Source organism: Eucalyptus grandis, chromosome 9, assembly GCF_016545825.1.
Source record: "Eucalyptus grandis isolate ANBG69807.140 chromosome 9, ASM1654582v1, whole genome shotgun sequence".
NCBI lineage: Eukaryota > Viridiplantae > Streptophyta > Magnoliopsida > Myrtales > Myrtaceae > Eucalyptus > Eucalyptus grandis.
The window spans coordinates 3,044,782-3,116,870 of NC_052620.1; the positions used below are offsets into that span (position 1 = coordinate 3,044,782).

Sequence of the window (72,089 nt, forward strand, 5' to 3'; positions counted from 1 at the left end):
TGCCGCTCCTCATGAAGCCGTGAAATCTTGACACTTCATCAAGTTCTAAGGTATGCAACTTAGTCCAAGACTTAGGCACGCCATATTATTGTCATAACCCACATGTAACACATTTGGTAAAATGGACCTATCACGTCCCTAGATTAATTAGCAGCGCCAACGAGCTTTTAAATATTACAAGATAAGCACAACTATATGCAAGTCCAATGAAAGAGTTCTTTGGCAGCACCATTTTGTTGAAGAACTCACCCTCTACCCCAAATTTGATGATTGATCAATAGCACTAGCGACGAGACGATCTTCACCAGCACCCATTGATATCTAATGCGAGTTTCCATTTAAAGAAACCCTCAAGAGAAGTCGCTCCGCTCACACCTGACATTGAATTCACCACATATGTGCACAACATTCAAAAAGCCTCGTCCTTTTTCCGCATCATCTAAAATCTGCTAGAAGCGGCAATGCTGTAGCTGTAGATGCTGTCTTGAGTTGCATGCTTTGCCTAATCTTAGAAAACTGAATGCGATTGACTCCTTTCGTCAACAAAACATCTCCCTCCCCCCTCACTTGTATCTATCTGTTCAACTTTGCATCTGAAAATAAAGAGAACCGAGTACGTTGGTTTCGTGTTTTCCTTTTCCCTCGCTCTAAAGAGCACAGCGAGGTCAAGCACCGAATAATTCTCTCTAGACCCTGCAAAGCCCTATCTCTATGGCTTATGCATGCTTTGTCTGTCCATCTCCTCCTAGTCTCATCCTCCCTCTTATACCACATCACTCTGTGCTCATAGCCACGCTTACAGTCCACAGAAAAGAAGCATAAGAGACAAAACCCTGTTGATTTCTGATGGTAACTCTTCCCATCTCAATCTCTTTGCTCTCCATTACGTCTTAGGAAACGGAGAGCTCATGACTATGTATATGCCATTTGTGGGGGTCCCGGTGAAATCAGATTAGATTTCGCTGCTGGTTTTGATCAGGTTTGATGTGGGCAACAAAAATGCCAGTTTTTCCTGGTGCAAATTGCAAGGAGAACATGCTTTGCTCCATCTAAAGAAAAACTCAAGTGAAAATGCATATGCATTCTAAAAGTACAAAAGTAAATGGGCACCACCTCACTTTTACATGTCTATATCAACACTTTCACAAGCAGAATCAATCTGTAATACAGGTAAATGTAGTGGCATTGGACGAGGCTCTAGAGAAACAAGGCTCTCTACCACTGTGACCAAATTGGATCGCATCACTAGTGGAGGATATGTGAATTGTCTAGTGATTGGATTCCAAGAAACTCGTTCATGATCATCGATTACCATCAGAAGCTCACCATTCATCGTGAAGCCATCAAATCCTCTTACTTTTTCATCAACCAAAAAAGAATACAGCTTAGTCCAAGACTCAGGCATGCCGTACTCCTTCATAACCCAAATGGAACAAGCAGAACGCCGTCGAGGATACAGACCTACTGCTGAGCTTGTGCACACGGCCAGCAAGTCATTCAATAGTGACAACACCACTACTCTACTGACACAAACTTTGCGCAAAAGCTCTGCCGACAAAGCCATTTTGTTGAACACCTCACTGGTGACATCGAACAAGAGTATTGATCCGTATCCACGGTCCCTCCCCAGATATTTGAGCCGGGAAACAAACCGATCATTGTGATGGGAAACAAACCAGTGCAGATTCCCATTCAAGAAGACCGTGGCTCTGGAGCAACTTAAAGTAGGAACCTCACACTTCAAACTTCTCCAGGAATTTGTACTGAGGGAATAAATCTCGACTCGAGGCTTTGAGACTGGATGCTCTGCATATGGATACGAATCCCCAGCACCATAACGTGGATAAATCCTCACAATCTTATAGTCATTAGATCTAGCGTCGAAGCCAAACCCTACAGCACTGCCCACTCTTGATCGTGGAACAGCCTTGTGCTTTCTGGTGAACAGATTCCACAGATACGTCGACAGGTGATAGCGCAACCCAATTCTGGAAATTTTTGTGAGGCATATCAAACCATTACACGAACCAACGAAGCGGTAACGGCTGAAAGGAGCAGCAAACGGGACTTCGATTTGTGACATGGAAAGAGAGTCACCGGAGGACAGAGAGCACAGGCTTCGGGGCGAGGCCAGATGTAGAGGATTGCCTTGGGCCAGATGTAGATACGCGAGATATCGATTGGAGGGGTCGAGAGCGGAGTGGTTCAGGTGGAGGGCCACGAAAAGAGGGCCGTCGATGGTGGATCGCCATGACCGGCAGACGCACCTGAATCGTAGGAGACATCTCACCGGCAGTCGCTTCAGGATCTCCTCGATGACGTCCTCAGGGAGCTTCGGGAGGAGGTCGTCGGAGGAGGAGGAGGCGGAGGAACTCATGGTGACCAGGGGTTCAGGAGCAATGGAGAGAAGCTGGAATGAACTTCGCTGGAGTTTTCGCAAGACTCCCTTTTATCTCTCTCTATGTCACGTGACAGCGGTTTTGTCACGTGACTTGACACGGGGAGTTTTCTAATGTTACGATCTTCCGAAGCATTTGTAAAGCAAGGTGCGGGGTTTGGGCTAGTGCGTCGGGGATTTGAGCACGGGGGAGTGTCGAGATTGCCTATGGGAGGCGATTGGATGGTTGAAGAGTGAATGCAGGACGGCAATCTATAGCGACATTTTCTTGGGCAAATGTTACGCGAGGTATTCGACTAGTGAAGTGGGACATGTATATCCTCAAGCTCACGAGAGGGAGTCATTCTCTTAAAAAGATAAATTAACTCAATTTACCATATATGATACCGACTCTTTCCTAAAAGAGAAGATAAATCCATCGCAATTAAATCAGGTAATCAATTCTTGAATTGGGATTTTGGAATGATTTTCAAGTAAAAGCACCAATGAGGGATCAAAACATTTGACATCATTGTTGGGTTATTAGCTGGAGTGACTCTCCTCATCATTTCCGTTGCCTTCATCAGAATTTTTTTGAAGGAAATGATAAAATTTGAAATGCCCATCTTCTAAATCTTTTAAATTTTCTTCATCTTATTGATCATTATGTATCATATAATGACTTTCTTCTCATGTAAGTAACTTTGCATCTCCTGCATCTCATCTCCAATCACAATCCCCCCCAGGCAGGCTTCTTCTTTCCTTTTTTCTCCATCATGATGACTGCTTTTCCCCTGACATTGCTTTTTGAGTACCGGCTTTACATGTCTGAAGAGCTTCGTGAACTTGGGAAAGATGGGAAAGAATGATGAGTGTATCATGTCACTAAACATTTTAGTGGAAAACAATCCCCTCCCCCCCGGCGGCTTCTTTCTTTCCTTTTGCTTTTGAGTACTGGCTTTACATGTAAATTCTCCCAAAAAGCAAAAGATGCGGAAGCCTACGAAGGGCTTGATGACTTTGGAAAAAATGGGAAAGAATGATGATGTGTATTATGTCACTATACATTTTAGTGAAATGGGCGAGAAAAAGATGGTGGCTTCTCCACTTCACATAAAGTCGCAGTGTCGCATTTGGTAGGGGGGTGCTTTTGTGCATCGTATTCTGTTTACCTTTGAATTAGATCCATCCCTTATCAGCTGTTGCTCATTTGTTGTGCATATGAGGGGATAAATTTATGAGTTCTATTGTATGTGTAAGCAATGCAATTGATTTTTCTTTTCAGAGTTTTACTTTTCCATCACATGAATTGGGTTGAGGATTATTGATTGATGTATAAGTGCGACCTATGTACGCCAAAGTGGTCACAATCTTGACTACTCCTTGTGGGTTGGACCAAGTCGTTCTAAATTTGTAAGTTGAAGCCATACATTGGTTGGACACGTGAGATTGATTCTATCTAACCCAAGAGAGATGGAAATTATGCATTCAATTGTACTGGGTCCTCTGATATTTTGAAGTAGTTGAAAATTCATAAAAATCCGCCTTAGATAAACAAAAAATGCCAAACATTCAATATTACCATATTTGTTGAGCACGAGAAACCAGTTACTTCAATCACTGGAATAAATACGCTTGATTTAGTTGTCATCACTAGATCAAATTTTCCCCCACAAAGGGAAAAAAAGAACTACTTTAGACTTGCCCATACATGCAGCTAATGTGATTGATCTGTTATATTATATTGGCGCCTGTTGTGCATAGGCAGAATAACCTCCCATGATGAACTTAGGAAACATGGAGACCAACACAAAGAAACATGGAGACCAACTTTATGTGAAGTAGGGGTGTAAAGCGACTAATTTTAGGGTCAACCTAAGAACCATACGAGGTTATTATTATTATTTTTTTAGTTTTATTATATAATATGAAAAATCTTCATCGTGTGAAATATTAAACTATAATTTATTTATTTATTTATTTTTTTTTATGTCTGCTTCAAGATAATGCATCAAACATATTCGATTTCAACAATTTTTTTTGTTTCAAAACAGAACCTACCCCAAACAGTATTTGGAATCATGGAGGGAGGAGAGGGGGCTAAGGGTGAAAATACTGAATCACAAAATTCGAGACTAAACCGATGAAGATTATTTTATTGGTCATTTTACAAAACTACGATTGTCTAATCTGTTTATATCTTTATCCATTTATGTTATTCGCTAAAAGTCATTTGCATTTGAAGTAGAATCAATGCTTTAAATCAAAACACACATAGTTTCTTTGGATGAATTTCTAAAAGTTCCTTTTGATGAAAAGATTATAATGGCGAGCTAAACTTTATCATTTGTTTTATGATTCTATTGTTTGGGCATTATGTTAATTAGATAAAGCCGAAGCAAAATTAAAATGTTTGGCTCGAGTTGAAATGTAGTTCATGCTGAACCACAGGCACGCCTAACACAATTGAGCACGAGGGCAACCCTTTTAAATGAGACATCAGTTGAAGTAACCAAGATGAAGGAAGAATAGTGATAATAAAATTGTCAACCTAAATAAATAGGGGCTTTGATTTTTGTCTTGATTTGTTTTTATTGTCCCTGTCATTGAATCACTTATATAAAATATAAGCAAACCATAGTGTAAAGTCCAAATATCTAATTTTCAATGGATCATTATTCTATGTATGAGTTTGTCTTCTTTTTCTTTTTTTTTGTATTTGTAAGTAGGTAGGCATTTGTTTAGGTTTATTATAGTTTTCAACTCATCCGATAAGCTCTCCTTGCCCTATGTCCATCAATTAGCTTTCATTTCCACATCATCTAAAATCTGCTAGTACTGGCAGAGCTGAAGCTGTAGATGCAGTCTTCAGTAGCATACTTTCACTAGTCTAAAAGTAAAAAATGAAAATGAAAACGCATTCTAAAGCTTCGCAAGAAGTACCAAAAGTGAGAGGGCACCACCTCACTTCCTCTGCTCATCATTTTGCGGCCAGAGCGTATATCAGTAAAACCATATCTTCTCAATTTAGATGTCATAATATGGGTTTAAATGGAGCAAGTTTAGTTATTAGTAAAGCTGAAGTCAACGAGGGTACTACTATGAAAAAATTAAAACCTCGAGCTCGAAGGGCGGAGTTATACAATAAAAAGACCCACTTGTTATATAAGGATTGTATTGAAAGATAAATCTTTCTATGAAGACGAAGATTTATTTTGCTTAAAAAAATCCGAATGGAAAAAAAAAGTATACAGATATGACATATCATTATATGGATAAGGGTGGGGATGCCACTTTCAACTTTTATGCAATTGGAATCAACCTGTTGTACCGGTAAAGGTAACAGCAATTGAATCATATCTATAATGAAACGAGACTCTCTACAATGGTGACCAAATCACATGTCAATCACAATGGAAGATTTGCGAATTATCCCATGATTGGATTTCAAGAAACTCGTTCTTTGCAACTTATTTGAATAAGAAGCTCGCCATTCCACATGAAGCCATCAAATCCTGTTACCCTTCCACTAGCCTCAAAAGCATACAGCTTAGTCCAATACTCAGGTATGCCGTAGTCTCTCATAACCCAAACAGAACAAATGAAATTCTGTTCAGGACACCTAATTGACTCTTGACACCCAATTGACTCTGCACGACTAGTGAACACAGCCAGCAAGTCATTTAATATTGCTCCAGAGAATATTAAGCCGACTTGGTGATAATCTCTTCTGGCCAAGCCATTTCATCAAACACCTCACCTGTGACATCGAACAAGACTACCAATTCGTATTTACCCAGCAGCAAACCAGTTCAGATTCCCATTCAAGAAAATTGCGCGTCTGTAGCTGAGCAGCAACCTCACACCTCAGAATTCTCCAGAATCTGTACTGAGTGAATAAATTGGACTTAAGGCTCTGACCATCTGAAATATAGAGAATCCTCACGATCTTAAAGCAGTCTCCGTGGAAACAAATATACTCCTGGTGAATAAATTTGACAAATATATCGACCGGCCATAGCCATTTGTGGAAAGTTCCGTGATGCAAATCAAACCATCACACGAACCAACGATGTCGTAATAGTTGAGATGAGCAGCAGACGGGATTTCGATTTGGGACATGGAAGGCCAGGCGAGAGACTCACCGGAGAACAGAGAGCACAGCCTCCGTTCAGGATCATCGCGCCAATCTAGACACGCCAGATGCCAATTGGAGGCATGGAGAGCGGAGCAGTTCAGGTGGAGGGCCACAAAATGAGGGTCGTCGATGGTGGACCGCCCCGACCGGCAGATGGACCTGAACCGGAGGAGAGATCCCACCGGCAATCGCTTCAGGATCTCAACAACGGCGTCGTGAGGGAGCTTCGGGAGATGGTCGTCGGAGCCGGAGGAACTCATGATGGTCAGGCATAGAAGTCGAAGCCGGAAAGAATTCGCTCCACGTGATGACGTGACGTGGGCTTGTTGACTGATATTCAATTGGAGTTTGACATATGTGGACGTTAACTTGAAAAAAATATAATAACTTTATTTTTGGTCAACGACAGAATAAAATATAAAAATACGACTTTTTTTTTTTCTATTTTCCTCCTCCGTCCACGGTTGCCTCTTCGCCGGCCATCCATCGAGAATCTAGCTTTGGCCGTCTCCACCTCCCAAGGCCACCACTGCAGCCTCTGTCCTCGTGCCCATGGCCTGCCATGGTCGCCCCGCCTAGCTGTTAAGCTCGTTCTCAAGGTGGGCGTGGAGGTCGGCGAACATCTTGGAAGCACTAGATTTTGTCCTTATCTCACTCTTTTATATCCTCAATTAATGATAATTGATTTTAAGGTAGATCAATTTCCATATTCAAACCTAAAATCGGATCAACAAGGCTAATTTATGAAACCGGGAACCAACTCACCTGATTCTAGAATCGAGTGGAACAAGGTATTCTGAACAAGAGAGAATTTTATCATCTTTTGTTGAGGTATAAACCTAGTTTGATATGATTGAGAAATTTTATGTAACGTACACTCTCTTACTATATTTGTCTTACTCCATTCCCATGAATTTATTTCACAAATTAACATGGTTGCTAAGGATTTAGCTCCTGCAAACATACTAATATTTGTGCATGGCAAGAAAATCTATTAGTTTGATAGGAAAACATAGTTCAATTTCGCATGAAGTGATGAGACTTTTCTTAATCAAGTTCAACTCCAACCCTCAAAGTAATGAGTTGTGTCATTGCTTACGCAAATTGGCATCGAATCACTCAATCCAATGAACCCATCAAATTTTACCAAGATAAAATATGCAAAGTCAACTATGGGTTCTTCTACTCGAATGAGAAAACTTAGATGTCTTTCTATCTTTTATATAACAACACCAACGACCCTTAGAAGTAGCGTGACAAGAATATCAGAAGTTGTATAGACATGGCGGGTCTATTTGACAAGCAGGCAAAGATCTACCTACAAGCCAGACCAACTTATCCAAGTGAGTGGTACTCGATGCTCGCCACCTGCACCTCTCATCACTCTCTTGCTTGGCATGTTGGCACCAACAACGGTCAGACTGCTCTTTGCGTTAGTCTCTCTCCCTAAGCAATTTTTTTAACAAGAATATGTTGGATCAAATTATAATAGAGACATGATTCTCTAATAAGGAAATACGATCCTTTGCTCATCAATTAAAATCTTTCCTGCTTGACTTACAACAAATATGTCGATGGCATAGTTCTACCAGGTTGTAGAGCATTACAAGCGAAGTTATAGCGACCGACGTTAGCAAAGCTCAACTAAGTTTCGCAATGCCACATCCTCGAGTTTGCTACATGCACACTCCATAATCTATGTCAGAGGATGAAATGGTGGCCTTGATGGGGGCGAAAATCGTGTCGATCTGATCACTGTTGCCACTGTGCACTGGTTTGACCTTCCAAAGTTCTACAAGTTGGCCAAACGTCTTCTATGTGAGCCAGGAGGTATACTAGCTATTTAGGCTTATAACAACATGGTCGTCAATCCCAAATGCGACACTGTAAGTAAGCACCTTCTAGAAGCTTCTATGTAATTTTGTCACTCGGATCTTAAGTGCGTAATTGATGGGTATAAAAATCTTCCCTTTTCTTTCGAGGGTGTGGGCTTAGGCCATGAGGGAAAACCATTGCAACTCGAAATTCCAAAGGAGCTCCTGTTCGAAGGGTACTTGAAGTTTATAAAATCATCAGCACCAATTATCTTAGCCAAGGAACATGTGGTGGATTTGTTGTCTGAAGAAGCAATTAAAGAGCTTGAGGATTCTTGGGGAGGACCTAATCTAGTCAGAACTGTCACCTCCAAGTCTTTCATGCTCGCAGGACTCCATTGTCTATTTGGTTTGCCTTATTCAATTTCCTCCATAATCAGTTTGGTATTTCTCCACTATTGTATCCTAGTTTCTCTTCTCACACAACTTTTTTTTTTTTTTAAAGAAAATGAAGGGAGGAAAACTCTTCTCACATAACTTGATCCACTGGTATATGACAAATATCAAGGTTGGAACTGGGTCATCTAGTTATCTGCAAAATCATTGAACAGAGCATGAATTGTATCGATTGAGAAAAGTCACAATAAAATATTTCGAATGAACGGTTAGACTGCAAATTTTTGAAATATAAATGATTATTTTAAAAGCTGTGAAACTAAGGTGTATTTTCTGTGGCAGTTATGGAATTTTTAATTTTCATTTTCCACAATCAAAGTAGAGTTGTTCTAGCTCGAAGCAACAATTAATATACTGTACCAATATTGAAGGCTGAAGCTTCACAAACTACTCAAGATTAATTGTTCCTTGTGAGAAACTATCCAAAATGGCTAAGCAAGTGTCATAGCGGCTAGTTAACATATCAACACATATTGTTGATGGGTGAAAACAGGTTTCAGAGAAGCTACATGCCTTAAATAGGAATGGTCATATTTCTGAACATTTTCCTAATGAAATTTCCGCAATACCTAATTCATAAGGGAATATACAGGAATTTTATATGAAATCTCAAAATCTAGTAAAAAATGCATTATGCATATCGTTATCTTCTCTGATAAACTCTCATTGTCCTTTATCCATCAATTACGTTGATTTGCTTACAAATTAATCATAGAAATTACACTAAGCACGAGCCAACCAAGGGCACGATAAACGCGGCTAGTCCCTTTCAATTTGGTGTCGGCAATGTCCTGACAACATATCTAAATTCTTAATATATGTAAAATTAACTTTTTAATTTATTCAATATCTACTTTGAGACCCACATATCTAATTCATTGGGCAGAGAAGAACCACAATTCTTTTTTCAGATGAGTAAGTTTATACAATGCATCAACAAATTCATGAAACGATAGGGTCATTGGGTGGAATATTCCCACAAGCAGCCCACAGAATAGAGACAACAATTACAAGTTGGCTACACTCAAACAAGCATACCGACAAAAAAAAAAAAAAAACAAGCATGAACCACACAAATCAAAGGTTTTACGTCAAACAGATGCTAAACTGGACAGATTTTAAGTTTGATACATCTAAGAATATCCTCTCGAAACTAGACAGCCTTCAGATAGATGTCTAACTGAAAAATTGATCAATCTAACAACATCCTCCAAAGAAGGAGCAGCTTGCAACGAAGCAGATTATTTCTTGCTTTCCAGCTAAATATATACCGGCATTCCAAAGAAACTTCAACATTGCTTTCTGCTGTTATATGCCATTCCCCATTTTTGCAAGAGCTAGGAGAAGTCGGATGGCCAATCACCAGAATTCCTGTCGATGAAGCAGAGCTCTAGCAGCTTGCACCAGACTTTAGAGGAGAAGTGCAATTTAAAATCACTTTGCCAATGTCGTTTCAAGGAGGAAGTAGAGAAATTATCTCATCTATAGACCACATTCTCAGATGGTTGAACTAATTGTTGACGTGCTGAATCATCAGTGCATCATGAGATGGAATGGGATTTCCAACCCATGAATCCTTTGGGAAAAGGAGTGTGCCATGAGTGTCTTCCCCATGTTTCCTTAATGCATTATTGCAGCTGTACACATCGATCCATAAATGAGCCCATTACGTATGCTACCAAAATGTCTTGAGATAGGAAACAAAACAATAGTAGTCTAGAGTTGGCACTATTTGCAATGCCCGTAGAACGAGTTGTGTGATTCAAACTGTAAGAGTTTGGTCTTATAAAAGCTGAAAAATGCTTATGGTGGTGTCAATTCTAACACAAAATGCATAGCAATCAAAAGGTTCGTCCTTTTTTCTTCTTCTTTTTTTGGCATCATCTCATCAGCAATGCTGAAGTTGAAGATGCAGTCTTAAGATGCATACATTCACCAATCTAAAAGAAAAATTGAAGTGAAAATGAAAATACAATCTAAAGCTTGCAAGAAGTACCAAAAGTAAAAGGGCACCACCTCACTTCCTCTGGTCATTATTTTGTGGCCAAAGCATATACGAACAAAGCCATTCCTTCTAAATTCAGAGGTAACTTTCACTTTGTACAATCAATCTTTCATACCGGTAATGTATTAGCAACCGAATCATATCTAAAGCAAAATGAGGCTGTCTGAAACAGTGACCAAATCGCATCCGATCGATGATTGAAAATTTGTTTCATGTCCTGTGATCAAATTCCGAGAAACTTGTTTTCCAGCATATATCTCCATCAAAAGCTCACCATTCAAGGTGAAGCCATCAAATCTTTTCATATTTCCACTAACCTCGAAAGTATACAGATTAGTCCAAGACTCAGGCATCCCATAGTCTCTCATAACCCAAACAGAACAAACGGAATGATGCCCACCTGCCCCCAGACGGCTAATGAGCACAGCCAGCAAGTCATTCAACACGGCTAGAGACACTAAACCAACACTGAAAACACAACAAATCTCTTCTGGAAGAGTCATTTTATCAAACACCTCACCCGAAACATCAAAGGAGACTATCTGTTTGTATCCCTCAAATGACGGATAACCGAACTCCGAAGCAAACCAATGTAGATTCCCATTCAAAAAGACCGCGAGTCTGGAGCCTCTGATATGAGGAATCTCACACTCTAAACTTCTCCAGGAATCTGTACCGAGGGAATAAATCTCAACTCGAGGGTTTTTCCAACGTGGATAAATCCTCACAATCTTATAGTCACTAGACCTAGCGCCGAAGCCAAACCCTACAGCTATATGAGAAATATCTGCGATAGAAGTAAGAAATTTTCTCTCCTCACCAGATGGTGGAATCGCCTTGCGCTTTCTGGTGAATAAATTCCACAAGTACATTGACCAGTGATCGCAATATATGGAATCTTCTTTGAAGCAGATCAAACCATTACATGAACCAACAAAGGTGTAAGAGTTGGAAGGAGTAACGAACGGAATTTCGATTTGCCACTTAGGAGGCGGGTAAGAGACTCATTGGAAAACAGAGAGCACAGGCTCTGGCGAGGACCACACCGTTCTACACACACGAGATATCGATTGGAGGCGTCGAGAGCGAAGTGGTTCAGGTGGAGGGCCACAAAACGAGGGTCGTCAATGGTGGAACGCCATGACCGGCAGACGCCCCTGAATCGGAGGAGAGATCCCGCCGGCAATCGCTTCAAGATCTCGACGACAGCGTCGTGAGGGAGCTTCGGGTTGTCGTGGTCGTGGTCGGAGGAACTCATGATGGTCAGGCAGGGATTGAGAATGAAGGGGAAACCAAGTGGAAATGAATGGACCGATTTGCCATGGAAGTCGAAGCCGGAAAGAATTCGCTCCGCGTGATGACGTGACGTGGGCTTGTTTCCTGATATTCAATTAGAGTTTGATAGATAGACGTTAACTTGAAAATATAAAATAACTTTTTTTTGGTTAAGGAAAAATAAAATATAAAACTATGATCTTTCTCTATTTCCTCCTTCATTCACAATCGCCTCTTCGCCGGCCATCCATCGAGAATCTAGCTTGGCCGTCTCCACCTCCCAAGGCCGCCACCGCAACCTCTATCCTCATGCCCCTGGCCTGTCGTGGTTGCCACGCCTAGCTGCGAAGCCGTTGAGCTCGTCCTCGAGGTGGACGTTAAGGTCGGTGAACAACTTGGAGGCATTAGCTATTCTCCCTATCTCATTTATATATATTCATTAATTGTGTATATCCTCGATTAGGGATGATCGGTTTTAAGATAGGTTGGTTCCCACATTCAAACCTAGAATGGGATTAGTAGGGCTAGCTTATGGAACTGGGATCCAGCCCACCCAATCCTAGAATTAGTCTAGATGAGGCACTCCGAAGAAGAGAGAATTTTATCATCATTTGCTAAGGTATAAACTTAATTTAATATGAAAGAGAAATTTCGAGTAACGTATACTCTCCTATTGTATTCCTCTACTTCATCCCTATGAATTTATTTCACAAATAAACATGGTTGTTATGGATTTAATTCTTGCAGACATACTGGTATCTATGAATGGCAAGAAAATCTGCTAGTTTGACAAGCAAGCAGAGTTCAATTCCGCATGGAGTGACAAGACTTTTCTTAATCAAGTTCAACTTCAACACTCAAAGTAATGAGTTGCGTCATTGCTTACACAAATTGGCATTGGTTCACTCAATCCAATGAACCTGTTAGATTTTACCAGGAAAACAAAAAATGCAAAGTCAACTATGGGTTGTCTTTTGACAAAAAAAAAGTAGTATGTGCATTGAAAGTTTTAAAACTTATTACGAAAGTATAATTGAGTTCTAAAATTTATAAAAAGTGTAATCATGTCCTAAAACTTGATAAATTGATATAATTGGGTCATTCTATTAACTATGTCCATTTAGACTAAAAAAAATGCTAACATGACTGTTTTAACTTTTATGTGGCGATGACGTAATTCCAATTTATTTAACTAAAATATTAATTAAATATAATAAAAAGTATATCAAAAAACACAAAAAATGGAAAAAAGAATTAAGCTATAGGCAAGGGGGAAGGCCCTTGCCGCTAGCCACCTCATCGTCGGAAAGGGCCAATGGGGGCTAGGCGAGGGCTGACAAAGGTTGTTGGGGCCTTGGCCAGGGTCGGCGACCCTCGCCAGATTTGGGTTGGGCTAGGCAAGGGCCGGCGGTTGCTGAGATTTAGGTGGAGGGTCGCTGAGCCCCTGCCTGCGGTCGGGGATGGTCATTGACCCAAGTTGAGGCCCTAGTAGCCCTTTTTGGCTCTTTCTAGTGATGGGGTGGTCCGTGACAAGGGCCTCTGCCCTTGACTTTGCTATTTTTTGCACTTTTTTAATTTTTTAATTTTATTTATTAAGCTTATGGTTAAAAAAATAGAATTAAATCCAAAATGACATCATTTTAGCCTAGTGTTCCATGTTTTAGCGATATCATCGCCACGTAAGAATGAAAAAAAATTAAAAAGCCAAATCAGCATTTTGCGTGAGTCTAAATGGATGGAGTTAATAGAAATATTCAATGGTACAAATTTGACGAGTTTTAAAACTTGATTGCACTTTTTATAAGTTTTATGATTTGATTATATTTTTTATAAATTTTAAGACTCAATTACATTTTCGTGACAAGTTTTAAAATTTATAGTGAACATATCCCATAAAAAAAACTATGGGTTCTTCTACTAGCTTGAGAAAACACAGACGACTTTGTGTCTTTCATAAAACAACACCACCATATAGTAGTGTGACTAGATTTTAAGAAGTTGTATATACATGGCGGGTCTATTTGACAAGCAGGTAGAGACCCACCTACAAGCCAGGCTAGCTTATCCAAGTGAGTTGTATATACATGGCGTTACATCAAATAGATGCTGAACTGGACAGATTTCAAGTTTGATACATGTAAGGATGTCCTCTTGAAACTAGACAGCCTTCAAACAGATGTCTCACTAAAATATTGATCAATCAAAGAACATCCTCCACAGAAGCGGCAGCTTGCAATGAAGCACATTATTTCTTGCCTTCCAGATAAACTATATGCTGGTATTCCGAATAAACTTCAACATTACTTTCTGCTGGCAAGAGCTAGGTGAAGTTAGATTGCCAATCACCAGAATTCTTGTTAATGAAGCAAAGCTCAAGCAACTTGCCCCAGACTTTAGAGGAGAACTGCAATTTAAAATCACTTTCCCAGATGTCATTCCAAGGAAGGAGCAGAATATCTCATCTATAGATCACATTCTTAGACGGTTGAACTAATTGTTGATGTGCCAAATCATCAATGTATCATGAGATGAAATGAGACTTCCAACACATGAATCATTTGGGAAAAGGAGTGCGCCATGAGAGTATACTTCCCAATGTTACCTTAATGCATTAATGCAGCTCTCTGCATCAATCCATAAAGGAGCCTCTTAAGTATGCATTGCTAGTGCGACCAAAGAGTCTCGAGATAGGAAACAAAACAATAGTAGTCTAGATTTCCACTATTTGCAATGCCCATAGAACGAGTTGTGTGATTCAAACTGTGAATAGTTTGGTCTTATAAAAGCTGAAAAATGCTTATGGTGGTGTCAATGCTAAAACATAATGCATAGCATTCAAAAGCTTCATCCCTTCTTTTTTTCGGCATCATCTCATCAGCAATGCTGAAGTTGTAGATGTAGTCATAAGATGCGTACTTTCACCAGTCTAAAAGGAAAAAATAAAGTGAAAATGGAAATACATTCTAAAGCTTGCAAGAAGTGCCGAAAGTAAAAGGGCACCACCTCACTTCTGCTGCTCATTATTTTCTGGCCAAAGCATATACAAACAAAACCATTTCTTCAAAATTCAGAGGTAACTTTCGATTTGTACAATCAATCTTTCATACCAATAATGTAGCAGCAACCGAGACATATCTAAACTGAAACGAGGCTCTCTACGACAGTGACCAAATCGCATGCCATCGATGATTGAAGATTTGCTTCATGACCAGTGATCAAATTCCGACAAACTCGTTTTCCACCATGTATCTTCATCAGAAGCTCACCATTCAAGGTGAAGTCATCGAATCCTGTTACCAGTCCACTAGCCTCAAAAGTATACAACTTAGTCCAAGACTCAGGCATCTCGTAGTCTCTCATAACCCAAACAGAACAAACGGAATGCTGTTCAGGACACCCACTTCGCTCGGCACAACAACTAATGAGCACAGCCAGCAAGTCATTCAATACTGCCAGAGACACTAAATCAACACTGTCAACATGAGAAATCTCTTCCGGAAGAGCCATTTTATAAAACACCTCACCTGTGACATCGAAGGAGACTATCTGTTGGTATCCAACCTCATCCCACTGATAACGGGACTTGGAAGCAAACCAATGCAGATTCCCATTCAAGAAGACTGTGGGTCTAGAGCCACTTAAAGTAGGAATTTCACAATCCAAACTTCTCCAAGAATCTGTACTAAGGGAATAAATCTTGACTTGAGGCTTTGTCCCACGACGATAACATGGATAAATCCTCACAATCTTATAGTCATTAGACCTTGCGCCGAAGCCAAACCCTTCAGCTATACGAGGAATCTCCAAGATAAGAAATTTTTTCTCCACATTGGATCGTGGAACAGCCTTGTGCTTTCTGGTGAACATATTCCACAGAAACATCGACCGGTGATACCCATTTCTGGAACTTTCCGTGACGCAGATCAAACCATTACACGAACCAACGAAGCCGTAACAGTTGGGAGGAGCAGCAAACGGAATTTCGATATGCGACTTGGAAGCGGAGTAAGAGACACACCCGAGTACAGAGAGAACAGGCTCCGGAGAGGATCGCACCAATCTAGATACACGAGATACCGATTGGAGGTGTCAAGAGTGGAGTGGCTCGGGTGGAGGTCCACGAAACAAGGGCCGTCGATGGTGGATCGCCATGACTGGCAGACGCACCTGAATCGGAGGAGAGATCTCACCGGCAATCAGTTCAGGATCTGGTCAACGACGACGACCTCAGGGAGCTTAGGGAGGTGGTTGTCGTCGTCAGAGGCGGAGGAACTCATAGTGGCCAGGGGTTGAGAAAGAAGACCGGCCTGAAGTGGAAATGACTATGTTGGCCTCGATTCGGTGGTGCTGCTGACTTCACCGGTGGCGAGTGGGAGGAGATGCGAAAGTAGGGCTCAAAGGTGTTTGCAGACGAAAGAGGAGAAGGATAGAAAGGAAAGTGATTTGGGTATAGTGGACAAGTATCCGGAGTTGATGGCTTCACGAGGAATGGCGAGCTTCTGTTAACAGCAGTTCCTGAAATCCGATCACAGAACAATTCGCAATTCTTTCCCTGATCACAGAACAATTCGCAATTCTTTCCCTACCAAGGTGTCTCTATCAACTCTCCAACAGGCAGAATCAATTTATCATATGAGTAAATGTAGCAGCAACTAACTCATCTCTAAAGTGAAACAAGGCTCTCTACAACAGTGACCCAATCGCAACACCTTGGTAGGGAAAGAATTGCGAATTGTCCTGTGATCGGATTCCAGGAAACTTGTCCCTTATCAGCTGTTAACATCAGAAGCTCGCCATCCCTCGTGAAGCCATCAACTCCGGATACTCGTCCACTATACTCAAAAGAATACAGCTCAGTCCAAGACTCAGGCACGCCGTACTCCCTCATAACCCAAATGGAACAAACGGAAAGTGGTTTAGGATGCCCAACTGCCTCCCCACGGATAGTGCACACGGCCAGCAAGTCATTCAATACTGACAAAACCGCTTCTGAACTGACACTAAGGACATGCAAAAACTCTTCCGATGGAACCATTTCATCAAACACCTCACTGGCGACATTGAATAAGAGTACTGATCCGTAACCCTCAGTGTGCTTGGAAACAAACCAGTGCAGATTCCCATTCAAGAAGACCGCGGGTATGGGGTTGCATAAAGCAGGAACCTCACACTCCAAACTTCTCCAGGAATCTGTACTGAGTGTATAAATCTGGACTCGAGTCTCTAAGCCTTTACGATTATCATCTTGGAGAATCCTCACAATCTTGTAGGCATTAGACCTAGCGTCAAAGCCAAACCCTAGACCTTCCATAGTTTTCTCCATGGAAAGAAATTTTTCGCCGGACCGAATCGTGGAACCGCCTTGTGCTTTCTGGTGAATAAATTCCACACATATATCGACTCGTCAGGGTCATTTGCGGCAACTTCCATGATGCAGATCAAACCATTGCAAGAACCAGGAAAACGAAACAGTCGCGAGGACCAGCAAACGGGATTTCGATTTGGGACATGGAAGCCCGAGCAAGAGACTCACCGGAGAGCAGAGAGCACAGTCTGTGGTCAAGATCGTCCCAATCTAGATACGCGAGATGCCAATTACCGGCATGGAGAGCGGAGTGGTTCAGGTGGAGGGCCACGAAACGAGGGCCGTCGATGGTGGATCGCCACGACCGGCAAACACACCTGAATCGGAGGAGAGATCTCACCGGCAATCGCTTCAGAATATGGTCGACGACGACGTCGTCAGGGAGCTTCGGGAGATGGTCGGCGTCGGAGGCTGAGGAACTCATGGTGGCCAGGGGTTGAGAAAGAAGAGCGAACCCGAAGTGGAAATGACTTGGACCAACGCTCGCTATGTTGGCCTCGAGTCGGTGGCGCTGCCGACTTCGCCGGTGGCGATGCGAAAGTAGGGCTCAGAGGTGTCTGCAGAAGACAGAGGAGAAAGATAGAAAGGAAAGTGGTTTGGGAAGATTTTTGAATTTTTAATTTGATTCCACACACACACACACAGACACACACACACATATACGTGTGTGTATGTTTTTTTTGTCGATTTATAATTCTCTCATAATGGAAAAATGCACGCCACTTCAATACACCACATCAAACCATTAACTATTTCTGATGTTTATAATTTTACCACGTAACTCACATTTAACCATATTCTCCCTATCTCACTTGATTCTTCACATTGATTGTGTATATCCTCAATTAGGGTTGATTAGTTGTATGATGTCCATTCCATCTTGAAATCTAGAACGGAGTCGGCAAAGTTGGTTTGTGAAATCGGAACCACTTGATGCTGAATGGGATTGGACAATCCAGGTTAGCTCTAGGATTGGTCTTAAAACCGATGATTTCCTTTATTCTTTAATTTCTTTTATTCATTACAAGTCGAAATTTTCCGACATGAAAAGGAAACAAGAGCATGCAAAACCAAGCGTTAGGAGGTCCTTTTATTCTTGATAGAAATCTAGAAAACATCATCACCGCCAAAGAAAAGCCACCTCGTCATACCATACCCCCGCACTTCCAAGGCAAGCACAAAAACGAAGCTAAAAGCTCCAACCAGCCACCAAACCTTAAAAAAAAAAAAAATCCTCCAAGCAACACATGAGCAATGACTAGAGGCCCGAAAAAATACCAAAAAACTTATAAATCTATTGCATGGATATAAATTTAGTCTTAAATCTTTTAATTTGACCAATTTAGTCTTAAACATTTTCATATCAGTACCAATTTAGTCCATTCGGCAATTTAAGCCGAAAAATGATGAAGTGAATGCCAACGATCCTATGTGGCATCTCCAGCATTGATGTAGACATTTTAAAATAAATTTTTATTGATTTTTTTTTTTAATTTTTTCCTTTTTTTTCCTTTCTTTGGAATGTAGAAAATATATTAGCCATTGCTAGCAAATGGCCATAGGCAAGAGTCACCCTCACTAAGTTTGGCAAGGGCTCGACCCTCACCGGATCTAGTGAGGGTTGCCCTTACGACCTCTTGCAAGGGCTTGACCCTCATCACCCCCCCTCTCGAGTCTGGTGAGGGCCACGACGCCATCCCTAGCCCTCGCCTGTGGCTTGTCGCCGATCATGGCTGGTATCGACCATAATCCAAAGAAAGGAAATAAAAGAAAATAAAAAAGAGGAAAGAAAAAAATTAAAAAAAATTAGTAAAAAATTATTTAAAAATGTTCACGTCAACTTCAATGATGCCTTGTAGGATCGTCAACATTGCCATCATCTACATCATTAATTTCCAGCCTAAATTGGCCAGATGAATTGAATTGATATCAATGTGAAAATATTTAAGGGTCCATTTGTTTCGCGGAAAATGAGCTATTTCCAAAAAATATTTTCCTAGAAGTCATTTTCTAGGAAAATGACAATATTTTCTAGTGTTTGGCTAAAACCAAAATGTTTTGGAAAATATTTTCCAATGTTCGGTAAGGAAAATATTTTCTAAGACTTCACCACTTAGGCATACATCACTTACCAATCTATAAATCCATCAAATATGAACTTGCCTTTAAATTCGGACAAACTTGTTTCATATCTTTGTTTTCTCATTGTCACCAAATTCTCATATACTCAAAAAAATGTTTGTATGGATTTTAAAACGAAGCAAATGAGAAACGAAGTAAAATATGTACAGCCTTAATGAGGATCTTTTAGTTGAGTGGCATGTTCTCCCCCTCCGTCTTTTGTGTTCCAATAAACAAAAAGAAAAAAAGAAGCAAAATATATAGAGCCATTTGCTTGAGTAATGTACAACTGCAGGATAGAGTAAATAAAGAAAATAATAAGAGTGCAAAGCGCGAGTTTGAGATCAACAAGCTTGACGTTTGCCTAGCAACAGTCGACGACTAGCCAAGAAAGAAGAAGATAGGAAACAAAAATAATAATAATAAATAAATAAATAATAAAAAATAATTCTAATAAAAAACGAAAAGAAGAAGAAGAAATGGGAGAAGGAAGTGAGGATTTGTAGAGGTGTAAGATAAGAGAGATCAAGAGAAGAAAATGTTTTCCACTTTTCAAAAGTAGAAAACATTTTCTTCTAATTTAGAATACTTTTTTTCCTTTCATAGAAAGCATTTTTCCTAAGGAATTCATTTTCCGTGAAACGAATGCCAGAAAATCCGGAAAACATTTTCTCGGAAAATTATTTTCCGCGAAATGAACGAATCCTAAGATTAAATTGGTCTAATAAAAAAGTTTAAGACCGATAGTACCAATACAATATATTTATGACATTTTTCATACTTTTCCTCTAGAGGCCACTATTGAATGAAAAAGGTGGGCAGAAAATTGAAACCTACTTTACTAATTTAGGTGTTTTAGAATATAAAAAAATAAAGTAATCCAATCTGGTCCGATTCCTTTTGTGGAACCGAGACTGAGCTAATTATTCTTGTTTCCCAACTGGTTTTATCAAGAACCGTGTAAAATTGACCAGTTCAGTTTGACTCGGTCTAATTTTCAAGTTGGACCAAACCGATGCACAATCGTATCCTCAATTGATTATAATTGGTGATAATTAATATTGTAATAAATTGCTATATTCTCTCTTCTACAAATTCTTTCTTACTTTATAACAACCGTCATTGATGTCTTAAGTAGAAATATGTGAAACAACCAGACGCTCCTAACAAGGGAGAATTTTATCACCTTTTGCTAAATTATTAACGTAGTTTAATATGATAGAAAATTTGAGTAACATACACTCTCCTATTGTATTAGTGTAACTATACTCCATCTCTATGAATCTATTTCACAAATTAACATGGCCGCCATGGATTTTACTCCTACTACACACTAGTATTTGTGCAGGGCAAGAAATCTACTAGTCTGAGAAGAAAGCAGAGTTCAATTCCACAGGTAATGATGACACTTTTCCTAGTCAAGTTCAACTCCAACACTCAAAAAATGAGTTATGTCATTGCTTAGCCAAACTGGCATTGAATAAGTCAATCCAATGAACCTGTCAGATTCCACCAAGAAAACAACAAAAAATGCAAAGTCACCTTTGGGTTCCTTAACTAGCTTGGGAAAACACAGACGTCACTTTGCCTTACGGATAACACCAACACCAAAGACCCTTAGAAGCAGCATGACACGAATATCAGAAGTTGTACGGACATAGCGTATCTATTTGACGAGCAAGCAGAGACCTACCTACAAGCTACGAAAACTTATCCAAGTGAGTGGTTTTCGTTGGAGATATGTTGGAAGATTTTGATCTTGACAACGATTTTGATTGTGATTTGAACGATAGAGTCAATAATTAATTCGTTTTGTAAATAGGAAAATAGTGATTCATGTAAAATATTTTCTATTTATTCTTTCATTCCTTACACTATAAATTGACTAGTGTACTTGTATACAACATATAATACAAGAAAACATTTTTCCAATTTCCATCTCTCTTTTTGTTAGTACTCGATGCTCACCATCCACACCTCTGATCATTCTCTTGCTCGGGATGTTGGCATGGACAATAGTCAAGCTGCTCTTGGCGTTAGTCTCTCTCTCCCCATGCAATTTTTTTAACAAGAATATGTTGGATCAAATTATAATGGCAATGTAATTCTCTGAAGAGGAAATGCGATCCTTTGCTCATCAATTAAAATCTTTCCAACTTGACTAACCACAGATAAGTTGATGGCATAATTCTACCAAGTAGTAGGGCATTATGAGAGAGTGATAGCGATTGACGTTAGCGAAGCTCAACTAAGTTTCGTAATGCCACATCCTCGAGTTTGCTACGTGCACACTCCACAATCCATGCCAGAGGATGAAATGGACTTGATGGGGGTGAAAATAGTGTCGATTGGATCACTGTTCTTATTGCAGTGCACTGGTTTAAACATCCAAAGTATTACAAGCTGGCCAAACCCCTTTTGCGTAAGCCAAGAGTTATACTAGCCGTTTGAGCTTATGTCGTCAATCCTGAATTCAACACTGTAAGTAAGCGTATTTGGGAAGCTTCTACGCAGTTTTGGCACTCGGATGCTAAATACATAATTGATGGATATAGAAATCTTCCCTTTCCTTTTGAGAGTGTGGACTTAGGCCACGAGTGAAAACCATCGCAACTTGGAATCCCAAAGGAGCTTCTATTCGAAGGGTACTTGAAGTTTTTAGAATCATCATCACCAATTAATTTAGCCAAGGAACAAGGGGTCGATTTGTTGTCTAAAGAAATGATTAAAGAGCTTGAGAGTTCTTAGGGAGGGCCTAATCTGGTCAGAACCATCACCCATAATGCTTTCATGCTTGCAAGAACAGTCACGGAGTGAGTACTCCATTGTATATTTGGATTGCCTGTTTCAATTTCCTCCACAATCAATTTGACCTTTCTCCACCATCATTTCCCAGTTTCTCCTCACATAACTAGATCCACTAGTACATGACAAATATCAATTCCAGATCATCCAGTTATCTGCATAGCCGTTAAACAGAGCACCAATTGTGTTGACTTAGAAAAGTCTCAACAAAATGCATGATCCGACTGCAAATTTGAATTATAGATGATCGTTTTCAAATTTATGAAACTAAAGTGTATTTGCTACAGTAGTTATGGAATTTCTAAGTTTCATTTTCCACGATGAAACTAGAGTTGTTCTAGCTCGGAGCAACAACTAATATAGTGCCCCAATATTGAAGGCTGAAGCTTCACCAACTACTCAAGACTAATTGTTCCTCGTGAGAAACAACGTGAAAGGGCTAAGCAAGTATAATATCAGCTAGTTAACACATCAACACATACTGTTGATAGGTGAAAACAGGTTTCAGAAAAGTTACATGCCTCAAATAGGAATGTTCATATTTCCGAAGCACGAATAACATTTTCCTAATTACATTTTTTTTTTTTCAAAAGTGATGTTCCCTTATGTGAGCAAAAGAGCCAAACTCGACGTAAGGCTCCCAGTTGTATCTATTTCCTAGCAAACGATTGTTCTAAGCTGTCTCTTCTCATCGGGAAAAAACTGTTATTTTCTTTGGAACTTCTTTTTTCTCTTTTTCGTAAGGAGGTGACTACAAGCAAAGGAAAAACCGAGAAACAAGAAGCATTAGGTTGGCCTAACTCGTGGAAACACCGCTCTTAACATGTCTACTAAAAGCAAAGGACATACCCCTAGTGTTACAATTCAACGAACCAATATGTGATTAAAGCATTATTCCATGCTTGGATACCACTGAAATAGGTCAAGATCGAACGTTCCCAGCAGAAGCTCGTCATTCCTCAAGGAGCCATAAAACCTCAGTGGCACACAGCATAGTCCAAGACTGTCATTCCTAGTTGTATTTACTTCAAAAGAATATAACAAGCATTACAAGCAAAAGGGAATAGCCTAGACCACACCTCCAAGTCCTTACAATCCATTGAACGTGATTTCCATTTTTGTCAGTCAAAAATGATGTTTTTCTGCGGAGATTGTTTACACCCTCCGCCGGGAAAAATCAAAACATGAGGGAGGGAAAAGCACAAGAGATGCTGATCTTGGACTGAAATGATGAGTTAACATGAGCAAGAGCAGATGGAGCAAGCTTCTGCTCTCAGTTAAGCCTTTTAAGGACATTTCGTTTCATTATATTATGCAGAAAATATACAATGTGTCATGTATGAAATTGTAGCTTTTTTTTTTTTTTTTTTCTATTGCAGAATAATATGTCAAACATATTCAATTTCAACAAATATATTCTCTTTCAAATAATGAATTTACTCCAAACAATCCTTGAAATTGTGGAGAGAGAGAGGTTTCTCAATGACAAAACTCGAGACTAACCTATTACGATTTAAACAAGTTGTATGGGTCATCTTACAAAATTATGATTAACTAATCCGTTTACTTTTTATCTCCATAGATTATTCACTAAAAGTAATTTGCTTTAAACTAGAATCAATGTTTCAAATCAAATTGTATATGATTTCTCAGTATGAATTTCTAAAGGTTCCTTTTGTTGAAAGGATGACATTGGCAAGTTAAACTTTATCATTTAGTTTTGATTCCATTGTTTGGGCATTATGTTGATTAAATAAAGTCGAAACAAAATTAAAATGTTCAGTTTGAGTAGAAATGTAGTCCGTGTTGAACCACAAGGACGCCCAACATAATTGAGCAGAAGGATGACCCTTTTCAACAAAATGACAATCAAAATAGCTGAGATGAAGGAAGAACAGTGATAATAAAATTCATTTTAAATAGATTATCTATTCTATGTATTCATGTATGCATGCATTTCTCTTTTTTATAAGAATGTAGGCATTTGTTTAGGCTTATCACAATTGTCCACCGGGCATCAATGTATATTTCTGGTGGAATTTAGCAATAACTTTATTATTTTCAAGACTATTCCTACTAATATTGTTAATTCAATTAAAAATTTCTTAAAGCAAACAAGCTATAACCTAGATTTGCAGTCTCCAAATCATTAAACGGTCAAACAATTATGCACTCAGATAACGATGTGTCGCATTGGATGTGAAAATCTAACTAGTGAGGTGAAATAAAAGTTTCTGTAATACCTAACCTGAAACAGAAGATACAAGAATTTTAAATGAAATCTCATAGAATATAGTTAGTTATTATATAGTAAAACATACATCAAGCATATTGACATTTCATCCAATAAGTTCTCATTGCTTTCTTCCATCAAGTAGGTTGATTTGTTTGCATATTACTCAGAAAAGTACACCAAGCATGAGCTAGCCAAGGGTGCGATAACCCCAGCCAGCCCCTTTCAATCTGTCATTGGCAAAGTCACAGCACCATATCTAAATTCTTAAAATATTTAAAATTGACATAACAATTTATTTGATATGTACCTTGAGACCCACATATCTATTCATTAGGTAGAGGAGAACTGCAATTCCTTTTTCAGATAAGTAAGTTTATACATTGCATCATCAACTTCATAAAACAAGAGGCTCATTAGGTGGAATATTCCCACAAGCAGCTTCACAGGGCAAAGACAACAATTACAAGCTGCTCTCAAACAAGCATGAACTGGAGCAGACGGTAAACAGGACAGATTTCAAGTTTGATCCATCTAAGAATATATCCTACTGAAACTAGACACACTTCAAATCGATGCTTGAACATCCTCCAAAAGAAGCAGCAGCTTGACCACAAACCCTTCCAGATAAACTATATGCTGGCGTGCCGAAATAACTATAGAACATTACTTTCTGCCATTCTTTGCCTTCCCCATTTGCAGGAGCCAGGTGAATTCAGATTGCCAATCACCAGAATTCCTGTTAATAAAGTAGCACTCCAGCACCTTGCACCAGACTTGAGAGGAAAACTGCAATGCAAATTCACTTTCCCGGATGTCTTATCAAAGAGGAAGCAGAGAGATTATCTCATCTCCAGACCACATTCTCAGGGGGTGGAAACAATTGCTAACGTGCCAAATCATTAGTGCACCATAAGATGGAATGAGACTTCCAACCCACAACTCATTTAGGGGGAACAGCGTACCGTAATGATACACTTTCCAATGTTTCCTTAATGCATTAATGCAGCTGTCTGCATCGACCAATAAATGATCCTATTACATATGCATTGCCAGTGCTACCAAAAGGTGTTGAGATAGGAAACAAAACACTGTAGTCTGTAGTGGCACCGTTTGCAATGCACAGAAAGCAAGATGCTTAATTCAGACTCTGAATAGTTCGGTCTTATAGAAGCTAAAAAAGGCTTATGATGGCGTCAAATCAAACACATACATGTATAGCAATCAAAAGGCTTCTCTTTTTTCTTTCCGATTTTTTTCTGCATCATCTCAAATCTGCTAGTAGCTGCAACACTGAAGGTGTATGTGCAGTCTTGAGCCGCACACTTTCACTCATACACGAAATGCGCCTAGTCCAAAAAAAACTTAAAAGTGAAAATGAATATGCATTCTAAAGCTTGCAAGAAGTACCAAAAGTAAACGGACACCACCTCACTACTTCTCCTCGTCATTTTATGCCGGAGCACTTACGAATATAACCATATCTTCACAATTCAGATGTAACTTTCATTTTTTCAGCATGCAGAATCAATCTTGACCGATAAATGTAGCAGCAAATGAGTCCTATCTAAAGTGAAAAGAGGCTCTCTACAACAGGGACCAATTCGCAGCTCGTCGACAATGGAATGGGATTCCAAGAAACTCGTTCTTCGCAATTTATTTCAATAAGAAGCTCACCATTCCACGTGAAGCCATCAAATCCTGTTATTACTCCATGAGTCTCAAAAGTATACAGCTTAGTCCAAGACTCAGACATGCCGTAGTCTCTCATAACCCAAACAGAACATACGGTATTCAAATCAGAATGCCCAGCTCCCTGCCCACCACTAAAGAACACAGCCAGCAGGTCATTCAATACTGCCACAGACAATACTGAATGGAGACTGTCTGTGCTCTCGGTGTGAAACATCTCTCCCGGCAGAGCCATTTCATCAAACACCTCAGCTGAGACATCAAACGAGGCTATTGATCCGAATTCACCCCCTTTCGATCGAAAGCATACCAGTGCAGATTCACATTCAAGAAGACCGCTCTATTACTGTAGGAGAGAGCCGGGACCTCACATTCCACAGTTCTCCAGGAATCTGTACTGAGTGAGTAAATCTTGACTCGAGGCTTTCTGTCGCGACGCTTTCTGTTCCAGAAGCTCCAACGGCGAACACCTGGAAAATGGAGAATCCTCACAAGATGATAGTCACTGGCGTCAAAGTAAAACCCGAGAAGTACACGACCACGCGCCATAGAAAGGAATTGCTGCTCCTCCGGACCATATAGTCGACCCGCCTTGTGCTTCCTGGTGAATAAATTCCACAGATACACCGCCCGCTCGATGCCATCTCCGGAACTCTCTGCGACGCAGATCAAACCATTACACGAACCGACGAAGCCGTAACGGTCGCTGGGAGCAGCAAACGGGATTTCGATTCGCGCGGGGAAGGAGGCAGGGTGAGAGACTCGTTGAGAAACAGAGAGCACGGGCTCTGGACAGCATCGTCGCCAAGGTCTAGACACACGAGATACCGGCTGGAGGTGTCGAGAGCGGAGTGGCTCCAGTGGAGGGCCACGAAACGAGAGTCGTCGATGGTGGAACGCCATGACCGGCAGACACACCTGAACCGGAAGAGAGATCTCGCCGGCAACCGCTTCAGGATCTCAACGGCGACGTCGTTAGGGAGCTTCGGGCCGCCGTCGTCGTCGGAGCCGGAGGAACTCATGGCGGCTTCAGGGGTTGAGAAGAAGGGCGAAGTAGAATGCTAGGAAGAAACCCCGTTGACCTTGATGGCAAACCGACTAATCTCCGGGTCGATCTCAGAACTGGGAGGAGCTAATTATTATTATTATTTTTTGATCGCTTTCATTATATTACATGAAAAATCTGTATGAAATTATAGTTTTTTTTTTCTTTTTCTATCTCAGAATAATATGCTAAACACATGCCATTTCAACAAATATTTTCCGTTTCAAATAATGAACTTACTCCAGACAATCCTTGAAATCATGGAGGAAAGTGAGAGAGAGAGGCTCAATGACAAAACTTAAGACTAAATCGATGAAGAATAAATTATAATTTAAACAAGTTGTGTGGGTCATCTTACAAAACTACAAATATACATTTTTATCTGTATAGTTTATTCACTAAAAGTCGTTTATGCTTAAACTAGAATCAATGCTTCGAGTTAAATCACATATAATTTCTTAGTATGAATTTCTAAAGTTTTTTTTTTTTTGAAAATATGATATTGGTAAGTTAAACTTTATCATTTATTTATGATTCAATTGTTTGGGTATTATATTAAAGTCGAAACAAAATTAAAATGTCCAGTTCGGGTTGAAACTAGCCCTTGCTGAACCACACCTAACATAATTGAGCACGAGGGTGACTCTTTTCAACATGACGACAATGAAAATAGCTCAAATGAAGAAAGAATATTGATAATAAAATTGTCAACCTAAATAAATTGGGGTTTGGATTTTTGTGTTGACTTGTTTTTATTATCCCCATCATTGTACGTTTCAGATAAATATAAGCACACCATAGTGTACAATCCGATATCTCATTTTAAACAGATTATACGGTCGATGTACTCACGTATGTATGCATTTGTCTTTTTTTATAAGTATGTGGGAATTTGTTTACGTTTATTACCATTTTCAAATTCGTCCACCGAGTATCAATGTATATTTTAAGTGGAATTTAGCGATTACTTTATTAATTTCAGGACCATTGATACGAATATTGTTAATTCAATCAAAAAATTCTTAAAGCAAACAAGCTATAGCTTGAATTTGCAGTCTCCAAGTCACTAAATGATCAAACAAGCATGCACGTAGATAACAATGTGCCATGTTGGACGCAGAAATCCAACTCATTAAGTGAGATAAAAGTTTCTGCAACACCAAACATGAAACAGAACATATAGCAATTTTATATGAAATCTCATGGAATATAGTTAGTTAATATGTAGTAAAACATATATCAAGTATATCGATATTTCTTCCAATAAGCTCTCATTGCCCTCTATCCACCATCAGTTAGGTTGATTTGTTTACATATTACTCATAGAAAACACACCAAGCACAAGCCAGCCAAGGGCGCAATAACCCCACCAGCCCAGCCCCTTGCAATTCGTCATTGGCAATGTCAGAACAACATCTAAATTCTTAAAATACGTATAATTGACGTAACAATTTATTTGATATGTACTTTGAGACCCACAAATCTAATTCATTAGGTAAAGGACAACAGCAATTCTTTTTTCAGCTAAGTTAATACATTGCATCATCAACTTCATAAAACAAGAGGGTCATTAGGGGGAATATTCCCACAAGCAGCCGAACAAGACAGACAATAATTACAAGCTGTACTGAAACAAGCATGAACTACACATATCTAATGCGTTGCATCAAACAGACGGACAAATTTCAAATTTGATCCATCTAAGAATATCCTCTTGAAACTAGATAAACTTCAAATTGATGTTAAACTAAAACACTGATGAATCTAAGAACAATTTGATCCATCTAAGAATATCCTCTTGAAACTAGAGAAACTTCAAATTGATGTTAAACTAAAACACTGATGAATCTAAGAACATCCTCCATGAAAGCAGCAGCTTGACCATGAAGCTTTCCGGATAAACTATTTACTGGCATGCCGAAGAAACTAGCACATTACTTTCTGCTGTTCTTTGCCATTCCCCATTTGCAAGAGCCAGCTGAACTCAGATTGACAATCAGCAGAATTCCTATCAATAAAGGAGAGCTCCAGCATCTTGCACAACACTTGAGAAGAAAAACCGCAATTTGAATTCACTTTCCCAGATGTCTTATCAAGGAGGAAGCAGAGATTATCTCATCTACAGACCATATTCTCAGAGGACTGACGAAATAATTGTTAACGTGCCAAATCATCACTGTACTATAAGATGGAATGAGACTTCCAACCCACGACTCATTTGGCGGAAAGGAGTACCATGATAATATACTTTCCAATGTTTCCTTAATGCATTCATGCAACTGTCTACATTGATCAATAAACGAGCCTATTAGGTATGCATTGTCAGTGCTCCCAAAAAGTCTGGAGATAAGAAACAAAACACAGTAGTCTATAGTTGCGCTGTTTGCAATGCATGTAGAGAGAGATGTGGAAAAGCTGAAAAATGCTTATGGTGGCACCAAATCAAACACATATATCCATAGTAAGCAAAGGCTTCATCTGTCTCATTTTTTTTTCTTCACATCGTCTATAATCTGCTAGTAGCGGTAATGCTGAAGGTGTAGATGCAGTCTTCAGCTGCACACTTTCACTCATGCACAGAAGCACTTTGATTAGTCTAAATGAAAACTCGGTGAAAAAGCATATGCATTCTAAAGCTTGCAAGAAGTACCAATGGTAGATGGGCACCAGCTCACTTCTTTTGCTCATTATTTTGTAGCCAAAGCGGATATGACTATGACCATTTCTTTCAAATTCAGATATCTCTTTCAACTCTCAGACAGAATCATGTGAAATGACGCTCTTTATGACAGTGACCAAATCCCATTGTTCAATAGTGGAAGATTTGCGTAATTTCCCATAATTGGATTCCAAGAAACACATTTCCATCACAAGCTCACCATTCCTAGTGAAGCCATCAAATTTTGCTACTAGTCCACAAGTCTCAAAAGAATACAGCTTAGTCCAAGGATCAGGCAGGCTATACTCCCTCATAACCTAAACGGAACAAATGGAATGCGGTTCAGGATGCACTGCATGGATGACATTCATGAACACAGCTAGCAAGTCATATAATGCTTCTACAGTCGCTACTAAACCGCCATTGTTTTCATGAATAATCTCTTCCGGCAGAGTCATTTCATCAAACACCTCAACATCAAACAAGTTTATTGATGCATCTCCACTCACATGCCCCAGATCATCCAACTTGGCAGCAAACCTGTGCAGATCCCATTCAAGGAGAATGAAGGTATGTAGCCAAACAAAACAGGAACTTCACAATCCAAACTTCTCCAGAGAACTTGTACTGAGTGAATGAATCTCGACTCAAGGACTTATCTTGCCAAAGCATTGGAGACAATCATTTGGAAAATAGAGAATCCTCACAATCTTATTGTCATTAGACTAGCATCGAAGCTGAACCCTAGAGTTACATGAATCTTACGTGCTATTTCTTCTCAATTTAGATGCAGCTTTAAACTTCCTCCGCAAGCAGCATCACTCCTTCATACCACTACAAATAGCAGCAATCAAATCATATCTAAACTGAAACAAGGCTCTCTACGACGTTGACCAAAGCACATGGCCTTGATAGTGGAAGAAGAGAGATTCTTCCTGTGATCGGATTCTGAATAATTCATCCTCGATTGTCTATTTCCATAAGAAGCTTACCATTCCGCGTGAAGCCATCAAATCTTGTTACCAGTCCACTAGATAGCTTAGTCCAAGAATCAGGCGCTCCATAGTCTCTCATAACCCAAACAGAACAAATGGAATGCGATTCAGGATGCCCAACTGCCTCCCCACGACTAATGAACACAGCCAGCAAGTCACTCAATACTGCCACAGACCCTAGTAAACCACCGTTTTCTTGTTGAGAAATCTCTTCCGGCAGAGCCATTTCATCAAACACCTCACCTGCGACCTTGAACGAGACTATCAATCCTGATCCAACCTCCTCTTGATTGAAAGCAAGCAACAAGTGTTCTAAAGTGAAAAAAGAAGAAGAGAAAAGCACAAGAATAATATTTTACTAAATTAACAGAAGCAAGACATATATTTTTCATTGGATTGCGGAGCCTAAATTAACATATAGACCAAAGGAACACAATATGTTGAAGAATCATACATGATATTCTGATAGAATGAATATATTTAACTTTTTGTGTCTATAAATCGGCTTATCATGGATACCCCTTGGAAAACCACATAAGTGAAGCCTTTACATGTTATAAAAAGCATCAACATATCATACTCAGTGTTAGAAAAGAGCCAGTGCACACTGCAATAGAGTCCAACCCATCATTTTGGAGATGACAACACCCTACAAGCCTGGCAAAACAAGAGAACGAAGATTTCATAGAAAAAATTCCATGTTTTTTCATAGAAAATTCAATTTTTGGCCATTTTTTGGTTGAAAAACCCATACAGTAGGAAATCTGTTGGGAAACATGGCTTTCAAAAGCTTCAGTTCAGTCCGACCCATCATTTTGGACGACACATCACGCCAAAAAATGACCAGAAAATGAATTTTCTATGGAAAAACAGGAAATTTTCTCTATGGTATCTCCGTTCTCTTGTTTCGTCGGGCCTTTAGGGTGCTGTCATCTCCAAAATGATGGGTCAAACTGAACTAAAGATTTTGGAGACCATGTTTCCCAACAGATTTCCAACTGTCGGGGTTTTTCAGCCAAAAAATGGCCGGAAAAGGGAATAATCTATGGAAAAATAGGGAATTTTCTTTGTGGAATCTTCGTTCTCTTGTTTCCTCGAGCCTTCGGGGTGTTGTGTTGTCCAAAATGATGGGTCGGACTACACTAAAGCTTTTGGAAGCCATGTTTCCCAACAGATTTCCAACTATCGGGGTTTTTCGGCCAAAAAATGGCCGAAAATGAAATTTTCTATGAAAAACAGGGAATTTTCTTATTGGAATCTTCGTTCTCTTGTTTCACCAAGCCTTCAGGGTTCAACTTAAGGGTACTTCCATCATCTTTCCATAGGTTGTAATGTATCTAGAGGTTGCCATGAGATTTTGGGATGCCATAGCGGGGTTGAGCTTGACCTCTAGGGGCATAGAGGCCAAAAAATGGCCGAAAATGGAATTTTCTATGGAAAAACAGGAAATTTTCTCTATGGAATCTTTGTTCTGTTGTTTCCTTGAGCCTTTGGGGTGTTGTGCTATCCACCCCCAGTGAAATTAGTACTTTTAGAAATCTCTCCCCTTCCCTGCATATTCACAACTGCTTCTAAGACAAAAAGCAACCCCTTTTGCCTCAACCTTCAATCAAGATTCCACATTTATCTTCCACAAACACCAAAAAAAGCTATCTTCCCCGGATAATAACGATTTTTGGTTTCACGATGATTGAAGAAGATCACTGTGTATATGTCAAGTGGTCTGAAGATAAATTTGTGATTTTATATAAATTTGTGATTTTATATAAATTTGTGATTTTATATAAATTTGTGATTTTATATAAATTTGTGATTTTATCATTTTATGTGGACGATTCTCCAGCGATTTTTATATTTCCGTAGGGGACTGAGTATCGATTGCCACGATGATGAAGAGAACGGCAATGCTCGTGCTTATTTGTTCACTGTTAGTAACTAGCTACGTTGGAAGCATATGGAAGAAGACATGCGTTACAAGAACTAAAGCTTTTAAAAGCCATGTTTCCCAACAGATTTTCAACTGTCGGGGTTTTTCAGCCAAAAAATGGCCGGAAAGAAAATTTTCTATGGAAAAATAGGGAATTTTTCTGTGAAATCTTTGTTCTCTTGTTTCGCCGGGCTTTCACGGTGCTGCGATGTCTAAAGTGATGGGTCGGACTGAACTAAAGCTTTTGGAAGCCATGTTTCCTAACATATTTCCAACTGTCGGGGTTTTTCAGCCAAAAAATGGCCGGAAATGGTAGGGAGCTGTGATGTCCAAAATGATGGGTTAGATTGAACTAATGCTTTTGGAAGCCATGTTTCCCTACAGATTTCCAATTGTCATGGTTTTTCAGCCCAAAAATGGCCGGAAATGAAATTTTCTATGGAAAAACAGGGAATTTTCTTTGTGGAATCTTCGTTTTCTTGTTTCGTCGGGCTTTCAGGGTGCTATGATGTTCAAAATGATGGGTCGGACTGAACTAATGCCCGATTAAATAAACGGACTTCACCACGATCATCAGCATAATATTCCGGTCATCGGCCATCCTGATTGAATTTAATCCTATCTCAAATAAGAACTTAAAATACTCTCATTTTCTCAATTAAGGGCTTTAAGTCATGTTAATCTAAAAGAATGACCTAACCTCATAGGCCGATCAAGGGCATTCCCATCCTTTTGCTTTCTTTATTTTCTTTCTTTTTTCTACAAAATTGGTGATCTAATCAGTGTCGGCCACGCCACATCACTAACTTTTTTCTTTGTTGGTTTAAGTAGTCCCATAACGATTTTAAGGACACACTTTCCAGCATGTCAGTTTGGTTCATTTGCGTATTTGATTCTATACTATTTATGTATAAAACCCAAAGCCAAATCCGAGCCCCGGCTTGTCGAGCTAGAGCTCTGAAACATTAATTCGAACCCATCCACCATCGGTCCAATAAGTAAAATGCAAAACATGCAAAACATGCAAACTAAAAATAAATGCATCTAAATTTATATGCTATGCAATTAATATTTTTCGCAATTATGTAATTATCTTATCTAATAATGCATGCTTTTACGTGCCTATTTGAATTATCGGCATATTCCTAATTATGATTTATGGCCTAATCCACAACCACACATCAATTTTTATTTCAGCCAAAAAATGGTTGGAAAGGGAATTTTCTATGGAAAAACATGGAATTTTCTCTGTGGAATCTTTGTTCTCTTGTTTCGTCAAGCCTTCAGGGTGCTGTGATCTCCAAAATGATGGGTCGGACTCATTTGTGACTCATATTTAATTTTCTTTTTCTTTTTTCTTTTTCTCTTTGGCTTGGTCGCCAGTAATAGCAACGTCCGGCGAGCTCGCCAGAGCCTCACCGTGGCCGCGCGAGATCGCTGTTAGCCAAGCGAGCCTTGCTAGGCCATTGACGAGGCTGTCATCTCCAAAATGATGGGTCGGACTGAACTAAAGCCTTTGGAAGCCATGTTTCCCAACAGATTTCCAATAGTCGGGGTTTTTCAACCAAAAAATGGTCGAAAAGGGAATTTTCTATAGAAAAATAGGGAATTTTCAAAATGATGGGTCGGAATTAACTAAAGCTTTTGGAAGCCATGTTTCCCAACAGATTTCCAAGCTGTCGAGGTTTTTCAGCAAAAAAATGGAATTTTCTATGGAAAAACGAGGGAATTTTCTCTGTGGAATCTTCGTTCTCTTGTTTCCTCGAGGCTCGAGGAAACAAGAGAACGAAGATTCCACGAGAAAATTCCCTGTTTTTCCATAGAAAATTCCATTTATGGCCATTTTTTTGGCTGAAAAACCCCGACAGTGAAAATTTGTTGGGAAACATGGCTTCTAAAAGCTTTACTTCTGTCCGACCCACGATTTTGGGGCTTCCAAAAGCTTTAGTCTAGTCGACCCATCATTTTGGACATCACAGCACCCTGAAGTTCTGGCGAAACAAGAGAACGAAGATTCCACAGAGAAAATTCCTATTTTTCCAAAGAAAATTCCCTTTCCGGCTTTTTTTTTTTTTTTTTTTTTTTGCTGAAAAATCCCAACAGTTGGAGCCAAAACGATTTTAGACATTAATTCTCACTCAAGTTAAAATTAACAAACGTTCGAGAGAAAAAAAGTAATAAAAATCCCTATTAGTATTTTCCCCTAAAAAACCCCGACAGTTGGAAATATGCTTGGAAACATGGCTTCCAAAAGCCTTAGTTCCATACGACACTTCATTTTAGAGATCACAGCACTCTGAAGGCCGTTCAAAACGAGAGAACGAAGATCCAAAATGATGCGTCGGACTGAACTAAAGCTTTTGGAAGCCATGTTTCCCAACAATTTCCAACTGTCGGGGCTTTTCAGCCAAAAAATGGCCAGAAAAGGAATTTCTATGAAAAAACTACAAATAGTTAGATTTACTCGGTCGATGCATTGCAAAATTTGAGATCTCTAGTTACTTATTTTTTCTGAAACTTTCTCAGGCAAAATGGAAGGTGATACATTTATTGCTCTAACAAACGACCGTAGAAAGGTACGACTCTTGGAAAAGCAATTTCCCCATTCGGGGATCGTAGAAAGGTACGGGTCCTGAAAAATGGCCGGAAATGGAATTTTCACGGGCTCATAATAGCAAAATGCAGGAACCTCACACTCCAAACTTCTCCAGGAATCTTGAGTGAATAAATCTTGGCCGAACACTTAGTCCGGCCAAAGCGTCGACAGTTAGCTGGACAGAAGAGAATCCTCACAATTTTATAGTCATTAGACCCAGCATCAAAGCCAAACCCTAAACTTATACAAGCAGCGTACCCGCGAAGAATTGGATTCTCCGGAGCAGGTCGTGGAATGGCCTTGTGCTTTCTGGTGAATAAATTCCACAGATACATTGTCGGATCACTGCCAATTATGAAACTTCTGGTGACACAGATCAAACCATTACACGAACCGACAAAATCGTAACTGTGGAGAGGGCAGCAAAGAGCATTTCGATTTGAGACTTGGAAGGCAGAGTGAGGGACGCATTGGGTAACAGGGAGCACATGTCCTGGAGAGGATCGCACACCAGATGCCAATTGCAGGCGTCCAGAGCGGAGTGGATCAGGTGGAGGGCCACGAAACGTGGATCGTCGATGGTGGAACGCCATGACCGGCAGACGCACCTGAACCGGAGGAGCGATCTCACCGGCAACCGCTTCAGGATGTGGATGGCGACGTCGTGAGGGAGCTTCGGGTCATCGTCGGAGGAGGAACTCATGATGGGCAGGGGTTTGACAAGAAGACTCCTGCTGACAAAGCACAACAATTTTCTTTTGATATCACTCGCTCTCTCTTTCGAAAAGCACCAAATGTCTTCCCCACATAACATAACAGCTAGCGCGGGCATGAAAACTAATTAACATATATAAGATCAATGGAAAAAAAATGCTTGTATGATAGTATTTAATGTACTGTGAAAATAATTATAAAAAAATCAAACTCTAAATAATTATAAATTAATGTTGGACCCATTTTTTTAGTAATTTATATATTATAATAAACTGTTATTTTCACAATATCCTAAAAATTATTATGCTAACAAAACCTTAAGATTATTAATTATTATCATTTCTCAAAGCTTGAAATTTTCTTTTTTGCTTATACAATTTCATGGGAAACGCAATAAGTAAGAGCTAAAATCATATCAACAGACTCTAAAAAACTAATGAGAGACATTATCAATAAGGGTGCGACAACATACTTGAACCCAATTGACTCGAACTGAAAATTTTAGTGGGGGTCTCATTCCAGTGAGCGATAAGTTAAAAAAAAATGAATATCTTCATGATGCAGCTCAATTTGGGTCATGAAAAATAAATACTAAACACTAAGCAACTCCCCTTGGCACCTTTGGCACCACCATTCACCGGACCTCCATGTTCTGCGGCGCCTCCTCCAGATCAACATGAAGAGCTCACCATCAACACTATCAAAACCGTTGTTCATGGTCGTTCGGCTTTCTGTGGAAGTCCAAATCTCGACATCTACGGATGTCCGTATCTCCATAGCCGTGTCCATGCTCGTACACACTTGAGCTCTGTTCTTTTCCTTCTCATCTAGATCTCAATGAGGCTGGCGCATTGTCTTCCATATTGGGAGAAGACACTCTAGATTTTGACTCCGTTCATTTCATAGAAAATAACTTTTAAGAAAATATTTTCTAAATTTTCCGGCGTTCATTTCATGGAAAATGAATTGCTTGGGGAAAATTATTTTTCATGAAGGAAAAAAAGTCTTTTGAACTAAGGGAAAATATTTTTTACTTTTGAAAAATGGAAAATGTTTTCCTCACTTAGTCTATCTTATTTCACATTTCTATAAACCCTCCTCCCCCTTTTCTTCTTTCTTGGCAGGTCACCGGCCACGGTGACAGCTGGGAGGAAGCAAAGAAAATAAAAGTAAAAATAAAAAATCAATAATTGATTTTTTAAAAATAAAAATAATTAAAATCAATTTTAAAAAATAAAATAAATGAAAAAAAGAGTGTATGGAGGAATATATTTGTGACCCAGGGGAACCCCGCACAGCCAACAGCTGGGAGTAAACCCCTGGGGAGGCACGTAGGAAACCACCACCCACGCACCCCGGGTAAGTCGCCAAGTGTCTCCACCTGCCTCCCTGCAACGCAAGTTGCTGGGGCTTCAAACTCCGGCCTCCAGCGTGGAAGTCCTGGAGCCTACCAGCAGAGCCACCCTAGCGGGTGGTTGGAGGAAAATATTTTCCTTATTGAATAACGGAAAATATTTTCCACTTCATTTTCAGGTTTCACTCGAACACCGGAAAATAGTTACATTTTCCTAAAAAATGGTTTATTGAAAAAATATTTTCTAAAAACGTCACATTTTTTGCGAAATGAAGAGGGGCTAAAGTGCCTCATTGCCCATGAAGATGGTCTCAATGATGACGTCTCAGAACTCGTACTGCAATCTCAAGATCCGTCCATGGTGATGTGCTTGACTTATGGAGCACGTTGTATTGAGTTTATGACTCAAGCCGAATTGAACCATCATTTCGGCTCAGGTTCTATATGGGTCGGGTCTCAAGTTAGTCATATAAAAATAAATATCATCCATGTATGAGTCAGTTTGGGTATTGGTGAATGCCCTGCAACCTGAACAAAAACATAAGTCGATTCGTGCATTGCCGGGACGTTCATGTGCAAACCAGTGGTTATCGAAGGCGATTCAAATGCTTCTAGTGCCATGGATCAAACGGAACAGTTCTTCGGCAACCCCATTTCGTCAAAGATCTCATCCGCTACCAAAAAAAAGATTATCGACCATAACACTATCGACAATCTTCATCGACACCGATCAAGATCCATTACAAATTTCTATTGAAAAAGATCCTCGAGCTGTTCTTCAACTTGCACACCGAATTCAACTGTACGCCACATATTTGTACTAAGGCTATGAACTTAGACTTTAGTGACTAATGGTATCCTCCATATTTATTAGGAAAACAAGTAATCATTAATAAACTTATAGTTATTAATCCTGTGGCTGTATCCAAATCCTAGAACCATGCGAGCAGCATACACTTCAACAAATCAATGATCTGAAAGCAAGCTCAAAATCTCCTTATGCTTTCTAGTGTATAATTTCCATAGAAATATTGTTTGATTGTAAACTTTAGCATTAGCATCAGCATTAACAACACAGATCAATCCATTGCACGAACCAGGGCACCACAATTGCTCGGAGGGCTAATGAAAGGAACTTCCATTTTTTACTATGAAACGAGGGTAAAAACTTAACTGGATATAGAGAGTTCATTCAATTGCAAGAAAAGTATCAATCTGTGAGAGGACATAACAATTTGTGCCATTGAAAGCGCAACGCTTCAAGTGCATGGCTGCCAGAGTAGGAAATTTGATCATGCAACGCCACAATTTGGAGATGCATTTGAATCTCATGAGATATTTCACCAGCAATCTCTTGAAATTTTTCAGGACAATCTCATGAGGGAGATTCTTCTCTAGCCTCATCGTCAATGAAGCAAGCCGACTAGGCAAAAAGCTCTAAAACTCAGGTTGATTTTGATCAAAATATGAGTAATTTTGTGAGATAGTAAGAGGACAAAAGGTTGCTCATCATGCTTAGTCTCTTTGTTGTCTGTCGAGTACAATTTTGTTACCTTAGACTTCTCATATAGTGATCTTTAAAGGGAAAGAAATCTCAATATCATAAGATAATTTAGTGATGTTACTATTATAGCAAAAACGGATCAATTTATCCTTCTCTATGTCCCAGCCACCTGAGGCTAGCTCAAAGGCCACACAACGGCCTCCGATGGCCATTTCTGATTAATCACATGGTGATTAACATGGCCTAAAACCGTGAGGACCAGGGAAAGATCTAAATTGGCCCTGAGGCCCCTTGAAAGCCTATATCCTGCTAACCATTTTGCAATTTCATCTATATAAGTTATTCACTACAAATCATTTGCATTTAAACTAAAATCTATGTTTTGAATTGAACCACATGTAATTTTTACGCATGAATTTTTTGAGGTTTCTTTTCATAAAACTTGACATTCACATGGTAAACGTTATCATTTGTTTATAATTCCAATGTTCAAACGCTAATGTAACGAATTAGTCAAAACAAATTGAAAAGAAACTGACGTCTTTTTATCGAGACTCTTTTTATCAAAGAGACTAACGGTGGTTGATATAGGTAGTTTGCGGTTTGATTGATTTTTTTTTAAATCAAAATGTTTGGTTTGAGTTGACGTGCAATCCAAGCCGAACCACAAGCATGCCTAGTACAATTCAGAATGGGGGATATCATTTGATTTTATTGCCGCCATCAATAGATTATGTCGATAATTATTAGCACACCGCGTATCCCTTCAAACTAGATATCCTTCAAATCGATGTTTAAGTAAAAAATATGATCAATCTAAGAACGTGCTGCACAGAAGCAGCAACTTGACCATGAAACAGAATGTTTCTTGCCTTCCACATAAACTAGGTGTTGACATTCCGAAGAAACTTCAACGTTACTTTCTGCTGTTCTATGCCATTTCCCATTTTTGCAAGAGCCAGGTGAACTCAAATTGCCAATCACCACAAATCCTGTTAGTAAAGAAGAGCTCCAGCACCTTGCACCAGAATTTTGAAGAGAAATGCAATTTAAAATCACTTTCCTAGATGTCTTTCATAGGAGGAAGCAGAGAGATTATCTCATATACAGACCACACTCTCAGATGGCTTGACATACAAAATGATCAGTGTATCATTAGATGAAGTGAGACTTCCGACCCAAGAATCATTTGGGGAAATAAAAGAGCGTATCACGATGATATAAAGTCCAATGTTTCCTGTATCGATTAATGCAGCTGTCTGCATGGATCAATCAATGAGCTTACTAGGGATGCATTACCAGTGCTACCAAAAAATCTTGAGATAGGAAACAAAATATAGCAGTCTATAGTTTTACTAGTTGCAATGCCCAAAGATCGAGATGCGTGATTCCAGCCGTGAATAGTTAGATCTTATAGAAGCTGAAAAATACTTATGCTGGCATGTAATTTAACACATACATGCATAGCATTCAAAGAACTACGCCATTTTCTTCCGCATCATCTAAAATCTGCTAGTACCGGCAGCGCTTGAGTTGTAGATATAGTGTTGAGTTGCATACTTTCACTATACAAAGAATACACTTCACTAGTCTAAAGAAAAACTCATAGTGAAGATGAAAATGCTTTCTAAAGCTTGTAAGAAGTAGCAAAAGTAAATGGGAACTACCTCACTACTTTAGGTGGAATTTAGCAATTACTTTATTATTTTTCAAGACTATTCCTACTAATATTGTTAATTCAATTAAAAATTTCCTAAAGCAAACAAGCTATAACCAAATTTTGCAGTCTCCAAATCATTAAACGATCAAACATGTATGCATGCAGATAACAATGTGCCGCTTTGGATGTGAAAATCTAATTCGTGAGGTGAGATAAAGTTTCTGCAATACCTAACCTGAAACGGAAGATACAGGAATCTTACATGAAATCTCATAGAATATAGATAATTATATAGTAAAACATACATCAAGCATATTCATATTTTCTCCAGTAAGCTCTCATTGCTTTCTTCCGTCAATTAGGTTGATTTGTTTACCTACTACTCAAAAAATACACGAAGGATGTGCCAGCCAAGGGCACGATCACCCCAGCCAGCCCCTTTCAATCCGTCATTGGCAAAGTAACAGGACCATATCTAAATTCTTAAAATATGTAAAATTGACATAAGAATTTATTTGATATGTACTTTAAGACCCGCACATCTAATTCATTAGGCAGAGGTGAACCGCAATTCTTTTTTCATCATCAACTTCATAAAACAAGAGGGTCATTAGGTGGAATATTCCCACAAGCAGCTTAATGGGGCAGAGACGAATTACAAGCTGCACTCAAACAAGCATGAACTCCACAAATCTAGAGCGTTACATCAAACAGATGCTAAACTGGACAGATTTTAAGTTTGATCCCTCTAAGAACATATCCTACTGAAACTAGACAGACTTCAAATCAATGTTTGAACATCCTCCAAAAGAAGCAGCAGCTTGACCACAAACCCTTCCAGATAAAATATATGCTGGCATGCCAAAGAAACTAAGAACATTACTTTCTGCTGTTCTTTTCCTTCCCCATTTGCAGGAGACAGGTGAATTCAGATTGCTAACCACCAGAAATTCCTGTTAATAAAGTAGCGCTCCAGCACCTTGCACCAGACTTGAGAGGAAAACTGCACTTCGAATTCACTTTCCCAGATGTCTTATCAAGGAGGAAGCAGAGAGATTATCTCATCTACAGACCATGTTCTTAAAGGGCTGAACTAATAGCTAACATGCCAAATCATCAGTGTAATACAAGATGGAACGAGACTTCCAACCCACGAATAATTTGGGGGGAAAGTGTACTGTGATTATATACTTTCCAATGTTACCTTAATGCATTAATGCAGTTGTCTGCATTGATCAGTAAATGACCCTATTACATATGCATTACCAGTGCTACCAAAAGATCTTGATTTAGGAAACAAAACATAGTAGACTGTAGTGGCACTGTTTGCAACGCAAATCAAATCTGCTAGTAGCAGCAACACTGAAGGCGTATGTGCAGTCTTGAGTCACATACTTTCACTCATACACAGAACACGCCTAGTCTAAAGAAAAAGTGTAAATGCATATGCAATCTTGAGCTTGCAAGAAGTAACAAAAGTAACCACCTCACTTTTTCTGCTGGCCATTTTGTGGCCGGAGCAGATATGAATAAGACCACTTCTTAGATTCAGATGTCTATTTCAACTGTTCCACAAGCAGAATCAATCCGAATTGGCAGTAAATTTAACAGCAATTTAATCATCTCCAAAGCAAGCAAGGCTCTTTACAACAGCGACCAAATTGCACGATGTCGATATTGGAAGTCTTGTGTATTGTCCCTGATCGGATTCCAAGAAACTCAATCGGTACGATATATTTCCATCAGAGGCGAGCCATCAAATCTTGTTACCTCTCCACACGCCTCAAAAGCATGCAGCCGAGTCCAAGACTCAGGCACCCATACTTCTCCATAACCCAAACAGAACAAAAGAAGACCGCCAGAAATCCCGTGTCCATGAAGCTAATGAACACGGCCAGCGAGTTATCTAGTACTGCCATGTACATTTTTAAATTGACAGCATCTACCTGAGAAATCTCTACCGGCAGAGCCATTTCATTAACCACCTCATCTGCAACATCGAACGAGACTATCAATCTGTATCCACCCTCCCCCACAGATCACCCAACTTGCTAGCAAATCAGTGCAGATTCCCGTTGAAGAAGACCGCTGAACCTTGCTCACGTTGACGGTTGTTTTTTGGACTTTCATGATGATGGTTTGCCAGGGATTGAGAAGAAGGGCGAAGGCAGAAAGCCGGAAAGATTTTTGCTGCAGTCCCTCATTTGCCCCCTCTGTCTCTGTTCGTCACGTGACAACCACGTGACATTGCACGGTGTCGTGTCATTATATTTGGGATCGGAACCCTGTTGACCTGAGAACTAGACCAGGCTCTTTTCTTTTACGGTTTTCATTATATTACATGAAAAATCACCATTGTGTCATGTATGAAATTATAGTTTTCTTTTTCTTTTTCTATCCCAGGATAATATACTGAATATATTCAATTTCAATAAATATTTTCTATTTCAAATGATGAACTTACTCCAAACAATTCTTGAAACCGTGGAGGAAGATGAGAGAAAGATAGAGTGAGAGAAGGGGTTACAAGAGTGAAGCTATTCATTGACAACACTCAAGACTAAACCAATGACAAAAATTATGATTTAAATACATTGTATGAGTCATCTTACAAAACTACAATTATCTAATACTTTTACATTAATAAGTTATTCACTGAAAGTCGTTTGCACTTAAACTAGAATCAATGTTATACCGTAACTCGCGCGAGGAGTAATGAATGGAATTTCGATTTGTGACTTGGAAAGCATGGTAAGAGACTCATTGGGAAACGAAGAGCACATATACTGCACTGGACCATTGCCACAATCCATACACACGAGATAGCAATTGGAGGCACCGGAGCGGAATGGCTCAAGTGAAGGGCCACAAAAAGAGGGTCATCGATGGTGGAACACCATGAATCGGGGGAGAGATTCCACCAACGATGTCTTGAGGGGGCTTTGGATTGTCGTCGCTCATGATGGTCAAGGGTTGAGAAGAAAAGCGAGCATGAACTGGTCACAGAAAGCTTTCATTGTTATAATGTTCATCGCCCTAGGCATTCCATCTAGCCTCTAGTTTTAAGGAAAAGGACACAGATGTTGTCTCTGGAACTTTTAATTTATTTAATATGATTTTTGAACTTCGTTTTGTTGAAAAATGTCGTCCGTGATTTTTACTTTATTCAATGTGATTGTTGAATTTTGATCCAATAGTCAATATGATCCCTACATAAATTAACAATTTAAAGATAACATTCCACAATAAAGCAAAATTCATGGATCATTGTGATATCATTCCCTTCCTTTACTACATAACAAACTCTATGAAGTAATTAAGTAAATTAGTTGTTCAATTTGAGGAGGTTTTGTAATCATCAAAGTTCATTTTGGATCCACGGTAGTGATATGCTGCTTGTTAACGCTCCGACAAGATGAAATGGCACGTCAAACATCCATCTCCCCATTGCAAAAGACGTCGAGCCGGGAAGTCATGCTAATCGAACCCAATTTGCTTCTGCACGTACTGGGCTGTTGGGAGGATATGCTCCACCAAGCCTTTCTACCTGTGGCAATTACCACCGGAATCGTCCAAAACTAGTGTGAGAAAACAGAAGTTCCGCCCCCTCTCTCACAAAGCCCAGGATTGCACTCTCAAAGGATAACTTCTCTATCTTCAGGCCTGGGCTCGGGGACGAGAAGATGATGCTTCTCTACCTTGGGATTGGATGTGATGCTCTTTACGTTTACTCTATCTGCAGATAGCGTTGCTTTTCAATAGCTTTACTTGATACCGAGGGTGGAATTGTTTCTGTGAGCAACTAAATTCTTCTCCTTAGAGGCATCACCATGGAGCTTCACGGCCACCTCCTTGGTGCCCCCTCGCGTGCTGTGAGATCACGCACTTATTACTTCGAAAGCACCTCAAGAGTGTATCTAATTCTTAACAAACTGTATCAAATTCTTAAAAGGAGATGAGAGAAAGGAGCCATGACAGCAACCTCAAGAGTGCTAGCTATGCCTCTCGGCTTGCTGCATTGTTTTACGATGCCGTGTCTACCAAAATTTGGCGTCCTACTTAATTAACTCTTTCTATTGGTCTCTTTTTGTTTTACCAAATCTTATTGCATAATACATACAAAAAAGAGAACCTCTGCTCTTTCATACACACATGCACGCGCACACGCGCCACATTTTTTTTTTCACAAGCTTCAATGCATACCAACATATATAAAATAGAGATTGAGGGTTTACCAATCCCTTTGCTGTGGGGAGACGAGTTCCCTTGCGGCATGACAACGGTTGTGGCGGGCCACACGCTGTGTCTCTTGTCTCAAATATGTAGAATATAAATAACAATATTGAATATTTATGGACAAGAATGAGTTAGGCAAATTATCAAACACAGAATATAGAAATGCTAGGTTGAAAATAGTGGTTCGGCTCCAAATTAGTGCCTACTCCACTTTACGAGACCATTCTAAAATTATGCCCAATCCAATATCATATGAGGGTGGTTTATAATGGAGCTTACCAGGTATGAATTGCCAGTGCTACCAAAAAGTCTTGAGATAAAACAAAACATAGTAATGGTTGCACTAGTTGCAATGCCCAGAGATTGAAATGCAAGATTCAAACCGTGAATAGTTTGGTCTTATAGAAGCTGAAAAATGCTTATGTGCTTATGATGCGTCACATCAAACACATACATGCATTGCATTCAAAAAGCTTCGTCATTGCTGTGAGTTTTGGCAATGCTGAAGTTGTAGATGCAGTGTTGAGTTGTATACTTTCACTCATTCAGAGAACACACTTCACTGGTCTAAAGAAAAATTAAAGTCAAAATGAAAATGCATTCTAAAGCTTGCAAGAAGTACCCAAAGTAAATGGGCATCACCTCCCTACCTATGCTCATGCATTACCTCCCTAATACAATTCAGCGTGGGGGATTTCATTTGATTTTATCGTCCCCAGCATTAGATTATGTAGATAATTATTAGCACACCACGTATCCTTTTGAAACTAGATAGCCTTCAAATTGATGTTAAGTGAAAAATTGATCAATGTAAGAACGCGCTGCACAGAAGCAGCAACTTGACCATGAAGCACAATGTTTCTAGCCTTCCACATAAACTATGTATTGGCATTCTGAAGAAACTTCAACATTACTTTCTGCTGTTCTATGCCATTCCCCATTTTTGCAAGAGCCAGGTGAACCCAAACTGCCAATCACCACAAATTCAGTTAATAAAGAAGAGTTCCAGCACCTTGCACCAGACTTTAGAAGAGAACTGCAATTTAAAATCACTTTCTTCGATGTTTTTTTATAGGAGGAAGCTGAGAGATTGTCTCGTATACAGACCACATTCTCAGATGGCTAGACATACAAAATGATCAGTGTATCATTAGATGAAGTGAGACTTCCAACCCACGAATCATTTGGGGGAAAAACAGAGCGTATCGTGATTATACAATGTCCAATGTTTCTTTAGTCAATTAATGCAGCTGTCTGCATAGATCAATAAACGAGCTTACTAAGGATGCATTACCAGTGCTACAAAAAAATCTTGTGATAGGAAACAAAATATAGCAGTCTGTAGTTGCACTAGTTGCAATGCCCAGAGTTCGAGATGCATGATTCCAACTGTGAATAGTTTGGCCTTATGGAAGCTGAAAAATGCTTATGGTGGTGTCGAATTTAACACATACATGCATAGCATTCAAAGAACTTCACCATTTTCTTCTGCATCATCTAAAACCTGCTAGTACCGGCAACGCTGAAGTTGTATATACAGTGTTGAGTTGCATGCTTTCACTCTACAAAAACCAAACTTCACTAGTCTAAAGAAAAACTCTTCTAGAAGCAAAAGTAAATGGGAACCACCTCACTACTTATGCTCCTCATTTAGTAGCCGGAGCATATACGAATAAAACCATTTCTTCTCAATTGATATGTAAGTTTCAACTTTTCTGCAAGTAGAATCAATCTTTCATATTGACAAATGTAGCAACAATCAAGTCATTTCTAAGGTGAAACAAGGCTCTCTACAACAGTGACCAAATCACATTGCATCGATAGTGGAAGATATGTGAGTTGTTGTGTGACCGGATTCCAAGAAACTCGTTCTCCAACATTTATTTCCATCAGAAGCTCCCCATTCCTCGTTAAGCCATCAAATCCTGCTACTAGTCCATAAGCCTTAAAAGTATACAGCTTAGTCCAAGACTTAGGCACACCATACTCCCTCATAACCCAAACAGAACAAATGGAATGCCGTTCAGGAGCCACTGTGGAGACACTAGTGAGCACAGCCAGCAAGTCATTGAATACTGCCAGATACACTTCTGAACCTCTCTCCCACGAATCTCTTCCGGCAGAGCCATTTCATCAAATACCTCACCTGCCACATCGAACAAGACTATGCATCCATTTCTATCCTCATCAGACACATCACGGCGCTTGAAAGCAAACCAATGCAGATTCCCATTCAAAGAAGACCACAGAACTGTCTCTGCAGAAAGCAGGAACCTCACAATCCAAACTTCTCCAGGAATCTGTATTGAGTGAATAAATCTCGCCAAAGCGCGGATGATGACCATATGGATGATGGAGAATCCTCACAATCTTATAATCATTCGACCTTGCGTCGAAGCCAAACCCTAGAACTATATGGGTAGAGCTTTTGGAAAGAAATTCAGGCTCCAGACGGGATCGTCGAACCTCCCTGTGCTTTCTAGTGAATAAATTCCACAGATACATTGACCGGCCATAGCCATCTTCAGCAAATTGCGTGACGCAGATCAAACCATTACACGAACCAACGAAGCCGAAAAGGCTGGAGGAGGCAGCAAACGGAAATTCGATTTGTGACATGGAAAGAGACTCACCGGAGAGCAGAAAGCACAGGGGCTCACTTGGCGGGAGAGGATCGCACCATTCTACACACGCAAGATGCCAATTGGAGGCATCGCGAGCAACGTGCTTCTGGTATAGGTCCACGAAACTAGGGCCGTCGATGGTGGATCGCCATGACCGGCAAACGCACCTGAAGCGGAGGAGCGATCTCACCGGCAACCGCTTCAGGATCTGGACGACGGCGTCGTGAGGGAGCTTTGGGTAGTCGTCATCGGAGGCGGAGGAACTCATGGCGGTCAGGGGTTCAGAGGACGAAGAGGGAGCACTAACTGGAAAATGAACGGTTGATTATGGAAAGCTTTCTCTGTTAGACTCGCCATGGAAGTTAGAAGAAGGTCGAAAGGAGTTCGCTGCGTTACTCCTTTAATCTCTCTATTTGTCACGTGATAACCACGTGATAAATGAGGATTTTATCACGTGACTTGACACGGGGAGTTTTCCATTGTCACGCTCCCGGAGGTTTTTTTTTTTTTTTTTTTTTTTTTTTTTAAATAATAATTTTGATTTCATTATATTATATGAAAAATCTCCATTGTGTCAAATATAAAATTATAGTTTGGAGGAAGGAGAGAAAGAGGGGGGTGGGGGCGGGCAAAAGTGAAAATTCTCAATCACAAAACTTGAGACAAAAAAATTGAAAATTATTAGTTAAACAAATTGTAGGCCGTTTTACAAAACTACAATTGTCTAATCTGTTTATATTTTTTTCTATATAAATATGCGCTAAAAGCCATTTGCATTTGAAATAAGAATCAATACATCAGATCAAATCACGTGTAAGATCTTTGTATGAATTTTTAGAAGTTCCTTTTGATGAAAGGATGATATTGTTGAACTAAACTTCATTTTTTTTTATTTATTTATTTATGATTCTATTGCTTGGGCATTAAGTTAACTAAATAAAGTCGAAACAAAATTAAAATGTCCAATACGAGTTGAAATGTAGTCCATGTCGAGCCACAAGCACACCTAACACAATTGAGCACAAAGGTGACCCTTTTAAATGGGACGATAGTCATAATAATTGAGACGAAGGAAGAATAGTGATAATAAAATTATCAATCTAAATAAATAGGGATTTTGATTTTAATCTTGATTTTTTTTTATTATCCCCTTCACTATATCATTTAGATAAATATAAGCACACCAAGTGTACAGTCCAAATATTTCAATTTAAACATATTAATAATATATATATGGAAGTGCAATCTGCATTTGACATTTTAAATAATTTGCTTCATTGTAGATTCATTGCGTTATTGGCGCGCAAATACCTAGTAAATACATAATCGATGATTATAGGAGGAGCTCTGATTTGAAACACATCATCATCCGCGTTTGCATCAGCCAAAGAGTAAGGGGGTGGATTTGTTGTCTAAGGAAGTGATCAAAAAATTCAAAAAGAGTTGTTGACGATGGCCTATTACCGTCAGGACTATTACACACGAGACCTTCATGCTTGGAGGATCAAAATTAATGGTGTATATCTTCACTCAAATAATAAGAGTACAAGAATCAGTTTCTTTGGCAATTGGAACTCGGCTTCTATCTTTCTACATACAAGTCTAATTAGCATACGACAATTACCACGGTCAGAAATGGGTATCTGGTTGTCTAAATAGCAGCTGAAGGAAGTGAATCAAAGCAAAATGTGAGCTTCAAGTATTTACATTAACGTTCAAAGAAGATGCTAAAGTTGACAGTAATCTCAATGCACTTTATTCTACTTGTAGCTCAAACAGAGTATGGATGTGACCTGTGCAGCAGAAGAACACAAGTTGATTAGAGTACCTCGATTCTTATATTTCTTTAATAATTGGTATGAATTAGACTGAGACATCTCATCTTCTTGCCTATAATAGCAAAGAAACAACTAATTTCGTTATATAGGGAAACCAAACTTTCTTACCACAGCCGCTAAATCAAATCTCTCCAATTTCCTGAAAAATCGGATCAGTCCCATGCTTGGATCCCACAAAATCAGCTCTTGTTGACATGTCTCCATAAGAAGCTCGCCGCTCCTCCTAAAGCCGTGAAATCTTGACACTCCTTCATCGAGACCTAAGGTTTGCAACTTAGTCCAAGACTTAGCACACCATATTCTGTCATAACCCAGACGTGATACTTTTCGTAAGATCGACCTAGTAGATCCCCGTGATTAATCAACTACACCAGTGGGCTGTTTAATACTGTATGTAAGCACGGGCATATGTAAGTCCAACGAAATAGGTTTTTTGTAGCGCCATTTCATTTAAGACCTCATCCACTACCCCAAATGTGATGATCGATCCATAGCACCAGCAAAGGTCTTTGTTGACACCAATTGATATCCAATGCAAGTTTCCAGTGAAAGAGAACCTCAAGCTGTCGCTTAGCTTCACACCTGATATTGTATTTGACCATCCACCACAAATTTGTACTAACGCTATATGCATCCACTTCAAGATCTATTTTGCCCAAGTATCTTTCATATTTTTTTTAGGAAAATAAGAAATTCTAACAACCTTGTAGTCAATTTTAAAAAATTATATTATATGCATACAGCTCGAATATTTCATTTTAAACAGATTATTTATTTTATGTGTGCATGTATGTATGCATTTGTATTTTATTATAAGTACGTAGGCATTTATTTAGCTTTGTTACAGTTGACACGCTTTTGGGACAAGTACCAACGTTAACTTTAGGTGAAATACAGCAGTTACATTATTATTTTTTGGACTATTCAAAATATTGTTAATTCATTTGATACATTCTCAAAGCCAAGAAGCTATAACCTAAATTTGTGGTTCTCCAAATTATCAAACAATCAAATATGTACATATACAGACAACAATTTATAGTGGTGGACATAGAAATCTAAATAACGAGGCAAGATAAAAATTCCTACAATACCTAATTCATGGGTCACAAATGGGTCTTAGAAAGTAAACCAAGAAAAGAAATGGGTCTAAATGGGTTGTTAGGAGACCCACTTTGAATCCATGGCCTTCCTCCTTTGCCTCCTTAATTCTCTCTTCCTTCCATCAATAAGAAGAAAAAATAAAAATAAAAAATAATTATAATTTCGCAAATCTTTAGATGAGTAGAGCACCCCCTTTCCTTTCCTATCCCAACCGATTGCAGCCACCGCCTTTGGATGAGCAAAGCACCTCCTCTCCTTTTTATCCCAACCGATTGCAGCCACCGCCTACCTCGCCATCACGCCGCCATCTTCATCGTTGATCCTGAGCTTGTCAGCCTTAATGGAGCTCGGGCTCACCGCCTCAATGGAGCTGAGCTTGGCCATGGCCGGCAGCTTGTGGCTCGCCGGCCATGGCCAAGCTCGAGCTCACCTAGATCTAGTGAGCCGCTACCTCGCTGATTGCGATGAAGCTTGGGCTCACCTAGATCGTGAGCCGAGCCTTGACCTCACCAGCTGCAATGGAGCTTGTAGCTTGGGCTCGCTTGGATGGGCAGAGCCTTGATCTCGCCAAATTGCGGCTTGGCCGGTCACCATCTGCGGAGTAACAAAGGAGAAGGAGGAGGAGGAAAAAGAAAGAAAAGAGAAAAGAATAAAATAAAATAAATAATAATAATAATTTCAAAAAAATTAAAATAATAAAAAAATTGATTTTTTTTAGTGATATTTGGTAGATAGATATCCATACACATACGGAAGAAGTACTTTTAGAGGAAGCTCATGCTGTTTAAATTGATAAATAGAAATTCTAAACATCATAATATAATTTTTAACTTGGTGAGCTAAAATCAAGAAATCAACCAAAATAAAAAATTATAATTACAATTAAGAAGCTATGCATTCAACCAAAATAAAAGAATTATAATTAAGAAGCGCATTCAAGAAGATTTGTTATAAGCAAAATCAAGTATTATTTTCATGTCAATTATTAGCTCATCAAACTTTTTCTTACCAAGAGTTCTTCAAAAGTATTTCAATTTAAAGGTTTTTCACATTTTTTATTTTACTTACTTTTTAAATTTGGTGTGAAGTTTTTATTTAAGTAACTAAATTAAGTTAAATATAAATGTGTTTCGATAATATCGATCGGGTAGGGTCGGGTATGGGTCATCAAATTTATATTACATGAAAAATGGGTAAAAACGGGTTACATGAATTCACATGGGTTGGACCATTTTCGACCCGACCCACCCATTTGACGACTACAACTATAGAGCAAGTTGCTCTAAGCTTGTGACTCAAATCGAACTGAACCATCATTTTGGTTTGGGTTTTATATGGGTCAGGTCTGAAATCGGGTCATAAATATTATATATATCATTCATGTTCGAGTCGGTTGAAGTATTGGTGGAAACTTGAACCGAACCAACTTGTTAATATCCCTAATTTCTAATTATTGGGATATTCATTATTAAGAGTATCTTCTATGTTTTTTTTTTTTTTTTTTGGGCACAAACTAGCATCATCAACTAAAAATACGGGAGCTTTTTCACTAACTAGCATCATCGGGTAAAGATTCTCAAGTGCAACCTGAACAAAAGCATAACTCTCAGTTCATGCATTGTCGGGACGTTCATGCGCAAACAAGTGGTTATCGAAGGCGATTGAAATGCTTCTGGTGCCATGGATCAAACGAAATAGTTCTTTGGCAATGCCATTTCGTCAAAGACCACACCGGCTACCACAAATGTGATTATCAATCCATACCACCAGCAACGATCTTCATCAACAGCGACTCCAATCCATTACAAATTTCCACTGGCAAAGACCCTCGAGCTGTCGCTTAGCTTGCACACCGAATTGAATTCGGCCACTCACCACAAATTTGTACTAAGGCTGTCGCGACCTCTTTTTTTCGGCGCCCACAATCGGGCACGGGCGCCTAAGGAGGCTAATGGCTTGGTTGAAATTAGTTATGCCCAGACTCTCCCAAGTCCACCAATTCACGACTTTAATAGTCTAAGTTTTTAACCTGTAAGTTAATTTTTAAAATGGAGTCGCTACTAATCGATTTGGAGTGGGTCGATTAGAAACCCAAGCGAAGTATCGGAAGAAATACTCGCCCCTACGCAACCAGAGAAATTAGGATCGGAGATTTGATTACACTAGTTAATCACTAATGCCATTTCGGTACCTAATCTTGTTTAAACCCCGAGGTTTTTTGAACGTTTGAGGGATTTTCCATGAAGGAAATTTTTTTGGAGTCTTTTCTAATTTTTTTGACATAAAAGGGATTTTTGGATTTTTGGATTTTTGGTATTTTTAGAAAATACAAGTCTTTTTGGCTTTTTATGAATTTTTTGGCCATTTCATGAATTTTTGGCTTTTTTTGGATTTTTGACTTTTTTTGGAAAATATGAAACATTTTTTATTTTTTGATTTTTTTGGAAAATAAAATATTTTTATCATTTTTTATTATTTTTCGATTTTCTGGAAATTAAAATATTTTTTAATATTTTTCGAAAATAAATTATATTTTGATTTTTTTTTGGAAAATAAATTATTTATTTATTATTTATTTATTTACAAATATTATTTAAAATAAAATTTAAAAAGCCGACTCGGGCCGGTGACCCGAACGTGGACGGGCTCACGTTGCGGGCCCGACTCGGATTTTTTTGTCTTTTTTTTTTGTTGAAACGGCGTCGTGGCCGAGCGTTTGGAGACGCTCGGCCCGGCCCGACGACCCCGACTCAACAACCCACTCCCCTCGGCGAAACCCTACCCGACCCGGATCCGGCACGACCCGTCCTCCGCCGCCCCCGATCGCGAACCTTACCTGATTTTCCGGGTTCGGATCCGCTCGCGACTTGGAAAATCGCAAACCCTAGGGTTTGTGAGTCCATGATGCCGGGGACGGAAACCAAAGCGTTACGGTGGCAACGGCGACAGAATGGGGTTGCGATGAATGGTAGGGACGACGGCGACGGGCTTTTTTTTTACCTTTTCTTGAACGGAGGCAATGATGGCTACGGTAGGGGTTGATTTACGACGGCGGCGGCCATGGCGAGCAACGACGAAGCTGGAGGGTTTGATCTGCGACGGTGAAGACCACGACGAATAACGACGGCAACGGCAAGACCTGGGCCTGGGGCTCAGCTACGATGACAACGAGACAGTGGCACGACGGGATTTGGCATAGCAGCGGCGTCGGGGGGTGGGACAGTGTCAGCGCCGTGGAGGGGCTCGGCCGCACCTTCCTTAGCCTTGGTTCTCTCTCACTCCGGCTAGATCCGAGCCTCCACCGGCCAGATCTGACCTCCTCGGACTCGCTCGCCGCCGGCCTCCCCCGAAGTCTCTCAGTGGGAGGTCGACTGCGCTCGCGACCCAATTTCTCTCTCGCTTACTCTTCGATTCCTCCCCTGAAGTCTCTCAGTGGGAAGATCTCGGAGCTCATTGGCCTCTCTCTCTCCTCTGTCTGTCTATTTTCCGACGAAGGCGGAGGGCCTATTTATAGGTGAGGGGGGCGACCGGTTGACGAAGCTTCGACCGCCGATCCCTGCGCGATGGATGGTCTCCGCCAGTTGAACTGGCATCCCATCCGCCACCTATCCGCCAGCTGCCCCCCACGCGCATCGCCCTCGGTCCATTCATCCGGCATTGCGCCCTCTGCGCGTGCGCTACAGAGGCGAACGGAGGAAGAAGATGACCGAAGAGGGTTTGGCTGGAGGAGGAGGAAAATGGGCCGTAGGGGCCCACGCGGAGGGGAAAGAGAGGGAGAGAAAAATGGGCTGCTGCTTTTTTGTTTTATTTTTGTTTTGTTGTTTTTATATGTTTTTTTTTTATATTATTTATCCGAAAAGATAAAATAAAATAAAATAAAAACTTAATTAATAAAATAAAATAAACCTAAATAAAATTAAGGCGTCAACAAAGGCTATGAACTTCGACTGTAGCAAATCATAGTATCCTCCATATTTATTACGAAAACAAGTAATCATTAATAAACTTGTAGTCATCAATCCAATGGCTATATCCAAATCCTAAAATCATGCCAGTAGTGTACATGTCTACAAATCAATGATCCAGAGGCGAATTCAAAACCACTTTGTGCTTTCTTACGAATAAGTTCCACAAAAATATTGTTTGATTGTGAACTTTAGCATTATAATTAGCAACACAAGTCAATCCATTGCACGAACCAGGTTGCTCGTAGTGCTAATGAATGGAACTTCCATTTCTGACTGAGAAGACAGGGTTGGCACTTAAATGGATACAAAGAGCTCATTCGAAAGCAAGGAAAGTATCAATCTGTAAGAAGACATACCAATACGTGTCGTAGAGAGTGCACCCCTCAAGTGCTTGACCAGGAAAGTAGGATCTTCGATCGTGCAATGCCATGATTTGAAGATGCATTTGAATCTCATGAGAGGTTTCATTGTCAATCTCTTGAAAATTTTGAGGACTATCTCACGAGGGAGGTTCTTCTCTAGCCTCATCGTCAATGTAGCAAGGTGACTAGGCAAAAAGCTCTAAAACCAAGGTTGATTATGATCATATTAAGAGTTATTTTGTAAGATAGGAAGAGGACTAAACGTTCTCATCATGCTTAGTCTCTGTGCTGTCTGTCAAGTTCAATTTTGTCACCCTATACTTCTCATATAGCGGTCTTTGGAGGGAAAGAAATCTCAATATCATAAGATAATATAGCGATGTTACAATTATAATAGAAACGGATCAATTTATCCTTTTTTTTGTGTCCTGGCCCCCTGAGGCTAGCTCGAAGGCGACACAATGACCTCCTATGGCCATGTCTAACTAATCACATGGTGATTAACATGGCCTAAAACCATGAAGACCAGGAAGCGATCTAAATTGGCCCTAAGGCCCCTTAAAACCCTATATCCTGCTAATCTTTTTGCGATTTCGTCTATATAAGTTATTCACTACAAATCATTTGCATTTAAACTAAAATCTATGTTTTTAATTGAACCACATATTACTTTTATGCATGAATTTTTTGAGGTTACTCTTGATGAGACTCGACATTCACATGGTAAACGTTATCATTTGTTTATAATTCCAATATTCAAACGTTAATGTAACGAATTAAAGTCAAAATGAAATGAAAAGAAACTCATGTCTTTTTATCGAGACTAACGATTGATATAGGTATTTTGCAGTTTGATTGATTTTTTTTTTTAAAATTAAAATGTCTGGTTTGAGTTGACATGCAATCCAAGCCTAACCACGAGCACACCTTATACAATTCAGCGTGGGGGATTTCATTTGATTTTATTGTCCGCAGCATTAGATTATGTAGATAATTATTAGCACACCATGTATCCTTTCGAAACTAGATAGCCTTCAAATCGATGTTAAGTGAAAAATTGATCAATCTAAGAATGCGCTGCACAGAGGCAGCAACTTGACCATGAAGCACAATATTTGTTGCCTTCCACAAAAACTATGTATTGGCATTCTGAAGAAACTTCAACATTACTTTCTGCTGTTCTATGCCATTCCCCATTTTTGCAAGAGCCAGGTGAACCCAAATTGCCAATCACCATAAATTCTGTTAATAAAGAAGAGCTCCAGCACCTTGCACCAGACTTTAGATGAGAACTGCAATTTAAAATCACTTTCGTAGATGTCTTTCATGGGAGGAAGCAGAGAGATCGTCTCATATACAGATCACATTCTCAGATGGCTTGACATGCAAAATGATCAGTGTATCATTAGATGAAGTGAGACTTCCAACCCACGAATCATTTGGGGGAAAAACAGAGCGTATCATGATGATACAATGCCCAATGTTTCCTTAATCAATTAATGCAGCTGTCTGCATAGATCAATAAACGAGCTTACTAGGGATGCATTACCAGTGCTACAAAAAAATCTGATATAGGAAACAAAATATGGCAGTCTGTAGTTGCACTAGTTGCAGTGCCCAAAGTTCGAGATGCATGATTCCAACCGTGAATAGTTTGGTCTTATAGAAGCTGAAAAATGCTTATGGTGGCGTCGAATTTATCAGATACATGGATAGCATTCAAAGAACTTTGCCATTTTCTTCTGCATCATCTAAAATCTGCTAGTACCGGCAACGCTGAAGTTGTAGATACAGTGTTGAGTTGCATGCTTTCACTCTACAAAGATCACACTTCACTAGCCTAAAGAAAAACTCAGTGAAAATGAAAATGCTTTCTAGAGCTTGCACCAAGTAGCAAAAGTAAATGGGAATCACCTCACTACTTATGCTCCTCATTTAGTAGACGGAGCATATATAAATAAAACCATTTCTTCTCAATTGAGATGTAAGTTTCAACTTTTCTGCAAGTAGAATCAATCTTTCATATCAGTAAATGTAGCAATAACCGACTCAATTCTAAAGTGAAACAAGGGTCTCTACGACGGTGACCAAATTATTCGACGTTGATAATGGAAGATTTGTGTGTTGGCCTGTGATTGGATTCCAAGAAACTCGTTCTCCAGCATTCATTTCCATCAGAAGTTTGCCATTCCTCGTGAAGCCATGAAATCCTGTCACTAGTCCACAAGCCTTAAAAGTATACAGCTTAGTCCAAGACTTAGGCACACCATACTCCCTCATAACCCAAACAGAACACAATTCAGGATCCACAATTGCGTCCATGAAACTAGTGAGCATAGCCAGCAAGTCATTGAATATTGCCACATACACTTCTAAACCTAATCTCTTGTGATGAACCTCTTCCGACAAAGCCATTTCATCAAACACCTCACCTGCCACTTTGAACAAGACAATGGATCCATAAATATCCTCATCAGTCGGACCATCGACCTTGAAAGCAAACCAATGCAGATTTCCATTCAAGAAGATCACGGATTGGAATCTACAGGAACCTCACACTCCAAACTTCTCCAGGAATGTATATTGAGTGAATAAATCTCAACTAAGCATCGATGATAATCATATAGATTGATGGGTTTTTTTTTTATGTTTTTGATGGGCTTATTTAAGCCCGTCCGCCCATGTTGAGCCAAAACCCGGCCCTTAAATGAAGGGCCCATAGAATAAGAGGCAGTTATTGTAGATAAAAGAATAAAGGGGAAAATCTTTGAAGTTAGTGATCAAAAATAAGTTACGTAATCTGAAGAAAAGAGAGTATATGTACTCTCGTTTTCCTAGGCTCTCTCAGTTTCTCCTCAAGTACAGTATGCTCTTTGAAGAACGATATCAGAATTCTTCCTCAAAGTGCGACAACAGTGTTTAATCTGTGAAAGACAAGGTACGTTCGACTCCATAATATACCTTATGATAGATGTAACATATGTTTCCTGGGCATGCTTTCTGCATTACATTTGTTTTTGGGATTCGATTCAGTTTCAAAACGATTTTGGGAATCCATTTCCCCAACATTGGTATTAGAGCAATGTTCATGTTTTCTGATCCCTTTTCATGTTTATTAATTGTTTTTGGTTGAATTTACATGAAATGCCGCCGTTGCTCGTTTGGGGACGAAAAAAAAAAAAAACATCCTGACACCCATACTGTTCCCCCTCGTTTTTTGATTTTCTGTCAATTGAAACTAATTTTTGATAACATAGGGTCGAAGTTCTCGTTGATACGAGAAAATCAACTGGTGGCTCGCCGCTAGGGGCCGCCGGATGCGCCGCCATGCGCGGCCAAAGGAACCGGCGTTGTTGGTGCACCGAGGCGGTTTCTAGGCGCATGCAATCCACGCGTGAGTGGGGCAAACCACAAGTGCCTGCATTGCAGCGCGGTAACCGCAACATGTGCGTGGCACGCGTGCAACAACCGCTGGCGTGTGCCACGCATGCGCCAACTGACGTCATCGTGATGTCAGCCCACGATTGCTTGTGCATGGGCGGGGCACATGAGGTGACGTCACGATGACGTCACTTGTCGGGTGGTCGATTGACCCAACCCGTGTTTGACCCGTCTAACCCGACCCGTCTCTGCTAACCCATTGACCTGACCCGTTGACTCGACCGGATCATCCGTTGACCATTGACCGTCGTTGACCACCGTTGACTGGCATTGACCACTGTTGACTGTCGTTGACCACCGTTGACCGGCACTAATCACCAAAAAAAAAAAAAAAGAGGGAAAAAGAATGTGTTTCTTTTTCAATTAAATTGTTGTGGGTTATAAGTAATCCATTTTCGTTGTTCTGCATTTGTTACAAGAACCATGATGCGTTACGCATGCATGCCTGCATTTCTAAGAATGGACGAAGAAAATGCGAGACTTAAAGGGCTAATGATAGAATTAGCTAATTATCAGTGGAATGATGGTGATGTGGTATCACACATGATCAAGGTCAATAAGATGATATAAGAAATTATTTGGAATGGTTATCCTATGCCGGATTTTGAGAATGTGCCGGCCTTAATAAAAACTCTTCCATCTAAATGACAAGCGAAGTTAGATCTTCTATGGAAAGTCAACGTGGTCCTGGATTATAACAGGCTTGCAATAGCTTTTGTAAGAGAGTACTATAGAATCGAGTTAACCAAAACTTCAACCCTTGGGTTGAGTGTCACATGGCACAGAGTGAATGCGCCTTGGAGATGGCATGCGAGTTCTCCAAAGGTTTTTCTATGGTTGACTAATGTGCCTTCAAAATTCTCAGAGAATTTTTCAGAGAGATTAAAAGAGACTTTCCCAATTTATGAGATTAGTGAGAATATTTGGGTTTGATTATTTATTTTTTCTTAGATTAGTTTAAGATGTTTTAAGTATAAATATCTCTTTCTATGTTGATAATTTTCCTATGAATATATTACTTAGTATAATGGACATGTTTAATTATTGAAAGTTCAACGTTATCTATTATTGTAAAGGGTTAATATCTTGAAAAACCCCGAACTGGTACACTTGTGACAAATTTACTCCAAACTATTTTTTTGACCATGAAAAATCCCAAACTGGTACACCTGTGACAAATTTACCCTAAACTAATTTATTCGACCGAAAAACCCCAAACTAATAAATTTATGACAAATATACTATTCGCTAAATTGAATTAATACCACAAAAAAATCATAAAAATTGTAAACTTTGACAAACGGATCGTAAAATCCCAAATTGGTATATTAATCAATTGTCACGTGTCATTTAACTTAATAATTTGATAATAAAATTTAACAAAAACTAACAGAGGGTAAATTTGTCACAAGTGTATTAGTTTGGGTAAATTTGTCAAATGTATACCAGTTTGAGGTTTTTGGTGGTCAAAAAAATAATTTGGGGTAAATTTGTCACAAGTGTACCAGTTTGGGGTTTTTCAAGGTATTAACCCTATTGTAAATTAGTATGTTAATTTACAATTCTTTGTGGGAAGTTCAAGAAAGTTTTAATGACTTTGCTGAACTTGTTTTTTTGTATAAAGATTATATTAATGATAATTTCAAGTTAGGATTTTTGGATGATGATTGGAAACATAGTGACATTTTGATTCTGAAACCTTACTAGAAATTATTTATTAATATGATGGTTTATGCAAAATGGATGCAAAAATGATAGGCATTAATAATTTGTGCATATGGTGTCTGATATATTCAGATTGATGGCTTCAGCAACTAAGAACATAATTGGTGATTTAAACAAATAAGACAAATTGAATGGTGAGAATTGTGAAATATTGAATAAGAAAATTCAATATGTGTTTAAAAAGCAAGAAGTACTAAAAGCTCTTGATCATGTTATGGAAGAACTGGATGATGCTGTGCACTACCTTGAGCTAGCAGAGGACCGCTTAAAGGCATTTGAGCAGGAAACATATATTTGATGTGCTGCTTTCAGCTCAAAGAGGCTTCGAGCTTTAAGCGTAAGCGCATTGATGTTATAATGTGGAAATGCAAGGGATCAAGTCATTCTTGCAAGAAACCAAGAGTTAACCAACATAAGAAGCGAAAATGTCCTCAAGTGAAGAGAATTTTAAGGGTGAAATGTTATAACTGTGACAAAAAGGGTCATTGTGTTCGCAACTATCATGAGCCAAAAAATGTAGTCACCCCCTGTACTCTTAGGGTGCGAATGGTAACGTTTGTTCTTTTTTTTTTTTTGTTCCAGAAACAAAACAAAAAAAGTGTTTCTGTTAGGGAACAATTTTTGAACAAAGGAACGCGTTTGGTAACGTTTGTTCGGGAATAAAAAATGAATAGAAACACGTTTGGTAAATTTTATTCTTTTTTTATTTCTTTTAATTTTTTAAACATTTTTATTTTATTTTTCATTTTTCCTTTCTTTTATTTTTTTTTTTTCGGCCGGTCCTCGGCCTCCGGCGATCGGCCGACGGGGCGGGCAGCCTCGCCCAGCCACGGCGAGGCTCGGCCTCGCCCGCACCGGCGACGCTCGGGCTCGCCGGGCCGGCGACGCTCCGCGAGGTCACCGACCCTCGAGGGCGTCGTTGGCCCCGGACGGCCGGTCGCCGGCCATGGCCGAGGCCGGCGACCGGCGAAAGAAAAAGAAGAAAAAAAGAAGAAGAAAAGAAGAAGAGAAGAAGAAGAGAGAGAAGAGAAAACGTTTCTTCATTTTTGTTTATGGAACAATAAACAACAAATTGTTGTTTCTTTTTTTGTTCTTATTTTGGTCCGGAAACAAAAAAAAAAAAAGAACAGAAACGCAACCAAACGCGTTTCTTTTTTTTTTGTTCCGAACAAAATCCGTACAGAAGTGTTCCGAAACGTTTCTTTGGAACGTTTCCATGCACGCCCTTAAGAACTTTGCTTATGTGTCAAGTTTTGTATTTTTAACTGAATCTAATCATCTGTGAACTGTAGATTCGGGAGCAATAGACCATGTAGAGAAGGATAGAGAATCCTGTGGAATTTCGACGAGTATCGATTGGAACTAAATAGATCTATGTAGAAAACAACTCTAGAGTTGAAGTGAAAGGGATTGACACCTGCTAATTAAACATGCGTGATGGACACACTTTGTTCCTATATGATGTATTATATGCTCCGGAGATTCGTCGAATTTAGTGTCTGTTTTAGTGTTGGTAAAACTTGTTTTTAGTTTGAACTTCCATAATAGTGGTGTGGATTTATATTTGAATACAAACTATTATGGTTGTGATTACTTTCTAGATGGTTTTATTGTATTGAATGTTAACTGTGGTGATGTCAATGTTTGTTATTCCCTTTTCACATATTCTAATTAATATGATAATGATGTGAATGTGTGGCATGCTAGATGTAGCACCCCGAACCCTTCGCAGGTCGCCACAAGCACCAATGTTACATCTTATTACCCTTTCCTTAGTACTTAGAAGAAGCGTCGTTATTCACAGGCATTTTTTTTTTATAAGACGGTCCTAGCGCAACTCATCAGCGGAAGCAAAGTAAAACATCACCATCTCTCCCCTACCAACCATGATACAAATACACACCACTAATCACCATGATTTTATAGACAAGCCACGACACTTTATTTACATATATTTTCAAGATGGGACTTCTTTTGGGTCGATACATCAAAAAGGAAAAGCCAGGACTCAGCCACGTCTAGCCTAAAACCCCAAAAAGAACCCTCGACCCTCTACATCTCACGTGCGCAACCCCCATCATAAGTGTCGGCTAACTATCCAAAAATAAAATAAAATAGCTCCTACTTGTCACGCACGGGCCTCACACCCAATCTGGTGCATCAGGCGGTGGAGGTGGCAGCATCCCTCTCATCACCCCGTCGTGACAAACGTGGACGGAGACGAACTCCTGGACAATCGGGCCCTCAGCCAGGCCTATATCGTACATGACCAAGCAGCACACACGAATATATGTCAATCCAGGTACCGAAGGATAGCTGAACTCCTCGCACTCTACCTCGACGTCGGATGGTAAACCGTAAAATGTACTCCGCGCAACGGCAGGAAGCGGCATGCTGCTAATCTGAAATGTTGGTCCCCAAAAGGGGTGAGTACAACCACTTAGCAGGTAAATGAATCCAATAACCACTCAATGCATCACACAAATCATACATGCATTGCAGGTGTTACTTACCTTGAAGCCATGCGCATATTATCATGCATCATCATCACAATCATAACACATACATAGGTATCATCATCATGCCATATACATGTCATCATTATCATGACATCATCACATCACACATGTCATCATCATCATGGCATCATCATATCATACATGTCATCATCATCATTGCATCATCATATCATACCTGTCATCTTGCCATATCATATATCATCATCATCATGCATATCAACATGCCATGGGTGATCATCATCATATCACATCACATATTATCATTATCCTCATGCATATCATCATGCCATGGGTTAATTTCCACTTTTAACTTTCAATTTGATCACCACATCACCCATTCCTTGGATCATCAATTTCATCATTCCCTCGGGCAAAGACCTCCGAGGCTTCCGGCATTAAGCCATTTCAGGCCACCGGGCATCCGGCCCCCCACATTCCGGGCATCTCGCATTCCAACTGGCATCACGAGGCATTCCCCTCGGGCAAAGACCTCCGACAGGGCTTCTGGCATTTACACTCCCTGGCCAGGCATCCCGCACCCCAATCCTGGCATCGCGAGCATTCCCCTTGGGCAAAGACCTCCGACAGGGCTTCCGGCACCACCACGTTCCGAGCATCCTGAATCTCCCAGGGCCATCCGGCAATGCATCTCTATACATTCCGAGCATTATCCTCCACCATAACCATCTCCTCATTTAACATTATTCATGTTTACCAATTTCGGTCTTAATTTAGCATGGCATATTATGTGATGTCAAACAAGTCATACTCGGCATGAAATTTATACATGCATCTCAATTCAATGTCATGCATTCAAGACCTCATCATACATGCTACATGGTATAATTATTTATGAAATAAAATTTAATGGAATTTATGGCCAATAAAATAATCCATTTTTCATGTCATTTTTCATTTATTTAAATTTCAGCTTTTGTCATTTTCACAAATATTAAATTTAATATCTATAAATTCCAAAAATTATAAAACTTAAGGCAAGTGATAAACAAGGCAATAGGATGATGATTTCATGTAAAATACATGGCCAAATAAAATTTCACATCATTCCATAAATAACACAAAACAGCATATCATTTTCGGATGAAATCAGAATGCACAGTTTCCGAAGAAATTCGATTAAAATATTCATACGACCTCCAAAAAATTACGAAATTTTACCGAGTCATAGCCAAGACATTTTCGTACATCTTTCATGAAGAATTCCAAGTCAGATTCTTTTTAGATTATTTTCTACAGTCTCACGAAGCTTCTGGATCCATTACTGCATCGTCCAGTACATACTTCTCCGAAATACTGAGTTTTCACCTACCTATTCTCTTTCGTTTCCTCTAAAATTTGGATATGTTATACATTAAGATGTCTTCTACAGGTTTCATGGAGAGATCTAAGTCAAATAACCAGAGTATAGTCGTCATTTAAGTCCATGAAGTCTCGGGTGTCCCGAAATACATCTCCAGAATTACCGTCTTCAAAATCTAGTCGATTTACTAGGCTATACTTGTTAATTTCACTTCAAATTTGATTATGTTGTAGTTTAAGATGTCCCCTACAAATTTCATGAAGAGATCGAAGAAATATTCTTAGCAAAAATCAACATGCAACCACAAATCCAACAAAAAGTCAGTGAAATCTTTCCAGATCTGAGGTCTCCGTAGGATGAGAGTTTAACCCCTCAAATATCTATCATTTTCCACCAAATTTGAGTATGTTTTAGTTTAAGATGTCCCCTACAACTTTCATGAAGAGGTCGAATAAATATTCTTGGCAAAAATCAACATGCAACCACAAATCCAACAAAAGGTCAGTGAAATCTTTCCAGATCTGAGGTCTCCGTAGGATGAGAGTTTAACCCCTCAAATATCCATCATTTTCCACCAAATTTGATTATGTTGTATTTCAAGATGTTAGCTACAACTTTCATGCAGAAATAGAAGCCAAAATCGGACTCCAAACATGCATGCAGGCTCACACAACATTCTGACTCAAACTGTTCAAGCGAAAACAGCCATACCACCCAAGAACAACCCCATCCATACTTCGGTTTTCCTCACCTAATCACCCAAACTCGACACTATATCAACCATACATGCAACAAACACACATGCAAGAGCAGCTTGAGGACTCCCACTTTCCTCTAGACCGGACGGATGGTGGCACACGGCGGCAAGCACGGCGGACGGACGGCGACGACTCCTCCTCAGCTCCTCCTCCCTCTTGGCCGCTCTCCCTCTCTCTCACACGATCTCCCTCTCTCTCTCTCTCACTCTCTTGGGCGAATGAAGCAACTGGCCCCCCCTCTCTCTCTCTTCCCTTTTATTTCCCTAAACCCCATCATTAGCAATCATGAGATTGCCTCACCAATGGCCAATGCATGAGCTCCTTCTTGCCACTTGGCAAGACTCATGCATGGGCGTGGGCTTAGGCCTCCTTTTGTGCCTTCTTTGTGGCCGACGGCCACATCTCCTTGGGCCTCAATGGGTCGGCGACAGCCCCCTTCCATGGGCTTCTATTGGGCCGACTAGCTTGGCCCACTAAAATCCCCTTTTTGGGCCTAAGGCCCAAACCTAATTCAAATCAATTTTATTTTCAATTATTCATCTTTAATTTATTTCTTTTATAGAATTCAAATTTTAAATTTTAAATTCCACATGGCCAAGCTTAGATTATTATCATTATCAATCTATCTAATTTAGAATTTCATAAACACAGGCACAAATCACCTAATCTTAAAAAGAGACTAATGGCTAAAGCATAAACCATAGGTAATTTCATTACCTAATTAGAGGCTTTAACACACCTTATATTTTGACTTTGAATTTTTGGGATGCCACACTAGATTTGGTCATATTGGCCAATAACGTATGAATAGGCTAGCCAAAGAGGGCTTGTTGTGCAACATTGAAAAAAATCGATTTGCCCATATGTGAATATTGTCTAGTAGGGAAAACGACAAAGAAACCATTTGAAAAAGGTAAAAGAGCTGAATTTCCCTTGCATTTAATCCATTCTAACGTTTGTAATCCAATGAATGTGAGAGGAAAGCATGGGGTTGTTTATTTCATCATATTTATAGATTATTATACTCGATTCGGATATGTCTATTTGATTTCTCATAAATCTGAAACATTGAGTTGTTTCAAAAAGTTTATGATCTTGGGAGAAAATCAATTAGATAAGAAAATAAAAGTATTGAGATCAACATATGGCCTTAAGCAGTCGTCGAGATAATGATATATATGTTTTTATAATGCCATAATGGCATATAATTTTACAATGATTGATGAAGATCATTGTGTCTATTCAAAAGATCTAAAGATCAATTTCTAATCATATCATTATTTGTTAATAATATACTGATTACCGAAAACAATATGGAGTTTGTTAATACTGTCAAGAGTTGGTTATCTTCCAACTTTGAGATGAAAGGCATGGGTGAGGCTGCATATATTTTTGGAGTTAAGATTTCAAGAGATTGTTCGAAAAGTTCATTATCTCCTTCGTAAGAAACATACATAAATAAAATTCTTGAATGATTTCATATGCAATATTGTAAACTCATAGATACTCTTATTGCAAAAGATAAATGATCGAGCCATAGAATGTGATATGTCCAAAAACTCCATAAAAGAATGAACAAATGCAACATGTTCCTTATGCTAGTGCTGTTGGAAGCTTAATGTACGCTATGATGTGTACAAGACCTGATATGTGTTTGGCAGTTGGAATGGTGAGTAGATACTAATCCAATCCAGGTCAAGCACATTGGAAAACCGTCAAAAGAATACTGAGGTATCTGAAAGGAAGTGCTGATTATACGCTGAGTTACCAAGGAAATGATCTGCGACTTGAAGGTTATTCAGATGTTGATTGGGGAGAAGATTTAGATGAAAAAAAAATCCACCTATGGGTTTGTTTTCTTACTGAATAATAGTGTCATATCTTGGAGCAATAAGAAAAAAACGTGTATAGTCTTGTCTATGATGAAAGCTGAGTTCATGGCATTATCGGTAGTAATATAAGAAGGTGTTTGACTTAAGAGATTTTTGGATAATTTAGATATTATTGAGAATGCTGCAAACTCATTGTTGGTTAACTGTGATAGCCAAGAAGCAATAGCATACGCCAAAGATCCAAAATATCATGGCAAGACCAAACATATAGATACTAAGTATAATTTTGTCAAAGATATGGTTGTATGAAAAGATGTGTGTTGGAGAAATCTTTCCAGAATATTTTGAAGCTGACAAAATGTTTCTATCAGTCTAGTCTGGATAAATACAGACCTTCTGTTTAGAGTCTGAAGACTTTCAGATCACCAGACTCAGCACTCAAGACTCAAGACTCAAGACTATTCTCATTGACAGTTTTCTAATCCAAGACGAAGGCAATCCCGAGCCAAAGTATTTGGTTGAGGATTTAGTCCTATCCTCTCGGAGAAGATCTCTTGGCTGGATTAATATAACGGATTCTTTTATTCGTAATCAAGATCGTTTGAAGATCCGATGGTCGACGAAATATTCTTGGAAGGTTCTATTCTTGGAAACCAAGATCCCGATTGTATGGGCGAACATGATTGATGGGCTATCGTCGGGTTCCTTTAATAGCTCGAATGATCTTCTTGATTGATTCCGTCCAACGGGTAGATTGGAGGAATTCCTTTGGTAAGTGCCAACGGGTATGATGGCATAAATGAGTATAAAAGGAAGACGTTCTAGTTGCTTTAGTGCATGATCGATAGAGAAATTCCAGAGTCTGAAGCACCTTGATTATTAGTCGATACATTTTGAGCAAAATTGTATACACAAAGAGTGTCTATACTTAGTGATACCTTGAGAGAGTGTGGTAGATCATCTACACTGAGAAATCAAGGGAGAACAACGCTGTAACATCTCTTTGTTCATAGTGGAATCCAGCCAATAGGCTGTCAGTGCAGAAGAGTGGACGTAGGCTTGAAATAAGCCGAACCACTATAAACCGCGTGTTCAATTTTCTCTTCTCTTAGTCTTACTTTGATTATTGTTTGTCTCAAATCTATCAACTGTCTAGTATTGTGCAATTATCGAGAAAAATCCTTTATATACCTATTCACCCCCCTCTAGGTACTTATACTAGCTATATCAATGTGAACTTACAGTACATATCTATGCATAGAATGGTAGCAGATCCTATGACGAAACCAATACCTAGAGATGTGTTTTGTGGCCATGTGAAATCTCTAGGACTGCGTAGATACTGATGTACTAAATATTATAATTTCCCTAAAGTGTTCACATTTAATGAATTTATGTTTTAATTATTAATGCCTATGAATATTTGTTTGACATTTATGCATCTTAATGCTTAGTGCATTATATAAAATTGAGAAAGTATGTCAGACAGATAAAAGATTACCCCACTCACACATTACCCCACTCACACGGGTAATCACCTCTATTTACTATGTGATAAATAGAGATGAAATGGTTTTTAAGCTTATTATCTATGTGATAATCGAGAGCTCAAGCTTAAAATATATATGTCGCCTTAACTAAGTGTTAAGATGAGGACATAATATTTACTATGTCTGAAAATAAAATAACCCACATATTTTACTTTATCTGTCTATGATGTCAAATGTGAGTTCTAACGAATTCTGTAAAAGAGTAGATATGTGAACTCAAGTTAGACATTGGATATGTTTGAACTATCATCTATACAGTATTGGAGGTGTAGACATACTTTCCATGGGAAATGAGTTAATGCTGTAATACGTATTTCATACTACGTATGCATGAGACGACCAATAAGAGTGGAAAATTTTTTTATCTAAACTTTTATACCGTGTGAGACTCTTGAGAAAAAAAGTTCATCAATTAAGTGCCATCATGACTTTTACTTATTCTCAAGATTTCTATTAAGTGTTTGCTATCTTAGAATGTTGCCAATAGTCATGAATTGATTCGATCTAATTGGACATTTCTAGAAAAGCAAGTTGAACTGAAATTGAGAATTTCAAGGAAAGAGTAAGATCGAATTTGGAGAATCGCATTTTAATTTTATATTCACCGGTAAACCAATTATAATTGTTTTTGGGATAATCATAATTGTGAATACAATATATATTATTGTTTAAAAGAGATCAAGAGAGATATAAATGTGATTGTTCGATCTAGGATATTGCATACTAAATCTACTTAGAGTGTGATGCCCATTATAATATACTATATATTCCTAATAGATTTATGGCAACGAGCTCTCAAAGTATGCTGATCACACGGATTATTCACCAGTATGATTGTTGCAGAGAGGTAAAGAGAATTCTGTTCGGCCCACCATGTGCGAGTGGGAGATGATGGGTTTTTTTTATGTTTTTGATGGGCTTATTTAAGCTCGTCCGCCCATGTTGGGCCAAAAACCCGGCCCTTAAATGAAAGGCCCATAGAAGAAGAGGCAGTTACTTTTAATAAAGGGGAAAATCTTTGAAGTTAGTTATCAAAAAGAAGTTACCTAATCTGAAGAAAAAGAGAATACGTTCTCTTGTTTTCCTACGCTCTCTCAGTTTCTCCCCAAGTACAATACGCTCTTTTGAAGAACAGTATCATAATTCTTTCTTAAAGTGCGAGAATGGTGTTTAATCTGTGAAAGACAAGATATGTTCGACTCCATAATGTACCTTATGATTGGTGTAACATGTGTTTCTTGGACACGCTTTTCGCATTACATTTGTTTTTAGGTTTGATTTAGTGTTAGAACGATTTTGGGAATCTGTTTCCCAACATATGATGGAGAATCCTCACAATCTTGTAGTCATTCGACCTAGCATCGAAGCCAAACCCTTGAACCATAAGAGAAGTCCTGCTGGAAAGAAATTCATGGTCCGAATTGGATCGTCAAACCTCCTTGTGCTTTCTAGTGAATTAATTTCACAGATGCATTGAACGGCTATAGCCATCTTCAGAGACTCGCGTTATGCAAATCAAACCATTACATGAACCAATGAAACCGTAACGGCTGGAGGGAGCAGTAAACGGGACTTCGATTCTGACAAGGGAAGAGACTCACCAGAGAACATAAGGCACAGGCTCCCGGGAGGATTGTACCATTCTATACAAGCGAGATGCCAATTGGAGGCATGGAGAGCGGAGTGATTCAGGTGGAGGGCCACGAAAAGAGGGCCGTTGATGGTGGAGCACCATGACCGGCAGACGCACCTGAACCAAGGAGAGATCCCATTGGCAATCACTTCAGGATCTTGACGATGGCGTCTTGAGGGAGCTTCGGGTCATCGCCGGAGGCGAGGAACTCATGATGGTCAGTGGCGAGTGGCAGGAGATGCGAAAGTTGGGCTCAGAGATGGTTGCAAATGAAAGAGGAGAAACCTTAGAAAGGAAAGTGGTTGACTTTAAATTTTTAATTTGATTCCACATCAATCAATCAATCAATCAATCAATATATATATGCTTATATGTGTGTGTGCGCCAATTCATAATTCTCTTGGAATGGATAAATGCACGCCTCTTTGATAGACAACATGAAACCACTAAATATTTCTCATGTTTGTCATGGGATAGGAGGCATAATTTTACCATGTAACTTACATTTAATCATTTTCCCTACCTAACTTGATTCTTCATATATCTGAGGATAATGCGTATATATTCATTAATTATCTATATCCTCAATAAGTAGGAATCAATCTTGAGATGTTAATTCCCACTTTGAAACCTAAAATTGGATTAGCAGAGTTTGTTTGTAGAACCAGGAATCAGCTCACCTGGTCCTAAAATTGAACCGGACAATCCGGTTTGTTTCCAAGTTGGACTTAAAACCAATGATTGCCTTTTAAAAAAAAAAAAAATTATTATTCCTTACAATTGGAAATTTTCCAACATTAAAAGGAAAAAAAGAGCATGCAAAACCAAATGTCGAGAGGTCCTCATATTCTTGATAGAAATCAATAACAATTAAGGTAAAGCAAGGTCAGGAATAACAAATCTCTTTATGATAAACAAATCTATTTTGCAAGTTCGTTATTGCGGGCAGTTCCTACAAAGGATCAGACTAATGACGTATACAATACTTGAATTCTCGATGTAGATGCTACATAGTTGGTTCTCATCATTTAGAGATTACGAGTGTAATAGGAGCATCTGTCGACAAAAGGATCACCCTAAGATGATCATCTCATGGCTATTGAGAACGAATCAAATCAGATGGTTCTATTTCTCAATCTTTCTGACTTGCTCCTACGGAACCAAGGTCGAAAAGATTGAAAAAAAAAAATCAGTCATTCACAACCACTGATGAAGGATTCCTCGAAAAGTTAAGGATTAGTAATCCTTTTTAGAAATTGAATGGATTCGGTCTTATACATAGTAGTAGCCTCCTCCCCTCTTCAAACAGAACACACGCTCTATTATTCACTCTCAACTTTCTGATGAGGTAGGGATTGGCTAACACTAACCTGATTCTTGAATCGGATTGTCTAGAGCTTGTGGAGGCCCCGAATCTTCGCCGGAGATTATCACTGGATTGTTGATCGCTGATCGAGGACGCTATAGCTCTGCTTCGCTGCTGCCCTAATTTGCGATTCCAACACTGTAGGCGTGAAGCTAACTTGCCTACCGATTGGGCTGCCAAGGCCCAAGGCCGTGGATCTCTGGGTTCCGATTGGGCTTTTCACCCCCCCCCCACTCTTTTTAATCTGATGTGTACCGATGCCCTCTATAAGGGTTGTAACTTTTTTTAACTCTTGAATGTTAAGTTATGTTTCCGACCAAAAAATAAAATCACCGCCAAATAGAAGCCACCTCCTCATACCATGCCTCGACAATTTCAAGGCTAGCATGAAAACGAAGCTGAAACCTAACTTACTAATTTAGGCTTTGCTTTGCCGTTCAGAATAAAACCAAACCACCAAAAAAAAAGTAAAATAAAATGGGCCGATTATTATTGTTTCTACATTTTTGGAACTTGGAACTTGATAGGTTCCTTCAAGAACCATGTAAAACTAGCAAGTTCAATCCAACTTATCCAATTTTCAAAGTTGGACTAGGACCGATGCACACCCCTATCCTCAATTGATTATAATTGATGATAATTAATATTGTAATAAATTGCTAACTTGAATATTCGATCTTGTAAATCTTATGAAAATCTATTATACTTTTCATTACAGAAATATATAGAATCACTCTTTCCATTTTCTTACATTATAACAATTGTTGTTGATGTCTTAAGTAGAAATATGCAAAACCATGGGGCACTCCGAACAAGGGAGAATTTTATCATCTTTTGCTAAAGTATTAACCTAGTTTAATGTGATTCAGAAATTTTTGAGTAACGTACACTCTCCTATTGTATTAGCATAACTCTACTCCATCTCTAGGGATTATTTTCACAAGTTAATATGGTTGCTATATATTCTACTCCTGCAAAAATACTGGTATTCGTGTATGGCAAGAAAATCTACTAGTTTGACAAGAAAGCAAAATTTAATTCCACATGAAGTGACGAAACTTTTCTTAGTCAAGTTCA

The 72,089-nt window shown here is 39.3% G+C and overlaps 5 protein-coding genes across 6 annotated transcripts; all 5 read right to left on the bottom strand.

Moving 5' to 3' along the window:
* Positions 1-1,061: 1,061 nt before the first annotated feature.
* On the bottom strand, positions 1,062-2,567 carry LOC104418089 (F-box/kelch-repeat protein At3g23880-like). The gene has a single exon (XM_010029314.3). The coding sequence runs from the start codon at positions 2,375-2,377 to the stop codon at positions 1,121-1,123; it is 1,257 nt and encodes a 418-aa protein (XP_010027616.2). The 5' UTR covers positions 2,378-2,567; the 3' UTR covers positions 1,062-1,120.
* An 8,366-nt stretch (positions 2,568-10,933) lies between these two features.
* LOC104418090 (putative F-box protein At5g15670) lies at positions 10,934-12,048 on the bottom strand. The gene is made up of 2 exons (XM_039301907.1): positions 11,837-12,048; positions 10,934-11,636 (listed from the first exon to the last, which is right to left on the bottom strand). The coding sequence occupies exons 1-2, from the start codon at positions 12,046-12,048 to the stop codon at positions 10,934-10,936; spliced, it is 915 nt and encodes a 304-aa protein (XP_039157841.1).
* A 2,851-nt stretch (positions 12,049-14,899) lies between these two features.
* On the bottom strand, positions 14,900-18,051 carry LOC120288284 (F-box protein At4g22390-like). Of its 2 annotated transcripts, none has more exons than XM_039302070.1 (2): positions 17,599-18,051; positions 14,900-17,436 (listed from the first exon to the last, which is right to left on the bottom strand). In XM_039302070.1, the coding sequence occupies exon 2, from the start codon at positions 17,386-17,388 to the stop codon at positions 16,729-16,731; it is 660 nt and encodes a 219-aa protein (XP_039158004.1). In that variant the 5' UTR covers positions 17,389-17,436; positions 17,599-18,051; the 3' UTR covers positions 14,900-16,728. The 2 variants fall into 2 exon arrangements, with proteins under 2 accessions (XP_039158004.1, XP_039158003.1); XM_039302069.1 differs by having other exon boundaries at positions 17,599-18,048.
* Positions 18,052-26,607: 8,556 nt separating this feature from the next.
* LOC120288258 (F-box protein At1g30790-like) lies at positions 26,608-27,303 on the bottom strand. The gene is made up of 2 exons (XM_039301908.1): positions 26,956-27,303; positions 26,608-26,751 (listed from the first exon to the last, which is right to left on the bottom strand). Exons 1-2 carry the CDS (start codon positions 27,301-27,303, stop codon positions 26,608-26,610), a joined length of 492 nt encoding a protein of 163 aa, XP_039157842.1.
* An 18,424-nt stretch (positions 27,304-45,727) lies between these two features.
* Positions 45,728-47,977, bottom strand: LOC104418093 (putative F-box protein At3g16210). The gene is made up of 2 exons (XM_039301381.1): positions 47,605-47,977; positions 45,728-45,938 (listed from the first exon to the last, which is right to left on the bottom strand). Exons 1-2 carry the CDS (start codon positions 47,861-47,863, stop codon positions 45,850-45,852), a joined length of 348 nt encoding a protein of 115 aa, XP_039157315.1. The 5' UTR covers positions 47,864-47,977; the 3' UTR covers positions 45,728-45,849.
* Between the last annotated feature and the right edge of the window lie 24,112 nt (positions 47,978-72,089).

Bases quoted from the DNA above. Each gene is read 5' to 3' on its own strand.
- LOC104418089 (XM_010029314.3), bottom strand. From the start codon at position 2,377: ATGAGTTCCTCCGCCTCCTCCTCCTCCGACGACCTCCTCCCGAAGCTC.
- LOC104418090 (XM_039301907.1), bottom strand. From the start codon at position 12,048: ATGAGTTCCTCCGACCACGACCACGACAACCCGAAGCTCCCTCACGAC. The intron at 11,637-11,836 runs GTGTGGTCCTCG...TTTATTCACCAG, and splicing joins TATCTCGTGTGTGTAGAACG to AAAGCGCAAGGCGATTCCAC.
- LOC120288284 (XM_039302069.1), bottom strand. From the start codon at position 15,947: ATGTTTCTGTGGAATATGTTCACCAGAAAGCACAAGGCTGTTCCACGA.
- LOC120288258 (XM_039301908.1), bottom strand. From the start codon at position 27,303: ATGAGTTCCTCCGGCTCCGACGACGACGGCGGCCCGAAGCTCCCTAAC. The intron at 26,752-26,955 runs GTTTGATCTGCG...TCCATTTTCCAG, and splicing joins CTTCGTCGGTTCGTGTAATG to GTGTTCGCCGTTGGAGCTTC.
- LOC104418093 (XM_039301381.1), bottom strand. From the start codon at position 47,863: ATGAGTTCCTCCGCCTCCGATGACGACTACCCAAAGCTCCCTCACGAC. The intron at 45,939-47,604 runs GTGAGTCTCTTT...GGTGATTGGCAG, and splicing joins CCTGTGCTTTCTGCTCTCCG to TTTGGGTTCACCTGGCTCTT.